Consider the following 72,089-nt stretch of genomic DNA (forward strand, 5'->3'; position numbering starts at 1 on the left):
AGGTTGGTCAGTGACCACTTGTATAGGATGTGCTTGAAAGTATCTTCTAAGCCTTCTGGCTGTTTGGACCAAGGCTAGGGCTAGTTTTTCAAGGGGAGGATATTTGGTTTCAGCTAGTTTTAAAGTTTTGCTGAAAAAATAGACGGGTACCTGAGCCTTGTCCCTTTCAATGGTGAGGACTGCACTGATGGCTTCGTCGGCAACTGAGAGGTACACCGATATGAGCTCCCCGGTTTCAGGTGCTGCAATATCTGGCAGTGAAGCAAGGTGCTGCTTCATTTGATTGAAAGCTTCCTCAGCCTCCTCGGTCCATCTGAAATCTTTCTTATCTGAACAATTCTTGAGCGTTTTGTAGAACGGTAGGGACCTTTCGGCCAGTCTTGAGGTAAAACGCTTCAAGGCTGCAAGCTTCCCATTCAAGCTTTCAACCTCCTTCTTGGTTCTTGGTGGTTTAGCTTCGAGAACAGCTTTTACTTTGTTGGGGTTGGCCTTGATGCTTTGTTTTCCAACAATATGACCCAGGAATTTTCCTTCATCAAATCCGAACGAACATTTTTCTGGGTTAAGCTTCATGTTGATCTTTCTAAGATTCTTGAAGGTTTCTTGGATGTCATCAAGCATCTGGTACTCCGTTTTGCTTTTGATTACCAGGTCATCGACATACGCTTCCATGTTTCTTCCAATTTGGCTTTCGAAGGCTTTATCGACGAGTCGTTGGTAAGTGGCTCCTGCGTTCTTGAGACCAAAAGGCATTTTTTGGTAACAGAAAATGCCCTTGTCTGTGTGGAAAGCCGTTTTTTCTTCATCCTCTTCTTTCATGAGGATCTGGTGATAGCCTTTGTATGCATCAAGGAAGCATTTGAACGGGTATCCCGTGAGGGAATCAACCTTAAGGTCAATTTCTGGGAGCGGGTAGCAATCTTTAGGACAAGCTTTGTTAAGATCCTTGAAATCTATACACATTCTCCAAGAGTTGTCAGGTTTCCGGACCATGACAGGATTAGCAATCCATGATTGATACTTAACCTCTCGGAGGATGCCAGCTGATACAAGCTTTTCAACCTCTTGGCAAGCTGCCAGGCTTCTTTCAGGTGCCAAACTTCTTTTCTTTTGAACCACTGGCTTAACGTTTGGTGGTATTCTTAGCTCGTGTTCAGCAATGCTTCGAGGGATCCCGGTCATGTCTTCGGGAGACCAGGCGAACACATCGCTGTGATGTTTTAGCAACTTTTCAAGGTATGAAAGAGTATCTTGAGAGAGGTTGGGATTGACCCTTATCCGCTGTTCGGGGTACTTAGGGTTGATGACTAACCCCTGCTTGTCTTTCTCGTCATTAGAACTTTCTCCTTCGATCAGGTAAGCTTCCTGAGAGGGTTGAAGGGTTGCAATCCCTCTCTCGGTTGGAAACTTGACAGTGCCATGGCCAACAGACACAGCCATGTAAAATGCACATTGTCCGGGCCTCCCTATGATTACGTCGTAGTTGGAAGGGATGTTGATAACCACGAATGTTAGTGATCGGGTTCTTTCCTTTGATCCCTCTTTAAGACAAACATCAAGGGTTATTTGCCCCAAAGGCTTCAGGGTTATGTCAGCGATACCCTTTATGGAGGTCCCGGAGGGTTGAAGCCTTGAACGCTCCTCATTGCTTAGTTGATTGAAAAACTTCTCGAACATGATTTCAGTGGCTGCTCCCGTGTCTATGTATGCTTTGCATGTTTGTAAGGTACCCACGATGGCTTCAACCACAAGGGGACCAGGGAACGGGTCCTTCCTTGTTGGGGGGAAGCAAACACACTTAAGTTCCCAATCCTCCAACCGTCGCTTCTTGTAAGGGACCTTTTCGTCAGAACATACCATGTTTACTTCCTTCCCTTTGTTTTCGGCCATCTTGTCTCGAACTCCCTTGACCAAATGGGCAAGTTCCCCTGACTTGACAGCTTCTTCAATTCTCTTTTTCAGCTGGAAGCAATCGTTGGTGTGATGTCCCTTTTCTTCATGGAATTCACAGAACTGAGTGGAGTTCTCGTTTTTCCGACTTTTGGGAAGAGGCCTGGGAGGTCTGAAGTTTTGCTTGACCTCTTCCGTTGCCAGGATTTCTTGAGGGGTTTTGGTGAGAGGAGTGAAACTCATACTCTTATCCCTGCTTGGAGGGTTTCGCCCTTCAACCCTTCGAGGGTCTGAACCCTTTGAGCGTCTGTCGTAAGAATTAAAGTTTCCTCTCTTTCTGGCTGGACTGCTGCTTCGCCAACCGGAACCCCTTTTCCTTTGTTCCTTGATGTCAACAGCTTCTTCTCCTCGGATGTGAGCCTCAGCTCTTTCAAGGGCTTCTTCCAAGGTTTTGGGTAGAGATTTGTTGAAATCTCGTGTGAGATACTTGGAGGTTATGGCGTTCATAAAACCGGCAACCCTCATTTTCTCATCAGCCCCCACGTAGGTTAGCCCTTCTTTCTTGTACCGTTCAATGAATGCTCGTAGGCTTTCATCATCTCGTTGTTTTATTTGGAAGATTACAGTTGCGTCTTTAACGTATCTCCTTTGTTGGGAGAAGTTTGCCAGGAAGCCTCTGCTGAGATCATCAAAGCTTCGAATGCTTTGAGCAGGTAGGTCGTTGAACCAAATTCTAGCGGACCCAATGAGGGTTTGCATGAACATTAGGCAACATTCAGCATTCGACCATTTTTCTATTCGAGCAGCACCAGTAAAGATTTGAAGATGATCTTCGGGGTCTTCGGTCCCATCATACGTTTTGATGTGGGCAGGCATTTTGATTTTTGACTGGAAGTCATAATCAGCTATCTGTCTTGAAAAGCATGAAAGGTTGCTTGGCTTGTAAGGTTTAGCCAAGTCCTCTTCAGGTCTCGTGCCTCCGTTGTTATTATTGCCTTGGTTCCCCTGGGTGGCCAGCACTTGATTGATGAAGTGCTGCCAAGGGAAGTGGGCCATCATCTGAGACATCACATTGGGCACGAAATTAAAACCTTGAAGGCTTCCAGGACCAACCGAGCAATTTACCCCAAGAGGGGTGCTGGCAACAGCACTTCGTGCTAAAGGGAGCACGGACAGGGCTTGCTCCCATGTGGTATTCAGAGAAGTGGGACAACTGGTCACCGGGGATTGTAGGAGTTGGTCGAGTGTTAACTCGTGTCCCAGAGGAGTACCACTAACAGTCGGTTGGGAAGAGAGAATGGGATGAACAGCGGGGTTTGTCACAGTGGACAGATAAGGGTGAAGGCTTGAAGGGTTGCTAGGACCAGCTTCACTTCTTGTAACGAAGGGTGGTAGAGGTGGTCCAGGAGATAACGTTGGCTCAGGCTCGTCGTAATCTAGACGAATCCTTACACCCTTTTCCCTTTCTCTGTTCACATGTTGGTTAAGAAGTGATCTCAGCTCAAGGAAGTTATGAGCGACCCCCTCGGGGGTAAGTTCAACGCGTGTCGGAGTGTCAGACACACCAACGTTGGGAGACGGAGCTCCAGATCTGGATGGGGTTGGTGTGTTAAAGGTGAGGAACTCGGGTGTACTCCCCGGAGTTGAAAAAGGCGTTGTTATTGTTGTGTGAGCTTGACCACTTCCCGGGGTAGAGGTGTTAGGGATCTGGTTTACCTCTCCCGGAGATCCACTTTCTGACATAGTGGTTTGAAATGGAAGGAGCTACACGTACCAGGTCTCTTTTGAGGAGAAACAGCGGCGTAGCCCCACGGTGGGCGCCAACTTGTTGATGCAACAAATACGGGACCAAGGATGGTAGCTGGACTGGTCAGGCAAAAAGGCTGAAAGGTTTGATTTTGCCTAACGCAGGTCGCGGGGTCCCTCCACGTTTGCAAAACGTGGAAGGAGGTTCACTAGTATATTTGAGTTATTTGCTTTGAAGTTCTTTCTCCAAGATTGACTCGGATCAAGAAAAGAAAGCAAATAGAATGAATGAGATGAATCTGATGAAGAGTTATTTGGAAGTGACAAGAGCTCTTCAAATGACAAGAGATTAAGGAATCTCTCTGCTTTTCGGAATGTCTTTGAAGTGTTATTGAGCTGTCTTCTTATAGTGGAAGACACTTCTCGAAATGGCATGGACCATACTAGTGAGACCTGTTTGCTTATGGAGGGTTTCCCCTTTTGGGGTTCAAGGCTTTGGACCCCTGGTTAATAAGGTGTGCCTGTACAGACCTGCTCTGACTTTGTGAGTTGGTGAGCGTGAGTTGGTGAGATGAGTTGGTGGACATGACTAGTTACTGTTCCTCGATTCACTCATTATGCAGCTTTTCATCCGATGAACCTTTCAACCTTTTGAGCTCTTTGCATATTAATGGTTTTATTTGTCTTTGGGCTACCCCCGTCGTCACACACCATTTTCTTTTTATAGAATGAAGACGATAACCTTGAGATGACATAGGATAAAGGAGTAGAGTCAATAAAGTTCAAATAAAATACCTTAAGTAAAGCTTAAAGTTCATTTCAAATACATGACAAAGATAGAAAGTAAGTGCGTGTGGGTACCACGAAGACATCACTCTTCACGAAAAGTCACATTAGTGTTTCTCAACATTAAACGCGTTTTTCAGAAAACAAAATTGAAAACAAGTGAAGCTTTGCAATGAGTTGAATATAAGGGTTTACCAAATATAGCATAACTTGGATAAATATATATTTGATGAAAAAAATCATTTTCTTCGGTTCTAGAATTTTATTACTACTCCTAGTATTATTGATAAATAAATAATTTTACTATATAAGTAGTTTTAATGTATCTATTTTTTAAATAGATATTTATCTAGGTTTTACCATGAAACATATACACTAATGACTAATTACTTAGTTACGTGTGCATGTTGAAAGAAGATTAGTCTGGAGGGTTGTTTATTTAAAAACTGGTAAAAATAAAGGACTATACTGAATCTGAAACACACTTAAAATAAACTAGTGGAATTTCTGTTGCATTGAGGTGTGGCCAATATCGGTTTGGTTCATTACAGTATTGGTAAGGTACAATGGATCGCAAATGTTTCTTCACACATACGTATAATTAATGAGAATTATACAAAGATACAATGGATCGCAAAATATAACACAATCCCGAAAATTCTAACACAATGTCGAGAAAAAAAAACAATGACAGAAATATAGAAAAACATAATGATAAATAAAAATACACAATGATCTAAACAAAAATTATAAGATCTACAAGCTAAACATACAAAAGGGAAAATCGGAGTTCGTTTGATAGATTCTCATGACTTTTTATTCTTATGAGACTTTGTATTTTATCGTAACGTACACTTATAAAAAACGATTAATTATATAACTAAATATTTGAACTTTTTTTCTTTACATGAAGAAATGGGTGTTTTATGTTTAGCACATATACACGAAGATATGTAGAAGTCTACATCAATCAAAAAAATGATTACCATTGTGGATCGTTTTTCAAACATTAGACTTTTTGTTAAGGGCTTAAGCAATTATCTTATATATCTTGATAATGTGGGAACCACAGATAACTTAAATCCATAACTCATATGGTTTTTACAAACATGCATTTTGGATTTTACGGACGATTTATTAATTAAATCTTTAAATAAGTATTATTTTAGGTATACAAAATAATGTCGAACACAATTAATTATGTCGTCGCTCTTCATATTGTGTGTCTAAATAGATATGTCGTAACTAGCAAATTCTGAATTTAGCACATTATTTCAAAAACAAAATCTATAAACATACAATATTTTATAAGTAATTTTTGAAACTAAAGCTAAATCTTCAAGTCCATAATATTTTATAAGCAAAAGATCAAATACAAATACCTTAAACGCACAAAACATACGAACTAAAGGTTTTTCTGAAAAAACGCGGTAACATTTTCGTAATTATTTAGTCTTAGAGTAATCATCAAAATTACCCTACAAATAATCTTGTAGGGTAATTTTGTAAAATGTTCTTGTAGGGTAATTTTGATCTTATAGAGTAATTTTGTAGAGTACAATAATTAATCTACAAATGATCTTGTATGATAATTTTGATCTTTTAAGATAATTTTGATCTTATAGGATAATTTTGTAGAGTATCATAATTACTCTACAAGTGTATCAAAATTACTATGCAAGTTTCAAAATTACCTTACAAGAACATTTTACAAAATTACCCTACAAAATCAAACTTACTCTACAAGAACATTATACAAAATTAACCTACAACATCAAAATTAATTTACAAGATCATTTGTAGAGTAATTTTGATAATTACACTACAAGTAAATAATTACGAAAATTTCACCACATTTTTTTCTTTTTTTTGCTTTTTCATGTCTTTCATACGTTTTGTACGATAAAACTGTTTGAACGTGAACTTTAACTCATATTTTATATTATCTGAGCTAATTGTTAACACAGTGTGGTACAAGCTCCATATACTCTTTGCATGTTTTCTATTTCACACTTTTTTTAATTTACCACATAACTAATAAGATTAAGGGGCTGTTTGTTTACCTCTTAATGAGGCTCTTAATAGTTCAGACTTCTTACTGGTTCAACACTTAATGATTCAGACTGTTTGTTTCACGAGCAGATGTCTGAATGGTTCAGACATTTGCCTCTGAATGGTTAAGCATTATATAGAGTCTGAATGTTTAAGACCTATAATCTGAATTGATCAGACATATGCCTCTGAACAGTTAAGCATTATACAGGCTCTTAATGGTTCAGAACTCTTACTGATTCAGCACTTAGTGTTTCAAACCTCTTACTAATTCAACACTTAACTATTCAGATGTTGCCAAACAGCCCCTAAACCTTTAAACAAATAATAACTTTCGTCAAACATTAATAAAAGGTTTATTAATGTACTTAAAGACCAATTCTACTTGTTCCCCACGTGATTCACCAATACATGATGATACAGGTTCAACTCTATTATCCCACCCCAAGTGGCAATCAAATTGCATACGGGTTGACTCCTGCTTGGATCCTCATATGAAGTTAGGCTAACAGTTGTCAAATACTTTTCTCCGCCGTTGAGTTTGAATTTGATATGTTATATTAAATAAATAATAGTCAAACTTTGTAGAACTGAAAGCAACACAATAGCATCAAAACATGCAAAAGCAATTAAAATTTGGACAAACACCGAGTGAAGTGTTCAAAAACTACAATAACCATTCACCAGACCAAAACATAATGCACATCTCGACACAGGCTAGGCTAATACACCATGAAGTCAAACACCCCCTCCTTAATTCCAACACAACCAATTGCCGTAGTCTTTAGTAAATAAATTAAGGGCGTGGTGTCTGGCTTAATTTTTTGAAACAACTTATTGTAAGTCAAAATAATATTTGAACAAGTGAAAAAAACTTTTTGAAATAATTTTTTGTATATGGTGGAAAAGTCATTTTGAAAAGTTAGAAAGCTTGACTTTTCCACCTCATACCAAAAGTTATTTTAAAAAGTTATTTTCAGCTGTCCAACCATTATTTTGACTTATTGGCTTGAAAAAGCCAATAAGTTAATAAGTTGTTTCAAAAAGCTAAGCCAAACATCCCCGGTGTAATCACATTTTCAACTTTGACACTGGAGCGAACGAAAAGAAGGGATGATCGGGATTCATTGAGTGTAGTAGATAAATATTTCATCCTTTCATTAGTAAAATTAGATTTACAAACAAAAAAATTGATTTAGTATTATAAAACAAGGGTCTAATAGCAATATGTAATATATAGATAATATTATAGAGAATTAGAGAATGAGAGAATGAAAACCTAGAATTTATTATTCCTTAATTAAACATGGAACACAACTATACAAGAAACATCTATTTATAGGACTATTACATTAATACACCGAGAATGAAAAGGCGAGAGTTGGAATGTGAATAGGAGTCTCCCGTGACCATCCATGTGATAAAATAATGTATGATTCTTTCTAATACGTTTGATGATGTTGTCTTGTTAAAAATCTTATTGGGAAAAACCATTTGGGATAAAATCATAACTAAGGGAAAAAAAAGTGCAACACCTATCTGCTCCTTGTGATATATTTGGATCAACTATGTTGTCTCGTTAAAAATCTTACTAAGAAAACCTTGTCTGTTCTGTAATCCTTAGAGTTCTTTAGTGTTTTCTTATTGTTCTTTAAGTGTATTGTTTGCAATCTCTAGTTTCTTAGTTCAATCAAATCATCAATTTTTATAGGGTTAGATATTGAAAGACGTTTGAGTATTAGGAGTCACTATGTCTTGAGGATCGATACTAGGTTCTTGCCAATACTATTGCGCATACAATCGGTACACTTGCCTACGTGTATGTAATTTGGCTTTTGGTAGTTTCCATTTCATAAATTTAAAACTTGTTTATTGATATCTATATTCTTTACATACCGACCATTCACACACATCAACCTAATATTAGTAGATTAAGTTTATTTTTAACCTTAGTTTAATATTTGGGTTAAGGAAATGGATAATGATGGGTCAGGGTTGTGTGTGAATGTGATTGCAAATTAAGTGCAGATCGCATTAGTGCTTTGGTAGGCATTGTAGTTACTATTTGATTGTTGTGTAGGAGTTTGTCTCCCAAGAGAACACGTTTTGTTTTCTACGGTACAACAGCCGAATCAGTGTGTATTGTCGGAGCTGGCTCGAGGATCTGAAGTCTACCTTGAAACAAGAAGCAAAAGAATCATAAGATCGCAGAGAGAATTTTTCATAAGCTGTTGGTTTAGCTGGTGTCTTCTGTAGTGAATGAGATACTATATTTATACAACATTTGAGTTGAAACAGCCAAAAAACGAATTAAATGAGAGAATTAAATTGCATTGAACGTCTTCAATACACTTTAATTCGTCATTTAATTCTTAGTCAAACCCGTTAACTCGTCCGTTTCAAAGGCTGAAATGAAACGGTTCTGTCATTAAAGTTTGGAAGCTTCTGTCGCGCGCGTGCGCGCATGACAGACACTCTGATGCGCGCGCATGAAAGACACTCTGGTGCGCGCGCGCCACTTTGGCTCACTTTCATGCACCCCAGGCCTGCACCACTCATGCGCGCGTGCGCCAGTTTGGCTCACTTTCACGTGCGAGTAGGTCTGCACCACCCTTGCGCACACGCGGTAGTTTAGCTCACTTTCATGCACGCGTGCGCTAGTCACCAGTGAAACTATACGAGCACGCCACACAGTCGCGCTGTATTGGCTTACTTTGGTGCGCCCGCGCGCGTAACTTTAGTGTCCATGCGCCAGTGCGCGCAGACCAACCTGGTTATGCCCCGTGTACTCGTGTGCCTGCCTGCCACATCATCCTCCAAGGTTTACCTGCCACCTGGTCCTTGCAGCCCATGTGCTTCACCACGCGCGTGCGCCATCAACGCGCCACATTGCTCCCATCGCCCACAACACGCACGCGCGTGTGTGCTAGTGCAAGTGCGAGTTAGGGTGCTCCGTACCTTTCGCGAGTACACTAGTGTGTGCCTCTAAGAAACATTAAGGACGAAGTGTTCCCACTTAAATACCCCTTTAAGATTCATCTCTCCTCCTATGTGGGACAAGGTGCCACTTTCACATTCTTTCAGCATTTAATGTTTCAAACACCAAACTTTAAGCATCGATATCTCATTCATCTTAGCTACATTTTGGACGCGATTTAGTTCGTTGCGAAGCTTTTCCAACATAGAACACAAACCCACAAATAAATATATGAAATCTCCTTCGTTTCTTATATTTATTTCTAGTCTAAAATTAGGAAAAATGCATTTCCTATATTCGTGAAAATTCATATTTTCACAATATTTCCAACATTCCCCCACATAATGGAAATCGATCTTTCCTTACATGTTTCAACGATACACTTCGACAGTTGAGTATTGCAAGATAGGTAGGTTGCTACCTTTGAACCTTCTTTTGTGAAGCATACTTAGCTTACTAGCGGTTTGTAGACGCAATGTCCTTGAACATACCCCCATTTGTGTAAACGACAATACGCTTCACACAATACTCTCCCTAGTATGGCCAACCCCTCATTGTCGTGTCCTATTAGGTCTTGTAACACTAGCCTGGTTCTGCGAGAGCTCTAGGATTGCGCACCCCACAATGCCATTCGAGGCGACCCTACTTCTCTCTCACATAGGCGATTCCCATGAATCATTAAAAGCATCATGGTTATTTGATTTGTTACACCCTTAAATTTATACTAGATTTAATAGCTATTTTATACCAAAAGATGATAGATTACATAGGTTTCAAAAATATTACACACCTTAGTCTACTAAAGACTAAGGTAGAACATGATAAGTCGTTTAAGAATTTGTTTACAAACAAGAAACAACTAATTAACAAGTTCAAAACATAGCGGAAGCTTCGGAGTGGAGTGTTCGGTTCATCATCAAATCACTTGATCGCCATCCATGAGACCCACCTAATTACCTATGATCAACCAATAAATCATTAATATTGACGTTTATAAATAATAGGATTTCAAGGTTTAACATCGCATTGAAAATGACAAAAATATAAAAGTTTTTCCAGGCTCCACCGTAACTTACGGTGCCACCGTAAGTTACGGTGAGTGCTGGAAATTCTTGGATCCACCGTAAGTCAGTAGAAAACCACCGTAAAACATTAATCTCTACCGTAAATTACGGTGACACCGTAATTTACGGTAGCACCTGGAAATTCATGTTTTTGTTTGGTTTAAGCATTTCAACCAATTTCCCAACTCTCGGATTTCAGTATTCTGCATTATCAATGTAATAAAAGTCTGACATTTCTAGCACGTCATAATATAACCAACCACATACAACAATCTATCATATTCCGAGTTGTAGATCATGTTTCACTTGATTATTCGACCCGTTTGGCTTGTCTATGGAATTCCTTCCTTTATGACAACTACCAACGAGTTTAATTCATTAATCAACCAAGTATTCAATGCAACAATGCCATCGCTTCAATTCATAATAACTAGAAAATTTGATAATCAACTACAATGATCTAATTTCACATAATGTAACGAGTCATGTTACATACCTTGGCGCACGCCCTTCAAACGAGAATCACCACCGGCTTGTCCGCTCGACGTCCCGGTATCTTGTCCTATAGAGTTCATTTACAAGACATGTTTAGAACCCTCTTAGACATCATTTCGCATAATATACCGAAACATCTTAATTAGGCGTTAAAGCTTCAAATTTCTATTTATCAGTCTTCTTTGAGGCATTTCTACAAACATCAAGAGGGCAGAATTTCTATATTATTCATATTCATGTTTATGGATTGCTTAGTAGTTAACTTAACTTCAATTAAGCCATCATATATCATGTAAACATCACATCTTTTCTGGAACTATCTTCTAAGGTCGAATTTTACTAGAATAACCACTAAGAACCCTAGAATTCATCATCATCTTGTAAAACCCACAACCCACCTTCAAGGTGTTCATGGAGTTTTCTGAATTTGGTCATGATTTCACATGTAATTGGTTGAGTCTAACCTCTAAACACCAAATCGATTCTAAACTAACCAAATAACACTCATGCAACATCAATTTTCCAGATTTCACAACATCATGAGAAATTCAAGTTAAGGGATTTCACTAATTTTACATACCTTACAATCCTCTTGTGATGAGGATTATGATTCTAGGCTCAATTCTCGATTTCTACTTGGATTAATCCTTCAATTTGCAAGATTATTGAGATTTTAGGGTTTGGAATTTCTCCTGGTCGCCCCTCTCTCTCTGTTCGATCGATGCCCACCCAAGATGGGTGAGTTTTGTGTTTTGTTCACTAATTAGTATTCAACTTTCAATTTTGACAAGTTCAGTCCCTTAACTACCATTTTCTCTAAGTTAAGTGTTTTAACCATATTATAAGTTTATTTCAAGACTAAATTTTTAACTAGGTTAAGTTCCTAGTTGGTAAATTCTTGTTTATTAATTTCTTTGAATTTTCTAATATGAGGGTTTATATTTTCGGGTGTTACAAGTCCACCCCCCTTAAAAGGGGTTTCGTCCCCGAAACCGAAATTACGTACCAAATAAAGCAGGGTGGAGACGTCGCATCTCCTCTTCGGACTCCCATGTAGTGTTTGACCCCTTTCTGTGGTCCCATTTGACCTTGACTTGATTTATCACTTTGTTCCTCAAGCTTTTCTCTTTACGATCTAAAATCGCAATCGGTTTTACTGCAAAGTTGAGGCTGTTATCCACCTCGATGTCATCGTAGTGGATATGAGCAGTTTCGTCGGCCAAACATTTTCGAAGATGTGATACGTGGAATGTGCTATGAATTCCACTCAACTCTTCGGGTAATTCAAGTCGATAAGCCACTTTACCAACCCGTTCAGTGATTCTAAATGGCCCAATAAATCTCGGGCTTAACTTTCCCCTTTTTCTGAATCTAATAATACCCTTCTATGGGGAAACCTTTAGCATGACCATATCGCCAACCTGAAACTCAATTGGCCTTTTTCTTTTATCTGCGTATGCCTTTTGCCGGTCTTGAGCCGCTTTCAAGTGTGCCCGAACTATGTCAATTTTCGCATTTGTAGCTCGGATTATATCGGTTGGTGCTAGCCCCCGCGGACCCACTTCTCCCCAACATACCGGAGTCCGACACTTTCTGCCATATAATAGCTCATACGGGGCCATTTTAATGCTCTCGTGATAGCTATTGTTATATGCGAATTCGACCAAGGGTAAATGGACATCCCAACTACCCCCAAAGTCAATAATGCAAGCCCGCAGCATATCACCCAATGTTTGTATTGTTCTTTCGCTCTGCCCATCCGTTTGTGGATGGTAAGCAGTGCTAAGGAACAATTTAGTCCCCATCTGTTCTTGGAATTCACGCCAGAATTTTGAAGTAAACCGGGTATCTCTATCTGACACAATGGATATCGGTACCCCATGCCTTGCTATGATTTCATTGGTGTAAACCTCCGACATTTTCTCAGACGTATAAGTCTCACGAATCGGAATAAAGTGAGCACTCTTAGTTAACCTATCCACGACTACCCAAATAGCATCAAAGCCACGACTTGTTTTAGGCAGTTTGGTCAATAGGTCCATCGTAATTTGCTCCCATTTCCAAACCGGGATTTCTAACGGTTGAAGTTTACCATATGGTTTTTGGTGTTCCGCCTTGACTTGTAGGCACGTCAAACACTTCTCCACGTATTTCACAGTGTCCCGCTTCATTCCGGGCCACCAATAGTTTTGCTTCAAGTCATGATACATCTTGGTCGCTCCCGGGTGAATGGAGTAGCGGGATTTATGAGCTTCATCAAGTAGAAGCTTCTTAACCTCACATGTGTTAGGGACCCAGATTCTATTAAAATGAGTCTTTAGGCCGTGACAGCCTACCTCTAGGTCTTTAACTTGGCCGATAATTCTTTCCTTTTTCCAGTTTTCTGCCTTTACAGCTTCATCTTGTGCTTCTCGAATTCGTTCTAGCAAGCTTGAAGTCACAACCAGTTGCATCGATCGGACCCGTATCGGGGTATAATCTGCCTTGCGGCTCAGCGCATCGGCCACTACATTAGCCTTTCCTGGGTGATAACGTATTTCGCAATCCTAATCCTTCACCGTTTCCAGCCATCGCCTTTGTCGCATATTTAACTCCTTCTGATCGAAGAAGTATTTCAAACTCTTAGGGTCGGTGAATATGGTGCACTTTACTCCATACAAGTAGTGCCTCCATATTTTTAATGCAAACACTACCGCCGCCAATTCGAGATCGTGCGTGGGATATTTCTGTTCGTGTATCTTTAATTGCCTCGAGGCATAGGCTATCACCTTGCCCCGTTGCATCAATACACAGCCGAGTCCCGATAATGAAGCATCCGAATAAACCTCCATGTCTTCAACTCCGTCCGGTAGTGTCAATATCGGGGCTTGAGTTAATCTTTCTTTTAACGTTTGAAACGCCTTCTCTTGATCAACTCCCCAGATGAATCTTTCTTTCTTTCGGGTCAGCTTTATTAGTGGTGACGCAATCTTGGAGAAATCTTGAATAAATCTCCTATAGTACCCCGCAAGTCCCAAAAAGCTTCTAATTTCAGAAGGGTTCTTTGGGGGATTCCATTTTGACACCGCCTCAATCTTTGACGGATCCACCAGTACTCCGTCGGCACTTATAACGTGGCCAAGAAATTGTACCTCTCGTAACCAAAAGGCACATTTAGAGAATTTTGCGTATAGCTTTTCTCGTCTAAGGGTTTCTAACACTTCTTGTAGGTGATGTACGTGTTCAGCTTCACTTTTCGAATATACCAATATATCATCGATAAACACGATGACCGACTTGTCCAGCATCGGTTTGCAAACCCGGTTCATGAGATCCATGAAAGCCGCGGGTGCGTTCGTTAGCCCGAATGACATCACGAGGAATTCGTAATGTCCGTATCTCGTGCGGAAAGCCGTCTTCGGCACATCTTCTTCTTTGACCTTTAATTGATGATACCCCGATCTAAGGTCAATTTTGGAAAACCAGCTCGCACCTTGTAGTTGGTCGAATAAATCGTCTATCCTCGGGAGCGGGTATCGGTTCTTTACCGTGAGTTTGTTTAACTCCCGGTAATCGATACACATGCGCATACTCCCATCTTTCTTCCTCACGAACAATACCGGTGCGCCCCAAGGAGACACACTCGGCCTTATGAATCCCTTGTCGAGCAGGTCTTGGATTTGGGACATCAATTCTTGTAATTCTGACGGCGCAAGTCGGTACGGGGCTTTTGCTACGGGTTTCGCGCCCGGAATCAATTCGATCCCGAATTCTACTTCCCGTTCGGGCGGTATCCCCGGTAAATCTTCCGGAAAAACATCCTCATAATCTCGTACTACCGGTACATCTCCAATCTTTCGTGATTCTTTTTCGGGTTCATTAGCGTATATCATAAATGCCTTGCATCCTTGCTTCATTAGCTTGTGAGCTTTCAACATTGAGCATACTATGGGATTGCCTCCTTTTTCGCGATAGATGGTGACGTGTTTCCCGCTCGGAGATGTCAGTTTTATCTCTTTACGGAAGCACACGACCTTTGCATGGTGTCGAGATAGCCAATCCATCCCAACGACGACTTGAAATTCTCCCATCGACATCGGGATTAGATTTATCAAATATTCTTCATCGTCAATGCTCAATTTGCAATTTTCACATACATCGCAAACAATAAAACTTTTATTATTACCTATCTCTACTTCTAAGGGCACAAGTAATTTAGTTAGAACAAATGAAGGATGTCGAATAAATCCATATGAAACAAAGGATTTATTCGCACCCGTATCAAATAACACACGTGCAGGAATCGAGTTTACAGTAAATATACCTGAGACCACGTCAGGTTCAATCTTTGCTTCTGCGGCTGTTAGTTGAAAAGACCTTGCCTTGGCTTTAGGGGCTTCGCCCTTCGGTTCCGGCCCATCCTTCTTTTCAACCAATTCCGGGCATTCAAACTTCTTATGACCCGTTCGATAACAATTATAACAAACCGTCACCTTCTTTGGGCACGATATGGCTATATGTCCCGTTTTCTTGCATATAGGACAAGGCTTATCCTTGTAACGACATTCGCCTTTATGACCCTTCCCGCAAATTCTGCAACTTGGTGACCCGCCTTTTGTATCAGATTTCCTTGCGCTCTCATTTGTTCGTGCCTTCTTAGTAGGGCTCGGATTTACATCATGTGCTCTCCGTTCACCCCTTTCGATACTCTTTTTCAGCTCTATTTCCCTCTCCCGAGCAGCATTTATAATCTCGGTAAGGGTCTCGTATTTGGAAGGGGTGATAAACTCCCTATACTCGGCACTCAACATGTTATGATAGTAGTATATCTTTTGTTCTTCGTTTGTCACAAGATCGTCACAAAACTTCATTTTGTCCATAAACGTTGCCGTGATCTTGTCTATGGTCTCGTTTTTGTGCCTGAGCTGCATGAACTCTTCCTTGATTTTATTCATAACCGCTTTGGGGCTATGATGCTTCAGAAATGGCGTCTTGAATTCATCCCAAGTCATGACCTTAACAGCTTCAATACCGATCTCACTCTTCTTGTTATCCCACCAATCTTTTGCTTGATTTCTTAGTTGACCCGTACCATAGGCTACATAGTCATTTACATCACAATGGGTTCTCTCGAATACCCCTTCGATATCACTTAGCCATCTTTAGCACACTATTAGGTCAACCTCCCCATTGTATATCGGTGGTTTACAAGCCATGAATTCCTTGTATGAACAAGGTTTCCATCCTCCATGTTTTTCCTTTTCAAGTTTTGAGTCATCTTCTAATTTCTTGATTCTATCTTCTACCATTGATAGAACTGTGTTTTGAATTCTATCAATGAAGCCTGTCAGACTGTTTTCGATTGCCTTTCCAACCTCTTCGGCAATCGCCTCCCTCACTTGTTCGGTGACTCTTGGCACCGCATCATCATTACCTTTATCAGCCATCTCTATTTCTGAAATGTTTACACAAGTTGTTAAAACATTCCATTTATAACACATGATGTTCTTGTTTGATTCAATCAAGTTCATAACTTGATTTAATTGCTCTTGCTTTATTTCAATCAAGTCCAAGACTTGATTTGATCGTTCTTGCTTTTGATTCAATCAAGTTCACAACTTGATTTGATCGTTCTTGCTTTTGATTCAATCAAGTTCACAACTTGATTTGATCGTTCTTGCTTTTGATTCAATCAAGTTCACAACTTGATTTTATCGTTCTTGCTTTTGATTTCTTGTATTTAAATGAGCTTACTTGCTCTTTTCATGCATATTTGTTCATTTCTCATTCTTTACGTAATATAAAATTAATTAACAGAAATTAGTTCTTACCGGATGGTCGATCAAGCTTGAACCGAACACTTATTGACAACCTGTGGCTCTGATTACCAACTTGTTACACCCTTAAATTTATACTAGATTTAATAGCTATTTTATACCAAAAGATGATAGATTACATAGGTTTCAAAAATATTACACACCTTAGTCTACTAAAGACTAAGGTAGAACATGATAAGTCGTTTAAGAATTTGTTTACAAACAAGAAACAACTAATTAACAAGTTCAAAACATAGCGGAAGCTTCGGAGTGGAGTGTTCGGTTCATCATCAAATCACTTGATCGCCATCCATGAGACCCACCTAATTACCTATGATCAACCAAAAAATCATTAATATTGACGTTTATAAATAATAGGATTTCAAGGTTTAACATCGCATTGAAAATGACAAAAATATAAAAGTTTTTCCAGGCTCCACCGTAACTTACGGTGCCACCGTAAGTTACGGTGAGTGCTGGAAATTCTTGGATCCACCGTAAGTCAGTAGAAAACCACCGTAAAACATTAATCTCTACCGTAAATTACGGTGACACCGTAATTTACGGTAGCACCTGGAAATTCATGTTTTTGTTTGGTTTAAGCATTTCAACCAATTTCCCAACTCTCGGATTTCAGTATTCTGCATTATCAATGTAATAAAAGTCTGACATTTCTAGCACGTCATAATATAACCAACCACATACAACAATCTATCATATTCCGAGTTGTAGATCATGTTTCACTTGATTATTCGACCCGTTTGGCTTGTCTATGGAATTCCTTCCTTTATGACAACTACCAACGAGTTTAATTCATTAATCAACCAAGTATTCAATGCAACAATGCCATCGCTTCAATTCATAATAACTAGAAAATTTGATAATCAACTACAATGATCTAATTTCACATAATGTAACGAGTCATGTTACATACCTTGGCGCACGCCCTTCAAACGAGAATCACCACCGGCTTGTCCGCTCGACGTCCCGGTATCTTGTCCTATAGAGTTCATTTACAAGACATGTTTAGAACCCTCTTAGACATCATTTCGCATAATATACCGAAACATCTTAATTAGGCGTTAAAGCTTCAAATTTCTATTTATCAGTCTTCTTTGAGGCATTTCTACAAACATCAAGAGGGCAGAATTTCTATATTATTCATATTCATGTTTATGGATTGCTTAGTAGTTAACTTAACTTCAATTAAGCCATCATATATCATGTAAACATCACATCTTTTCTGGAACTATCTTCTAAGGTCGAATTTTACTAGAATAACCACTAAGAACCCTAGAATTCATCATCATCTTGTAAAACCCACAACCCACCTTCAAGGTGTTCATGGAGTTTTCTGAATTTGGTCATGATTTCACATGTAATTGGTTGAGTCTAACCTCTAAACACCAAATCGATTCTAAACTAACCAAATAACACTCATGCAACATCAATTTTCCAGATTTCACAACATCATGAGAAATTCAAGTTAAGGGATTTCACTAATTTTACATACCTTACAATCCTCTTGTGATGAGGATTATGATTCTAGGCTCAATTCTCGATTTCTACTTGGATTAATCCTTCAATTTGCAAGATTATTGAGATTTTAGGGTTTGGAATTTCTCCTGGTCGCCCCTCTCTCTCTCTGTTCGATCGATGCCCACCCAAGATGGGTGAGTTTTGTGTTTTGTTCACTAATTAGTATTCAACTTTTAATTTTGACAAGTTCAGTCCCTTAACTACCATTTTCTCTAAGTTAAGTGTTTTAACCATATTATAAGTTTATTTCAAGACTAAATTTTTAACTAGGTTAAGTTCCTAGTTGGTAAATTCTTGTTTATTAATTTCTTTGAATTTTCTAATATGAGGGTTTATATTTTCAGGTGTTACATGATTTCCCGAAATCGCTAACCTTAATATGCTTAGCCTCACTTCAATGTCACTGATTGGAATGGACTAGGAAGTAGATAACTCCGTTTTATTTGGTTTGGGGTACTCGCCCACAGTGACTCCGCTTTGGTAATATGATTAAGTTATCCTATTGAACTTAGATCTTGGGATCTCCAGTCAACTAAGTTAGGTTTCCCTCATATTCCCATTTATTACCAAGGGCTTTAGTCCCATTCCTATTGAAGACATTTGAACTAACTCTTTGCTTAAGCCTTTCGTAAACAGATCCGCAATGTTATCTTTTGATCTCACATAGTCAATTGTGATAACACCCGTTGATAGTAGTTGTCGTACCGTGTTGTGTGTACGTTGAATGTGCCTTGATCTACCATTGTACATCGAGCTTTGAGCTCTGCCAATCGCTGATTAGCTATCACAATGTATACATATGGCTAGAAAAGGCTTTAGCCATCTTGGAATATGTTCCACGAATTGACGTAGCCATTCCGCCTCCTCTCCTGACTAAATCAAGGCGGTAAATTACGATTCCATTATGGATCTTGCTATGACAGTTTGCTTAGATGACTTCCAAGCGATAGCCGCTCCTCCAAGTGTAAACACGTAACCACTTGTTGATTTGGATTCTTTATTATCCGATATCCAGTTTGCATCAGTGTATCCTTCGATCACTGCTGGTTGTCGGGTATAATGCAGCCCATAATCTCTTGTGTATCTTATGTATCTAAGCACCCCTGTTATACTTTTCCAATGTTCATGACCTGGATTGCTTGTATATCTACTTAGCCTACTCACAGCATATGCTAAGTCAGGTCTAGTACATGTCATTAGATACATTAGACTGCCAATAATTCTTGAGTACTCTAACTGAGCAACTCCCTCTTCTCTATTTTTCGTTAGATGTTGGGAGGTATCAACTGGAGTTCGAGCCACAGTCGTATCTCCCGAATTGAATTTTTCAAGAATCTTATCCACATAATGAGATTGACTTAACATAAGACCATCTTGGGTTCTTATGATTTTTACTGCAAGAATCACATCTGCTAAACCCATGTCTTTCATGTCAAATCTCGCTTTCAACATCTTTTTAGTAGTTTTGATCATTTTATCTTACTCCGAATGATAAGCATATCGTCTACAAAAAGGCAAAAGATCACATAACCTTCATTTGTGTCTTTGAAATAAACACATTTGTCGCACTCCATTATTTTGAAACCATTGTCAATCATGACATAATCAAATTTTTGGTACCATTGTTTTAAAGTATCGTTATAGGGCTATTACATTAATACACCGGAAATGAAAAAATGGGAGTTAGAATGTGAATAGGAGTCTCTCGTGACCATGCATGTGATAAAATAATGTATGATTCTTTCTAATACGTTTGGTGATGTTGTCTCGTTAAAAATCTTATAGGGAAAAACCAATTGGGATAAAATCATAACTAAGGGAAAAAATGTGTAACACCCATCTGCTCCCTGTGATACCTTTGGATCAACTATGTTATCTCGTTAAAATTCTTACTAATAAAACCTTGTCTCACCTGAAATCCTTTTCTTTAGTGTTTTCTTATTGTTCTTAAGTGTATTGTTTGCAGTCTCTAGTTTCTTAGTTCAATCAAACCATCAACTTTCATAGGGTTAGATATTGACAGACGTTTGAGTATTAGGAGTCGCGATGTCTCGAGGACCATTACTAGGTTCTTGCCAATACTATTGCACATACGATCGATACATTTGCCTACGTGTATGTAATTTGGTTTTTGGTAGTTTCCATTTCATAAATTTAAAACTTGTTCAGTGATATATATTTTATATATACCGGCCATTCACACACATTAATCTAATATTAGTAGATTAAGTTAATTTTTATCCTTAGTTTAATATTTGGGTTAAGGAAATGGATAATGATGGGGTCAGAGTTGCGTGTGAATGTGATTGCATATTGAGTGCGAATCGCATTAGTGCTTTGGTAGGAATTGTAGTGTCTATTTGATTGTTGTGTAGGAGTTTGTCTGCACAAGCTGTTTATGCTTAGAACGGTGTCATAAATAGTTTTTGGAATGTTTGTACTTTTTTAATGACTATTTTCTTTAATCTCCGATGTAGGAATCGTTTGCGTATTAAATAGATAAAACAATTTTATTATGTAATTACAATGCAAAAATAAAGAAAGCTAGAAAAAACAGTACAATTACAACTGAAATAAACAAAATACAAGAATAGATGATGAGACATAATTGAAACTGGCTGATGGTTGTGTTTAACACATTGCTCTTAAAACAAATTCCGAGTCTCCCCAGGATATAACAGCCGAAGCAGTGTGTACTGCCGGAGCTAGCTCGAGGACCCGAAGTCTACCTTGAAACAAGAAGCAAAAGAATCAGAAGATCGCAGAGAGAATTTTCCATAAGCTGTTGGTTTAGCTGGTGTCTTCTTGAGTGGATGAGATGCTGTATTTATACAGTAGATGTTGTATTTATACACCATCTGAGTTGAAACAGCCAAAAAACGAATTAACTGAGAGAATTAAATTGTATTGAACGTCTTCAATACACTTCAATTCGTCATTTAATTCTTAGTGAACTTCCAAACTTCTTAAAGCCGCTATTGCAAGAACCAATCTTATGGAGGTTATGCGTGTCACAGGCGAGTAGATATCAAAGTAATCTAGACCTTCTTTTTCTCTAAATCCTTTAATCACCAACCTAGCCTTGTATTTATCAATACTTCCATCAGTTTTCATCTTACTTTTGAATATGCAACGATATCTATGTGGTTTGCAACCAGGTGGAAGATCTACTAACTCCCAAGTATGATTTTGCAGTATAGAATCAGTTTCATTCTTTATTGCGTCTTTCCATTGAGGTCCTTCTGAAGTGGAAACCGCTTCGCGATATGTATTGGGCTCGCCCTCAACCATATAGCTAACGAAGTCTAGACCAAAGGATTTTTCAACCCTTGGCATTTTGCTTCGCCTACAATCACCCTCATCAATCTCAGGTTGTTCATGTGTCTTATCATGTATTACCTCATCAACTGGTGTAGATGAGCTTTCACCTACTTCAAAATTGGGTGTTGATGATGTTACATATGTTTGTCCTCTCAAAGGAAAAACATTTTCAAAGTACGAGACAACGTTAGGATTCACCTCCATGATAGTGTGTTCGTGTACATCTGGATTCTTAGACTCATGTACAAGAAAGCGATGTGCACTAATTTGATGTGCATACCCAATGAATATACAATCAATAGTTTTTAGTCCTATCCTAAGAGACTTAGGAGGTGGTACAATCACCTTTGCTAGGCACCCCACACTTTCAAGTATTTGTATGAAGGATTTCTTCCTTTCCATAACTCATATGGAGTTTCGTCCCCGTTTTTTAGTGGTATCTTGTTTAAAAGATAATTGGCTGAGAGAATGGCTTCCCCCCACATGTCTTGGCTTACCCTATAACTTATCAACATGGCGTTTATCATTTCTTTCAATGTACGGTTTCTTCCGCCACGCCATTTGATTGTGGAGAATAAGGAGTTGTACACTCATGTATGATGGCACTTTTTGCGCATAAATCAGCAAAAGGTGCAACATATTTGCCTCCTTGATCGCTTCTCACAGATTTTATATTCTTTTGAAGTTGATTCTCAACTTCCGTTTTATACAAGATAAATTTATTTATTGCTTCGTCTTTACTTTTAAGTAAATATACATAGCAATATTTGGTGCAATCATCAATGAACGTGATGAAGTACTTATTTCCTCCTCTTGTGGGTACCGCTTTTAAATCACAAATAACAAGGGGTTCGGTTATTCGATCAACCGATTCTGATGATGAGCTTGTAAGTTTGGATTCTACACATGTTTCGCATTTTGAATATCAATATGGAATGTTGGTATACATTTTAAATTGATTAAATGAAGTATGGAATTAAAATTTACGTGACCTAGTCTACCATGCCATTTATTCGAATCGGAAAACTCAAGCATATAAGTAGAGGTGGTAGCAATTTTATTCATGTTCTTTTTGACAGCCATTACATTCAATTTAAACATTCCATTGAGGGCATAGCCCTTATCAACATACGTGCCTCGTTTAGTAAGAACAAACTTGTCACTTTGAAATACTAAACGAAATTCAAACTAATTAAGCAACCATCCCGAGACTAGGCTCTTGCGCAAGTCCGGAACGTACAACACATTGCTTAGAGTGAGCTCCTTCCCCGAAGTCCACTTCAAAATCATTGTACCTTCACCCTTGATGTCCGCGGTGGCTGCATTTCCCATGTACAGCTTCTCATATCCCGCAAGCTCCCTGAAGGTGGTAAAGAGGCTTCTGTCTTGGCATACATGACAGGTCGCGCCCGTATCAAGCGACCATCCTTTTGGAGTGTTGGTCACAGTATTGACCTCATCCATCATGGCAGTTTTGTCGGAAATCATTGCCACCAAAGGCATTCCGTCTTCATCTACCATGTGCGCGCGCTCACGCTTTGATTTCTTGCATTGGTTAGCCCGATGCCCCGGCTCGTCACAGTTGTAACAAGTCCTTTGGAACGCCCGAGGCTTCTTTTTCACAACCCCTTTCTTTGGTCCAAGCTTGCTAGCCTTTGCTTTCTCTTCGTCCTTCTTCCCCTTACCCTTGTTGCCTTTAGAGGATTGCCCATGTTCAACCATATTTGCGCTAGCAGTAGTTTGCGCAAGGCTGCCTTTTTGGGCAAATCTATTGTCCTCTTCAATCCAAAGACGAACAATAAGATCCTCTATAGTTATCTCCTTTTGTTTGTGTTTAAGATAATTCTTAAAATCCACTCAACTAGGAGGTAACTTTTCAATCACTACTGCCACTTGAAATGTCTCGCTAAGTGTCATGCCTTTCGCGTGGATGTCATGTAGTATAATTTGCAACTCTTGGACTTGATTCATAATGGTTTTAGTATCAACCATTTTGTATTCCAAGAAACGGGCTACCACAAATTTCTTTGTGCCAGCATCCTCCGTTTTGTACATTTTGTCCAAGGCATCCCATAAGTCTTTGGAAGTCTTTACATTGTAGTACACATTATACAATGCATCCGACAGGCCGTTTAACACATAGGCTCGACATATGAAATGTCACACCCCGATATTTCCACGTATTACCGGTGGGCCCGGTGGGGAGTATCGTGACGTAGTTGATATCATCATAGTCAAACAACACAATTTAGATGCACAACGGAAGCAAAAGATAAATATATCACAATCCGATACAAAGTAATATCAAGTATTACAAACGGAAAGTAAAGGATCCACAGGCGGATCATATAAAAGATAATTGTTCAACAGACTTTAACATCTAAGCTTGCGAGACTCTTTATTGATGCTAGGAGTAGCCAGCCTATTCCGATTAGTACCTGCACTTAGCCTTTTTGGGAAAATACGTCAGTTTACACTGATAAATACAATTTAACTGACTCATTTTGAAAACGTTTTAGAAAATTGATTTGAATGCACATGGCACAAAAGATTTTATAACTTGGGATAATTATTTGAATATAAACTTGTAAAAGATTTACATGTTTCTTATGCGTTCAGTAGCCCGGGTTAACACCGGGTTAAAGATCAATAGACACACCACATGGTATAGTCCCGCAGCGGTTAAACCCAAAACCGGCGGTTATACCTTAATATTTATTTATGCACTAACGGATGACGCCTACACCCGTATGCTTAGGTCGTGGCCATTTCGTAAAATGATGCCAAGGATATCCGGGACATAGTCATTAACCCCCCAAAGACTTTAAGCAACAAAACAATTTTAACGGGTCATTTCAATGATTTAACCTACATTTGATTAAAGATTCAATGCCTGACCAAGCGGTATTTTATATACCGTACCCCAAGCCCGTATAGGGAAAATAAGTTAAAAGTATTTACCTGAGCAAATTTATACAATTTATCCCAGCCGTATACCACCAAGCAAGTACAGATAGCTTTTACTGGGCTCCTAAATCTGGAACAAAGGTTTTTAATAACCTATTAGATTCCTAACGGGTCTTTAATTAAGCCTAAGCTTAGACCGGTTAGTTTTTAAAGGAGGATACGATTCAATACGCATGATTATGCGAAGACCGGATTAGAATGTGGTTTAGACCCGACAAGCTTGTATACTTGTATAATAAGGGTAAACTAAACACATTCTGAATTTTGAGATAAAAATGATAAGGTTTGACCCGTTTCGGCTAATTTATGCAAACTAGTTACATAAGCCGTTCCGAACGCGAAAAGTGCGTAACGGGTAACCAAAGGAATCATGAACAGGTTTCCTAAGTTAATATGCCTTAAATATGTTGTGATATCAGTAGGATACCTTCCATTATGCCCAAAACGAGTTTAAGACCAATTTATGCCCCGTAGGGGTAATTTGGTCATTTTAAAGGTTACAAAAGAGATTAAATATTATTCTGAGTTACAGGTCTGATTTAATCAGTAAATATACTTAATTTAATAAGTTATAACAGTAGGGTATCATATATATATGTGAAATTTATTAATTATAACCATACTATGCACCGTAGGGCATTTTGGTAATTTCACATAGGCTTAAAAGGTCAAAACTGAAAACCTGAGTTTAAAACTTCTCCTTACTGTTAAAATATAAAAATTTACTGAATATATCAGTAGGCATCAACCCTTATATGTTTAAAATAGTTTTGATACATACTAGGCATTAAAAATGCTTAAAAAGGCGATTTGGAGCCATTTTCGGGTTTTCAAAAGAAAGCTGACGTTTTTATTATTCCAGAAGGCTCAAAATATTTTATTTATTATATTAGATCAATAGAAAAAGGTTTGGCATCAAAAGGGTTTGAAAAACTCATTCTATAGCCTGAAAGGGCAAAACCGGCAATTACCGAATTAATGTTATAACCCTAAGTTATGCTCAGCCTAAAAATAAATAAAAATCTTCAAAAATCCCAAAATATTATTTTATATCAGTGGGTAAAAAGTTTGGTATTAAAAATTGGGTTTAGATAGGCTATATGCTAATTATGCCGTTTAATTAATAAAAGCTTTTCATTTTACGCTAATGAGCATAACTCCTAATCTAGACCTCAAACTGATGTCAAATTTTAGGACCAGTTTATAAATCATTAATAAAGATTATTGTTCTCTCACATTTTCAAAATTCTCGTTTTAGGGTCAAAAGGCATAACGGTCAACATTTAGGCATTTAACGGAAACATGCATGAACTAGGATTTCTATGGAACCAAGTTGTATAACCTCATAGGGTTATATTAATCTATAATATGGTCCTAATGGAATCCTAAGGCATATCTAAACTAAGCTAAATCGGGTCAGAACTGAAAGTCAAAGCAAAAGTCAACTTTTGCGACTTTCGGTTCCGAACCGAGCCTATACTTAGAATTGTCGGGTTGAATCATGCTTAGGCATGTTCAACTAATATTTACCAAGTTATTAAAGTGAGAAAACTGATTTTATGACTTTCATATAATAGCCATGTATTTTATTTAAAACTAACCTGTTTGACTTTTATTTGACCCGACAATTAAACTAAGTAAACGTGGTAATTAGGAGGTACCCTTTTAAGGGTTAAACACCTACCTAATTACGGTCACGTATCCATGTTCGATGCGAACAATGGCTCAACCGTTTAAAAGTCAAAGCGTTTATCGAGAACGCTTGACTTTCGGTTATAACCACTAAAATTTAAACTAAGCATGAAAGGACACTTACAAAAGGTCCAAGCAAGGAGGGAGTTGATCTTGGATGTTCAGGTATGAAGCACAAGGGCCCCAACCTAGAACAATGAGATCAAGGGGTGAATGAGAGCAAAAATTTGAGGGGTATTTATAGGTTTTTGAGAACCGTTAGGATCGTTTCTCGTAAATCGTGATTAAATCTGAGCCATACACCTCCTACCCATGGTTTACTAAGCTTAGGGCAGCCCCTAGATTCAAGTATGAGAGACAAAGAGCAAAACCAAAGCTGGTTTTCAACATTCTGCTGCTGGGTATTAGTATATGGACCGTATGGTCCTGTATACGGTCCGTAAGGGACCGGATCAGCACAACAAAACTTCAATTGTTGACACATTAGGCCCCCGCACTTGTTAATTGCCATTTCCGACACATATAAGGCCCGTTAAACCATTTTTAAGGCTTTACAATGATGCCTAAGCATAGGGAACATGAAACATGCTCAAAAATATGATGGATGTCGGTTCGTTTGGTCGTACGGTCACGTTGTTCGGCTAATTACGACGAAACATGGACGGACGCTAAAAACGATCCAAATTATGCGACGAATGGAATTTTATTAAGCCAAACACTAAAATAAAATATTTTAATGCTTACATAAATTTTTTGGTGTCCGGGGATATTCAGAATGCAAGATATGCGCGAAAATGCAAACTTGTGCACTTTTTGACACTTTTAGTCCCTGCATGACGTAAAAGTTTATTTTTGCGCACCAAACACCTCTAAGCCTATATATAAGCTATAAAAAGAATAAATAGGGTATGTTTAACTCATGGACATATTCCGGAAGGTCCGTTACCATACGAATCGACCTACTTTTGCAGTTTGACGCAATTAGTCCTTTAATTGCGCAAAGTAGCGTGGAATGTCGTTTAATAACATCCAAGCCTTCCTTGGCCCAAAATGGGCATTCCCAAGAATATGTTTAAATATTACTACGCTCCCGTTTACTTAAATGGTCATCGAAAGGCGTAGATTCAAAAGTTGACGCTTTAGGTCCCTCTACTGCGCAAACTTGCGCATCTCATCATCTAATAGCATTGAAGCCTTATCTAATCCATATTTGGCATTCTTAGAAATATTATTAAACATCACGATGCTTCGGGTTCGCTAAAAGGTCATTCAGAGGTCTAATTAAACATATTGACACTTTTAGTCCCTCTAACTTGCCAAGTTGCGCGTAACTTTAATTATAGGCAAAAAACCTTAGACGGCCATTATTTTGCATTCCCAAGAGTATAATCAATATCATGAAGCTCCCGTTTTATTAAAAGGTCACTCAGAGGTAAGAATTAACATGTTGACGCTTTTAATCCTTTATTGCGCAACTTTCAGTTAATTACGCAAACGGCTACACTCGATCACCAAGTGGCTCATTTGTGAACATAAATATCGTGAGAGGTTATTTAGAAACTTATTTTAGGTATGTTAACACTTCCAGTCCTTTCATAATCAAAGTTTTCGATTTTTAGAAAAATTAGTCCCTAAACTTCAATATTGGACTTTATTAGGGTTTATTACACGTGTCAATACATCATTGGACGTGATTTTACGAGGTGTTACATGAAAGCCGAATGCTTCAAAGCATCTACCGCACACAGAGTTTGGGTGTCGGTCTCCCCTTTCGCAGGTTGGGGAGCGGTTTCAGTCAAGAACCTCGCAAGGTTCATGGTGGTCAACTAGAAGAACACCTTCTATTGCCACCTTTTGAAGTGTAAACCTAAGAACTTCTCGGGTCTTTCCGCGTGATTGGCCACTGTGGACACTCCCACAGTGTTGGCGTTTAAGGGGTTCTCGTCACAATATTCATATTGTTGTTGACATTGATGTTTTCAGTCGACATTCTGAAAAATTAAAATTCCAAGTTTAGTTCAGAAATAAACTATTTAATTTTAAGTTTTAATGTCAAGTGGGGTACACCTCTGAGGTTTTGCACGCTGATTTAACAATCAGAGACAACCCACGGGTTAGGTCTAGTGCAAACAACCAAGGCGTTTCAAAGTCAGATTTCCCATAAATTTACTGTCCAGCTTCTAAGTCCAACTTTGAAGACCAAAACAGAAAATTTTTATAAGTATTAAAACAAACTTACTGTTCGGCTTCTAAGTCCAGCTTTGAAGACCAAGATAGAAAGTTTTATGAGTTTTAGGACGGAATCTGAAAGTAATTAGCACTGTTTTCAACCAAAGTCGCTCCTTTGAAGATGAAAACAGAAATAAAATCTGTTTTTTAAAACACAAACTGTGTGAAACAAAACTGGTTTGAATCACAAACAGAGTGGTTTTGAATACATGAACGCTGTTTTAAAATTTTGTTTTAAGATCGTAGGAACCGTTCGCGTATTAAATAAAATAAAACAATTTTATTATGGAATTACAATACAGAAATAAAGAAAGCTGGAAAAAACAGTACAATTACAACTAAAATAAAGAAAATACAAGAATAGAAGATGAGACATAATTGAAACTGCTGAGAGTTGTGTTTAATACAGGGCCCTTAAAACAAATTCCTAGTCTCCCATGAGAACTCGTTTTGTTTCCTAGGGTACAACAACCGAAGCAGTGTGTACTGCCGGAGCTGGCTCGAGGACCTGAAATCTACCTTGAAACATGAAGCAAAAGAATCAGAAGATCGTAGAGAGAATTTTTCATAAGCTGTTGGTTTAGCTGGTGTCTTCTACAGTGGATGAGATGTTGTATTTATACAGCAACATCTGAGTTGAAACATCCAAAAAATGAATTAAATGAGAGAATTAAATTGCATTGGACGTCTTCAATGCACTTTAATTCGTCATTTAATTCTCAGTCAAAACCGTTGACTTGTCCGTTTCAAATGCTGAAATGAAATTGCTCTATCATTAAAGTCTGGAAGCTTCTGTCGCGCGTGCGCGCATGGCAGACACTCTGGTGCGCACGTGCCACTTTGGCTCACTTTCATGTGCCCCAGGCCTGCACCACCCTTGCACGTGCGCTAGTTTGGCTCACTTTCATGTGCTCGTGCGCTAGTCACCAGTGAACATACGAGCACGTCACACAGTCAGTCGCGCCGTATTGGCTCACTTTGGTGCGCCTGTGCGCGTCACTTCAGTGTCCATGCACCAGTGCGTGCAGACCAACCTGGTCATGCCCCATGTACTCCCGCGCCTGTTTGCCACGTCATCCTCCAAGGTTTATCTGCCACCTGGTCCTTGCAGCCCATGTGCTTCACCACGTGCGCGCGGTTAAAAATAAAAGGCGGCTCGCGATGTTGCGATTGTGCGAAGTGCAAAGTGAAAAGTGTAAAGTGCGCCATCAAAGCGCCCATCGCCTGTGCAAGCACGTGTCCTGCTTAGGGTGCTCCGCACCCTTCGCGAGTACACTAGTGTGTGCTTCGATGAAACATTAAGGATGGAGTGTTCCCACTTAAATACTACTTTAAGTTTCATCCCTCCTACTATGTGGGACAAGGTGACACTTTCCCATTATTTCAGCATTCAATGTTTCAAACACCAAACTTTGAGCATCGATATATCATTCATCTTAGCTCTGTTTTGGACGCGATTTAGTTCGTTGCGAAGCTCTTCCAACATAGAACACAAACCCACAAATAAATATATGAAATCTCCTCCGTTTCTTATATTTATTTCTAATCCAAAATTAGGAAAAATGCATTTCCTATATCTGTGAAAATTCATATTTTCACAATATTTCCAACACCTGTCGCTGTGGGACTTGAATCCAAGACCGTCCCTACCCATCCTAAGTGTTTTAAAGGCTTTTTTTTGCCAATAAACCACCACCCCGTTGGAATGTTTGAACTTGTTGCCTAAAACATAGAACTTTCAATCGTAAGGTGACTTAATTTAGCATGCATATTAGGGAAGAGTATTGCTTTTCGTAGCAAGGGTAAGGGGTGGCCTACAGGGCATCCTAGAGGGCTATTCACTGCTGAAGAAAACCATCATAGATAGATTTTGAAAGTCTTAGTAAAACTTATTGTCTGTAATAAGCCGAGCTCGAGCTATGGGTTTTACTCACGAGTCGAGCATGAATTCGAACTTCACAAAAACAAAACCAGCCGAGCTCGAGCCTAGTCGAGCTCGGGTTCGGCCCGGCTTGTTTACACCGCTAGAAATCTCATTGGTTGTAACAATCATTACTTACCGCTATTCAAAGTTTGTACGAATGAGGCGATGTAATTTACTAAAATAGCATTTTTGCTATAATATATAAGGTAACACTTCCACTAAAAATGTAATATTTCTATTATTCCATTATGTTATAAAAACGTTTGAAAATTTCTTTGCATCTTCATAGCCGAATTTCTTTACTTTTGTCAACTCGCAATATGTTTTGACATATTATACTACCCCCCCCCCCCCCTCCTAGTGAGACTATAAATACGTTCTTCATGTATACGCTACCTCACATTAGAAACCATATAATCTCTTAAAACCAGAAACAACTTATTCTAATGATGCAGACTTTTCCCAACAACAAAGGGCTAATCATTATTTTCATCTTGTTAGCCACCTTCATCACATTGGCAATAGGCCAAGGCACCCGAGTCGGGTTCTACCAGACCTCATGCCCACGGGCAGAAACCATCGTACGCTCTGTGGTCCAGTCTGCAGTCAACTCCAACGCCGCAGTTGCACCTGGTTTACTAAGAATGTTCTTTCACGACTGCTTTGTTAACGGCTGTGATGCCTCTATCCTAATTGACGGTTCTTCTTCCGAGAAAACCGCTGCCCCAAATTCGTTACTTAGAGGCTTTGAAGTCATTGATGCTGCAAAGACACAGCTGGAAACCGCGTGTCCAGGTGTGGTCTCTTGTGCGGACATTCTTGCCCTTGCTGCCCGTGATTCTGTCGTGCAGGTATATACATTTTTACAAGGTATCTGTTTGGCTTAAAAAATGTACTGATTCAACTTTTTGGATGTTGTAGACTGGAGGAACAGGATGGTCAGTGCCATTAGGTCGCCGAGATGGATTAGTTTCACGGGCAGCTGATACCGCGAACCTTCCCGCTTTTAATGACCCTGTTAGTGTCCAAATCAGGAAGTTTACGGACAAAGGTCTTAACACCCAAGATCTTGTTGCACTTAGTGGTAAGTTAAACAAAGAATAGTGTCATAATGAATTCCCATATCATACACTACAAGAATTATATACCAATAGCGGAGACAGGCAATAGCGGCGACACAAGGCGTCGCTAAAGGTACCCGTTTCTTGTAGTGATAACCACTAATACCCATGGTGTAAGCACTATAAAAAAGTAAACTCTTTCTTATCGATGGTTACTTTTTATATATAAATGCTTAATTACGTTATGCATGGGAAAAACAATAAACTAATTTTGTTAATATATTTCCAAAACAAAAATTTAATATATAAATAATATATATGTTGTTATATATGTATATAAATATTAATTTGAATATTAGGAGATGAACAAATATAACATATTTATCATTGTCTTCGTTCGTTTAATAAATAAACGAACACGAAAAAAAATTCTGTTTGTTTAGTTAAATTAAGGAAAATAAATAGAGGTCGCGTTCGTTTATTTATGTTGGTGAACGTTCGATAATGAGTTTCTTTGTGTTCGATAGTTTATTAGTATTTTTAATTTTTATATTTTATTAATTGCTTCAAAACTCCAAAAAATTAAAATATTCATATTTTGTTCATTATCGATTATATGTCTTCGTTTGTTTCCATTTGTGTAAATGAACATTAGTTTCTTTTCATTTGTGTTCATCAAATTTGTTTGCAATATTCTTTTCCTAAAATTAACAAACAAATACAAACGAACATGAGCTAGTTCATTTCCTTATAACAAGCGAACATGAATATAAAATCTCGTTCGATAATTGTTCATTAACAGTTCGTAAACACATATATTTCTTAACAAACGAACACGAACAATTACAACCCTAATAGCGTTTCATGGTTTGATTTATTCGTAGGAGCACACACACTCGGGACAGCAGCTTGCACATTATTTAGCTACCGGCTATACAACTTTAACAGCACGAATGGACCTGACCCGAGTATCGATCCAGCATTCCTTCCAACCCTCCAAAACCTGTGCCCCAACGGTGGTGATGGCACAGTACGTGTGGATTTAGACAACGGAAGCGGAGGCAGATTCGACAATTCATACTACGCAAACTTGAGGAACAGGCGAGGAGTACTTGAATCCGATGCGGCCTTATGGAACGACCCGACGACACAAAGGTTTGTGCAACGGTTTCTTGGAGTTAGGGGACTGCTTGGATTAACATTTAACGTTGAGTTTGGGAGATCAATGGTGAGGATGGGTAATATTGAGGTAAAAAGTGGGACTCAAGGTGAAATTCGTAGGGTTTGTACGGCGATTAATTAATCAGTGACGGTTGGTAATGGTGCTTTGTATTTATTGAGAGTTGTAACTTGTTAATACTATCATTACCGGTTTAGGAACAAGTTTTTATATAATAAATGAATAATATAGTGTGTTTGTTTCTATTGATTGTTTTCGTTACATGCAATGGTTTTACACGATAGTATTTGCCATACTACAATGATGCCCTTATAATATCTGGTATATTCTAACGTTCATATGTGTAGGTGTTAATCCTAGTTGCCATCTGTTAACGCCCATAGGTTAAGTACAACGGCGGCCCTGAGGGTGGGCAGGGAGGACCACCGGCCAGTGTCCGATATTTAGAAGGGCACGTTTAAAAAAAAACCCGATATGTATATGTAAAAGAAATTTTTTTAATAGGGTATACCAATACAAACACCAACATTGACCCACTTACAAAACTATTCTAATGGTTTAGATTAGTTATAAGCCCATTGCATTAGTTTTAGACCTTTAGTGAGCCTAATACGGTAATACCCAATTTCGTTAAGGCCTAAGGGCACGTTTTAAAAGCTCGAACAAGATACACAAATTCTCAGGGCCGACCCTGATAAAGTAGATGACGTGATGCCTACATGTAGTTAAGGGGCGTTAAAGCATGGTATTTAGATATAGTTTTAGATATTGGCTATTCGCTCCGGTGGAGACGAATTCATCGAATTTGCTTTAATACTTTATTTTGGGGGTAACTTCGTAGAAATGTAACCAACTTTGACAAGTGTTCCAATTAAGTCATTGAAACTTTTTTTGTCTTTATAAAATAACTCAAGTTTCATTTGATGTTCTAATACTATGTAATTATCATGTTACCAAGTTAGTAATGATGATGTGTCAGGTTTTATTATCTTTTTCAATCTTTACAAGGTTTTTGTAGCATTTTCATAAGCATGACTGTTCGTTTATAAGGGAATGCAAATACAATAATTGAGAAAGCTAATAATTAATTGAGAATACAAATACAATAATGGACTGTTCGTTTATAAGGGAATGCAAATACATTTTCATAAGCCTAACTAATTGAGAATGCAAATACTATTAGTCAAATAACTAAAATTCCACCAAATAGATGAAACCTGAGGACGCTGCAACTTTCATCAAAACAATATACATCATTGCTATTAAACAAAAACGAAAGAAGTTATGAAACAAAAACGAATCGATACCGGGTCGTCGTCGAAACAGTTATATCATTGCTATGAAACAAAAACGAAAGAAGCAATCGTACCCGACAAATCGCGAATCTGATCATCAAAGGTTGAAGGACGATCGTCGTTGGTTGAAGGTCGATCGTCGTTGCACCCGTTCATGTCGTCTAGGGTTTTGGAGGAATGAAACGTCGTAGGTTATTACGTAGGTTATAATATGTTTTTATTTTATAAATTGCACCTAATATAAATAATATCCACATAAGCATTAAAAAGAAAATAAAAAATAAAAGAAAAACATGGTAACCTGATGACCTGGTAATTACACAGTACTAGAACACAAAATTAAAGTTTAGTAACTTTAGAGAGACAAAAAAAGTTTGGATGACTTAATTGAGACACTTGACAAACTTAGTTACATTTTAGTGGCATTTTCCCCTTTATTTTGCATAAGAATTTAACTTTTTTCTAATAAATTGTAGTATTTACTTTTAAAAAAATAATTCCCGTTGTTTTGTTTATATATCTTTTTCTGTTAAAGTTCCAATATAAATTTTATTGAGGAATTTGTTATACTTTTTCTGTTAAAATTCCAATATTCAAAATAACGTATAGTGGGAACCAAGAATTTGTGCAACCCAAATAACGTGTAGATGAAGTGATAGATTTGAGTTCTCACGGGAGTTAATAACACACTCCTCCCCTCTATGAAAGATTATGAAATGATAGTTATTTAGTATCTAATACTAATAAAAAAGTATACATAATTTCACATACTAAACAACTGAAAATAAAAGGACGATTAACATATCTGATTGGTCGACCACATCCGACTTGTTTTGGGATGAAGAAACTAATTAACCATTTAGTGACTAAAAAAATATTATGGCTTTTGTAGACAAGATTCGTGGATAACTCCAAAAGAAGTAAAATGGTATGAATACGTGACATATTAAGATGAAACAAAGATTTGCAAACTTTTATCCATAATTTTATGCATTGACCTAGTCAATGAGTTAAATATTTATATGACAAATCTTGGTCGTGCTTGCTTTTATAATTGTTCACACTCCAAAAACGCGTATTACTACTTCTCATCTGGATGAGTGGATCACATTTTTAAATAAGACACTAACTACTAACTACTAATCGTTGTATTTAATTTTCACGAAAATAGAAAAATAACTTTAAAAATAGTGTGTGAAACAGAAAGAAAAATTACATTTTCACTTTTCCAAATGTATTTTCTTAAGTTTTCACTTCTCTTTTAAATCATTATAATTCATTTTATTATATATGTCTATAAAACAGTAACACTAAAAAATTAAAATAATGGTGATAAAACTGTAAGTGTTTTTAAAAATAAATTGTAAGTTATAAAGTTATGGCAAATGAATTGTAACGAAATTCTACTATGTATATCTATATATATTAATAAATGAGATGATTTGGGTCATGTGTCATTGGATGGTGGAGCAATTTTGCTTATTTGGCATCCTATGGTTGAGTAGAGTGTGATTTTGGGAGGGAATCAATCTCATTCTCTATACAGAAAACAAATTTCGCAAAACACAAACCACAAACGATGTTGGACGCGGGATCCGCCACATTTCGGGTCGGATGTATAGGTCACCAATCTCTCAAATTCAAATCGTATATATTCTCTTTCTCATACCACACCACGTATTAGATACTCACTTTCTTGAAACCCTAAATCCCAAAATATCGATTCTCCTTTGATTGTTCTTCGCCGATTCATCATTCTCAATGATCATTCTAGAAAATACACTTCTCTTGACACGCGAACAATGACACGCGCATATTTTATGACATTCAAAAGCGTATGTCAAGAAAAAAATGTCATAGTTTACAAAATTTAATAAATCTATGACATTCTTTTTTGTGTGTCATGTTTTTAGCGTCATAAAAAAACAAGATTTATCTTGACACGCAATCATTTTATGACATTCGAAAGTGCATGTCAAGAAAAAAAATGTCATGGTTTTACAAAATTCAATATATTTATGACACACTTTTTTTGTGTGTCATCCTTTTAGTGTCATAAAAAAACAAGATCTATCTTGACACGCGAATAATGACACACGTTTATTTTATGACATTTAAATGCGTGTCAAGAAAAAAGTGTCATGGTTGTACAAAATTTAATAAATATATGACAATATTTTTGTGTGTCATCTTTTTAGCGTCATAAAAAACATTATATAAACATAAGTGTTAATTTCCTATAGCAGTAATTTTTTATATAATATGGATATCATGGTTAATTTACAATAGCAAATCATAGGAAAAACTTGAAAACTGTTAAAGAGAAAAAATTGTACGGACTTAGGAAAAGTGATATATATCTAATATATTAATTAAAAATTATTATAACAATGTCTCATTTAAGCTCATGAGCTGGGTTTAGCTCGAGCTAGTTTACTTAACAAGCTTGTTTTTATGTTCAATTAGCTCATTACAGTTAGGCTCGTCATAGTGGTTTTGGGATGGCCATGCCGTTTGGTGTTGGTTTTGGAAGGTATACAAAAAAAAGTCTATTGAATGGCATACGTTTTTAATGGCATTTTGTTTTTTTGCCACTAAATTATGTTTTAGTGACACTTTATGTATGTCATATTTAATTAGAAGACACTTTTAATGGTTTTATCTTTTATGCCATTAATTTAGGTTTTTCATGGCACTTTACAGTAGGCTTTTAATGACATTTTAAATCTTCAAGCACTTTATTTTAAAATTTTCCCTCTTCTTTTCATTGAAATTAGATATGTGAATTTCCGATATGACTAATAAACATGACACAAATCTAGCTCGAAATTCATGGGTTCGATTTAGTTTAAATGAGTTCGGGTCAGTTTTAGGTTTAACCCGCCAACCTGTTTAGCTAAACGAGTTGGGTTCAAGTCAACATGTCTAACTCGAAATTCATGGGTTCGGTTTAGTTTAATCTTGAGCCCACCCTGGTTTTCATCCCACTGTATGTTACGCCAAAGAGTGTCCAGCTTTTGTGGTGCCACAACGGTTGTCAGGTGTTCAGCTTTTATGGTTTCCCAGGGGAATGCCCAAGCCAAACTCTGAAGCTAGCGTGGGCTAAGTTATGACAACATTAATCTAACCGGAGTAAGTTAAAAAGAAGGATGATTGATTGCTTGGGAAGTTTATGGTAGGAGTAAGTTCCATGCCGCTCTCGAGTGATTCACTAAAAATACACCTTCGGCTGAGTGTTGAGTTATCCCCCGTGAGGTATGTGAACTTGTATATAAATGGAATTTTAAAAAGGCATGTTATGCCCTAATAAGTAATTTATCTTAGGAAACGTTTTTAATAAATCATGACGAATAGGATTGTAAATAAATAAAAATAAAACTTAAACAAAGAATCTAGGAAATCCCGACACTCTATGACAAGCCCAAAAACCTTCTCTTCTACCCATTCCATTTGGGAGTGAAAAAGCCACATTATAAATAGTTTTGCTTGAGGACAAGCAAAGATTCAAGTGTGGGGGTATTTGATGTGCACAAAATGCAACATATAAATTACATCAATTGTGGCATAAAACTAACCCTTTTTTAATACTAATGTTGGAAAAAGTGTGCTTTTGTCTTCCTTTTGTGTTTTCAGGATTAAATGAGCTCAAATGAACAAAAGAAGCAAAAAGGCAGCTAAATCTGACATAAATACAAGAAAAGGAACAAACGTGGCATGCTCGACCTCCCGAAAGCATCTTCCTAAGCAAAACAAGAAGACAGAAGATTGAACACGCCCCGTGCTCAGTGAGCACGAGGGCGTGCCCAAGTGTCAGCAGAAAAGACAAAGTGGTAGAAGCTTCTATTGCCCACCACGGGGCCGTGCTCAGCGGACACGGGGCCGTGGTCAACTATAAGATTCGCAAAATCCAGGCAAATCTTGATAGTACATTTATGCTTCTGCACACGAGGTCGTGCTCAGCGGACACGGGGGCGTGGTCACCTATTGCAGATGCATTTAATGAAATTGAAATTAATGAAGAGAGAGAGTCGGATGGACACGGGGCCGTGCCCGAGCTTCTGTTCAGCCTATAAATAGGAGTGCTTGGAGCTCTTGCAACTCAACCCTTGGCACACCACCTCTCTCACACTTCACCCACCACCCACCACCATCACAACACCATCATCCACCACCATCATCCATTGTCCATCATAGAGTGTGTGAGTCGTCTCGAGATCCAAGATTGATCGTAAGAGTTCTTGACAATCAAAGGCCATGTTTGCCTAAGTCTCCTACATCACTTGGTGAAGACAAGTGTTTAGTGTAATACTTTTTATTTTTAATCTTTTGCACTTTTTAATTGGTTTTGTATTAATGACTTTAATTACTAGTTTCTTATGTTGAAGGTGATTCTTCCTTATCATTTGTCCGTGGTGTCTTGACATTATTTTACTGTGTATATAAAATAAAATATTTTCACCATTCATATCTCCACGGTCTATATGGAGGTACGTTGGCTACCTGGTCGGGGGTTAAGTGAATGGTTTGGTAAGAGTCTTACCATTGTTTAGTGTATAGATCCTGCAAAGGACCTGGGTCAAATTTAGTAGGACCTCCTTCAATACCCAACTGTATTGGATGGCGGGGGTCCAAACTCTTTGATCCCCTCATAAGTTAAACTACTATTAAAACTTTAACCCGGCTACTTAGGACTGTATCCCTGCTGACTCAGACTACTTAGCCGAGGGTAACGTCGCCTTCAAAAGAGGGGCCTACCACATTATGCATTAATAACTTAATTAATTATCTTTCAATAATCCGACCCTTTAGGATTGTATCCTTGCTGACTCAAACTACTGGGTTGAGGGTAACGTCACCTTCAAAAGAGGGGCCTACTACAATAACTAAGATAATCTCTTAAACAAGTGCAAAAGTGCGAAAATAATCAAAGGTTACACTACACACGAGTTGGATCTAAGTGATTCATCTTGTCTATCTGTTTTTACTTTTATTTTACTTTTCAGCATTTTAGTTAGTTTTATTTTCCTAGTTTCAAAATCTTTTTTCTAACATTTTGATTTGATTAGACGTTGAGGATAAACCGGTACTAAAAGCTCTTGTGTCCTTAGACGACCTCGGTATCTTACCAACACTATACTACGTCCACGATGGGTGCACTTGCCCATATGTGTGTTTAGTGCTATTGAATATCGTGTTTATAAATTTAAAACTTGGCTAAAAAGTGTAAAAAGGGTTTAAAATATACACCTAAATTATATCGCACTTCACACACATCAAGTTTTTGGCGCCGCTGCCGGGGACACAAGGATTTTAAGAAAGTTAGGAATCAGTGGCCTAATCATTTTTTCTATTTTATTTTTATTTTTTTTAGGATTTTCTTATTTTTTCAGCTTCTGCAGAACTCAGCACGGGCCGTGCCCGCTGAACACGCCCCGTGCCCAATCATTGGAACTGGCAATCCTGTTTTAAGTCAGACAGTAAGTTGAACACGGGGCCGTGCCCACTCAACACGCCCCCGTGCCCAAGATTCAGTTACTGAAAACAGAACCGTAAGATCCTGACGGTTGGTAATTTCTGACACAAAAATGAGTGATAATGATATTTTTTACTTTCGGCACTCTTATGGTATGTGGTGTCAATTATGTGGAGGCGATCATAAAGAATTAGAATGCTATTTTCTAAACTATAAGCCCCACTATATAGACCCATCGTTTTCCTGTAGCCTTAAGAGGGGCGAAAGTAAAAATAATCCTTATCTCTCCCTCGAATGCGCCCAACCGGACATTTTAGCAGAAATGCTTCTTGATAATCTATTTCAACTAGAAGATCTGGTTCTTAATTGGTTAAAAGAACTTAAGATGGATTTCCTTAATTCATCTCAAGACGATGACCAAGAAGAATTGTTGGGGTCGCATTCAAATAAAATCAATTTCGTTGTTCCCAACGTTACCTTCAACTCTAGCGAAGATTTGGACGATAGTCATCCCTGTGCCAATTGTGCCGTGAAGGATCTCCATCGACTTCGTTCGGTGCATACATAGACCTGAGCGATTCGGCATACACCTTCTTTAACGAGAGCCCGGAAAAGGGTTGGACTTGTCCACCTACATTCAGCATAGGAATCACCCTCACCGACAACCTCTTGCGTTCTCGTCTTAATCTAGAGCAATTAAGGTACCTTAGGCACTTTGGGTTTGTTCCGTCCATTAGGAACCGCCCGATCCGCATAAGTTCCTTGAAAATAGGCAAACTCCATAAGACAGCTTCCAGACACGGGGTCGTGCCCAGGTCAACACGCCCCCGTGTCCACCAAAAGATTCTCTTCTGATTTCGTCAGAATACGGACAAAAATGTGTCAGGATTCTGTCTGCACACGGGGCCGGGTCCAGCTGACACGGGGCCGTGTCCAGTGTGCTGTCGTTTTCTATAAATGCAGCAAGATTCCTGCTCATTTGGACCACTTCAAAAGACAGAGATTCCTGGGATTTTCACTCATACTATCCTTGGTATGTTCTAAAAGAAGGTTCTCAAAAACCATCTTGTCTTTTCCACTTTTGTTTATTGCCTTCTCCTTCAATTTCCAATCACTACCTCCATTAAAGCTTGGAAGTTTCATGATTCCAACCTTTATTGTGATGTTTGTAAGGTCATTATTCAAGGAATCTTGTTTAAAATGAGTTATACCACTCTGTTTTGAATTATTTATGCTTAAAATTTACCTATAAACAAAGAAAATAATTTAAAACTCCAAGATTCCTTGCTTTAAAAAACCTGCAGACAACTGGACACGGGGCCGTGTTCATTGAACACGGGGCCGTGTCCGAGGTACTGTTTCATGAAAATTGAGTTCTTTTTCGGTCTGTTTTCCCAGAAAGGCGAGCAGAACAAGTGGAACGTCTTCATCGCACTCAAGGAGCAACCGACAGGGGAGCAGGTCATCAACAGCGGAAGACTCGCTTGTAAACTATGTTTACGCCTTAAGAGAGTTTATTGATGAAATGACGGGAGTGGAAGAAGCATTGGTCGACCGTATCAATCATCTAACGGTGGGACTGGAAAGGTGTCTCCGGGAGGTCAACCTCTTGCACCAGAGGTTGAACATTCTCGCATCTCCTCCTTTGGTGCCTATAATAACCCAAAGGGCATGGAACGTGGTGCCTGAAGTCATCATACCAGCCGAGTGGTATGCCATGCACCCAGGGCCTCCTCAAGACATATTACAAGGGGTCCCGGTTGGTGTTTCCCCTCCTCCGCAAGATGTTGAGGAAAACGAAGCCGCCTTCTTCCTCCCAAGAGAGATAGAAGAATGGCTTTAATAACATCTAGGGAGATAACCCTCGGCCAAGAGTCCTACTACACTCCTCAATACCGGAAAACTATTTCCGGGATTTTGGTTCTTAATGAGAAAGTAGGACTCCTTATGATAATTTTATGTATCACTTGACCTATCTAGTCTAGGACTTTTAACTTTTATTTCTCTTCTTTGTTTTTAATTTTCTAGGAACGTTATGTATCTCTCTATGATTTTAATGAAATGATGGTTTTAATGTTTGAATGGTGTTGTAATGAATAAACACACTCGGGATGGTAAAGGATAACAAGGGAAACGAGAAACATCACCCCATGCACGAAAACAGGGCCATCCGACAAAAATTTCTTCATTACAGCAAGTTCAGCACGGTCCGTGTCCACCCAACACGGCCCCGTGCTGCACAATCTGCAGAAAACGCCCAGTTCAGGTAACTGGACACGGGTCGTGTTCACTGAACACGCCCCCGTGTCCAGGCTTCTGTTTCTCTTTACTAAATTTTGTCACTGGCACCTGAACATGGGGCCGTGCCCGGTCACCACGGGGCCATGTCTAGAGTACCAGTAACATAAATTTTTGCTTTTAACACCGTTTTACACATTCAATCAACCTAAAAACTTATTTTTGGGACACATTGAGGACAATGTGTAATTTAAGTGTGGTGGGGGGGGGGGGGAATCTTGCAAGTCCTAATTAACAAGCCTTACACAAAACTCTATTGGAACCGCTAATCACCCCAAATTTTTTTCAAAATTTTTTTTTACTTGTCTAAGTTTAAGTTGGGAATTTCAAGTTAAAAAAAAGGTTATATTTTTACAAGTTTACAACCGATAGCGTCGTGATAAAAAGAACCAACATAAGAAAATTATGAAACGGCATGACAAGCTTAGTTAAAATTTGATTATATATACTTGATCACATAAAAACCCATTCCCACAAAAGTGAGTTTTGAGCCTTTATTGAGCATACAAATACATATCTTTACACTAAATGCTCATTTTTCTTTTCTTGTGTGAATAGCCGCTTGGTTCATACGACTCTAGAACTTGCCACAACAATGCATTCCCGGTCCTTACCAACTTAAACCCGAGTAAGTAAATAATCGAGGCATTAGGACTAACTTTTTTTTTTCTTTCTACACCATTATTTTTCATTTTTTTTAACACCTACCCAAAATCCCCCTAGTTAACCCCTTTGAGCCTAAATCTGTTCGTTTCTTAACCCAAAACAATCACCCTTTTTACCCACCTAAACCTTTTTATTTTAACCCTTTCTTTTAGTAACAAAGCTCAGTTTTTCTTATGACTAAAAAAATAAATAAATAAATAAATATATATTTTGATGAAACCAAATAAACAAACAAGTTCATCAAAAAAGTTACTTTTTTTGAAAGAAATGGTTCATCAACATAAAATAAAACTGTGAAAAATAAAAAGTCTTTCAAAAATCGACGCTTTTTACGCTTTTCACCCTTTCACTAACCACTAACCCAACCACCCACCTTTAGCCCAAGCCTAACCCTTCAACCAAAAAGTCCTTTTGATATTTACAAAGGTATATAGTTAAAAAGGAGGAGGATTGATTGCTTGGCAAGCTTATGGTAGGAGTAAGTTCCATGCCGCTCTCGAGTGATTCACTAAAAATACACCTTCGGTCGAGTGTTGAATGATCCCCCGTGAGGTATGTGAACTTGTATATAAATGGAATTTTAAAAAGGCATGTTATGCCCTAATAAGTAATTTATCTTATGAAACGTTTTTAATAAATCATGACGAATAGGATTGTAAATAAATAAAAATAAAACTTAAATAAAGAATCTTGGAAATCCCGACACTCTAAGACAAGCCCAAAAACCTTCTCTTCTACCCATTTCATTTGGGAGTGAAAAAGCCACATTATAAAGAGTTTTGCTTGAGGACAAGCAAAGATTCAAGTGTGGGGGTATTTGATGTGTACAAAATGCAACATATAAATTACATCAATTGTGACATAAAACCAACCCTTTTTTAGTACTAATGTTGGAAAAAGTGTGCTTTTGTCTTCCTTTTGTATTTTCAGGATTAAATGAGCTCAAATGAACAAAAGAAGCAAAAAGGCAGCTAAATCTGACATAAATACAAGAACAGGAACAAACGTGGCATGCCCGACCTCCCGACAGCATCTTCCCAAGCAAAACAAGAAGACAGAAGGGCGTGCCCAAGTGTCAGCAGAAAAGACAAAGTGGTAGAAGCTTCTATTGCCCACCACGGGGCCGTGCTCAGCAGACACGGGGCCATGGTCAACTATAAGATTCGCAAAATCCAGGCAAATCTTGATAGTAGAGATATGATTCTGCACACGTTGTCGTGCTCAGTGGACACCGGGGCGTGGTCAACTATTGCAGACGCATTTAACGAAATTGCAATTAATGAAGAGAGAGAGTCGGATGGACACGGGGCCGTGCCCGAGCTTCTGTTCAGCCTATAAATAGGAGTGCTTGGAGCTCTTGCAACTCATCCCTTGGCACACCACCTCTCTCACACTTCACCCACCACCCACCACCATCACAAAACCATCATCCACCACCATCATCCATTGTCCTTTATAGAGTGTGTGAGTCGTCTCGGGATCCAAGATTGATCGTAAGAGTTCTTGACAATCAAAGGCCATGTTTGCCTAAGTCTCTTACATCACTTTGTGAAGACAAGTGTTTAGTATAATACTTTTTATTTTTAATCTTTTGCACTTTTTAATTGGTTTGTATTAATGACTTTAATTACTAGTTTCTTATGTTGAAGGTGATTCTTCCTTATCGTTTGTCCGTGGTGTCTTGGCATTATTTTACTGTCTATATAAAATAAAAGATTTTCACCATTCATATCTCCACGGTCTATATGGAGGTACGTTGGCTACCTGGTCGGGGGTTAAGGGAACGGTTTGGTAAGAGTCTTGCCATTGTTCAGTGTATAGATCCTGCAAAGGACCTGTGTCAAATTTAGTAGGACCTCCTTCAATACCTAACGGTATTGGATGGCGGGGGTCCAAACTCTTTGATCCCCTCATAAGTTAAACTACTATTAAAACTTTAACTCGGCTACTTAGGACTGTATCCCTGCTGACTCAGACTACTTAGCCGAGGGTAACGTCGCCTTCAAAAGAGGGGCCTACCACATTATGCATTAATAACTTAATTAATTATCTTTCAATAATTCGACCCTTTAGGATTGTATCCTTGCTGACTCAAACTACTGGGTTGAGGGTAACGTCACCTTCAAAAGAGGGGCCTACTACAATAACTAAGATAATCTCTTAAACAAGTGCAAAAGTGCGAAAATAATCAAAGGTTGCACTACGCACGAGTCGGATCCAACTGATTCATCTTGTCTATCTGTTTTTACTTTTATTTTACTTTTCAGCATTTTAGTTAGTTTTATTTTCCTAGTTTAAAAATCTTTTTTCTAACATTTTGATTTGATTAGACGTTGAGGATAAACCGGTACTAAAAGCTCTTGTTTCCTTGGACGACCTCGGTATCTTACAAACACTATACTACGTCCACGATGGGTGCACTTGCCCATATGTGTGTTTAGTGTTAGTGAATATCGTGTTTATAAATTTAAAACTTGGCTAAAAAGTGTAAAAATGGCTTAAAATATACACCTAAATTATATCGCACTTCACACACATCAGCTTCATCACCGAATGATAACATCAAGTTGTTATCAGAACAAACTTAATCTGAATTTTTTAGTAGATCACATCATGTATAAACGACTTTATATTCACCAATATTTTTGTGATCTTTACAGCAAGAAACTTGATCAAACATACAGAGTGTTTCCTAATCAGAATGAGAGAAGTGACGTGGTGGTCCAGCCATACAAACTCTTTTGACTCTCAAATGACTTACACTTAACGTTGATTGTGTTGTTGTTCTAGATAACACTGCACTAAATACCAGTTCTTTCCGTGGTCGTTTCATCACTACGATCCTGTACCCATATCTATGAGAGTTGAGGTAACAAATATATATTTTTTGTGCTTTGCTTGAATTACTTATGATATACCAAAAAGGTTCATTTTTGTCATGATCTCTATGTTTTCTTGATAAATAGGCCGGGCACCATCCGATTAAAAGATCCACACAAACAGAGTGATTGCCGGTTGTAGCGCTATTCTCTGCAGTTTGCACCATTTATCCAGGAGATCTTCATTTTAAGGCGATGGATTTGAGATCTATATAAAGGTACGTGATTCTTATAATTTTTTTTATTCACCTCTTATGTATGAAGATTGCAAATAGACCACTATTATGACCATATGTATGTAACGTGGTTTTGATATGTGGACATGTGGATTCACTTACGGTTGATGGGTTTGATAGTGGGTTTAATGGGTTGGGTTGGGTTGACAACGTACCCTTTTTATGGATATAATGTCGTTTATTTCTTTTAACTATTTATTTATTTTCAGGCCTCCCATTAAAATTTACATTCCAACGTTAAGTGCTAATCTAAAAACAAACTCTTGAACTTTAAAAATCGAAATCCGAAGTTTGAAATGAAAACCAACACCAAATTAAAGTGGAGTTGTTGAATGTTGATGTTCATTTTGGTTTATGTACTATAATTTGATTCTCTTTTATATTGTTGACTTTGCAGATTTTGAACGGTCGTCAAGAAAATGTTGAGTTTGCTCTTGCCATGTGTCGAAGTGAACCCCTTATACTTTCTGGAGGTTATACATTAGAAAGTACCTTCTTAGACTACTTTGTGAAACATAACTATTTTAGCGGTGCTTAATGCTGACATACTAGAATGAGTAATATCTAACATTCTAACGAGCCAATTGAAAACAATTGGCTCTTGTGGTTGATCACAAGGAAAAAGTGTAAAGTTTGTTTCCGTTTCAAGCATATTGCTCTTTAATAAGTCTTTTCTCTTCTCTTGCATTGTTTTTATTAAGTTAATATTCATGTTTTGAAATATTTAAATTATTTATGTATCTAATTTTGAGTTGTTTGTTGTATTGGCAGGCAAGGACAAATCAATTGTCTTGTGGAATATTCATGATCATATATCTACATTAGCAGCACAACCAAAGACTGATGGGCCTGGTGATAAGCCTTCTGAGAGCCCTATTTGTATTAATAAGGTGTTTAGAAGGTGATTATGTGAGCCACATGTGATCCATCTTGATATTTATTTGCATTAATAGGGTGTTTAAAAGGTGATTATGTGAAAATAACCCTGTTGGGATTGAACCCTACCAAAGGAACAATTGATAAAGCCAAAACTGGATCAGAGCAGTGGATTCAAAATAAGCAGTTGCTTGCATCAGTTTTCCTCTTTGAATGTGACCTAACATCTGATGACTTCTAAGTACTGCCTTCCACAAACAATTGCTGATCACTAAAGACTGTTGAAGACAAAGCACTGATGCTCAATCTACTGTCATGGTTCAAGTACGGCTGAAGACACAAAGTACTACTAGGAGTATAACAGTGGAATGAGAAGCAGTAGTTTAGTTTGTCTTTTGTATTCATTGTAATCAGTAGTTTGATAAAGCAGTAGTTGTATAGGTCAGTGGTTGTGAGTTGTTAGGAGGTTAGATGTCACTTTCATGGTGACGTCAACAAAGATGCTTCAGTGGTTTGTTCGGTACTATAAATAGAACAGTACCCTGTACTGTTCTATTAGCTCTCTTCATCACAAAGTCATTTTGTACGAACATTCACTGTGAGCTCAGGTTGGGGGGGAGATTGTATGCATGCATGAAGTGTAATTGAAGATTGTAATAAATATAATCTTTCGATTCCTTGTTAAACATGTTTGTTGAAAGCAATTCTCTCATTTGATTGTGTGTTGAAAGTTTGTTTCATTTAATTCCGCTGCAATTGTTTCTTATTCATCTTCATTATAATCAAACTAGCACAATCATAAAAAACTCAGATCCTAACAAACCCAAACCCGTTTAGAATAAAGTCAAACCTACGAGTTTTGTGTTAAAATTCTCACTCCCAACTTTGTAATGGATTTTAAGTTGATCGTGTTGTTATTGCTTATTTCAGCTCTCTGATTTCGGTCTTGCTAAATGGGCTACACCAACCGGACTGCAAATAACCTCTACTAATGTTGCTGGCACATTCGGGTTTGCATCTTCAATTTCAACTTCCAATTTTTGTGTTAAAAACTTTCTATAAAGTTCCTCCATTCTTATCTCTAGATTATATGAATATGAAAGTGGATTAATTGGATATGAACTTATACAATGCATTTATTTGGCTCCTGAGTATTTTACGTACGGAAAAGTTACGGAGAAAATTGATGTGTACGCATTTGGTGTTGTGCTTCTTGAGCTTCTTTTCGAAAGGAAGCCGATAAGCATTGGACATCCGACTAAACTCAGTTATGGTTTTGGCACACTTCAAATTTGTCATCGGATAATGGTCACCGTCTCTCTTTCTCTCTGGTAATTTTTTTTGCATGGTTCTGTATAAACTTTGTTAAAAAATAGTTTTATTCATGATAATAGTGTGATGAACCAAGTTAAATCGATACTGACATCATTATCGGTATTGTTTTAATCGGAACCTATATCAGTATTCGTTTTTTGATTAGTACTGTTATTGTTATTTCATTTATGCATTTATGATTAGTTTAAATTAAATTTTCCTGCCCGGGAAGTTCCCGGGTTATATCCTTTATATATACAAAAAAACATTACACATACTCATCTTGCTTTTATATATTTTTATGGTTCTTTACAACTAGAAAAACTTTAAGTAACCGAATAAAAAATTTGTGGTGGAGATAAGGGAAAGAGGATACTTTAGAGGTTAAAAATGTTAGTTATATACTTTTATTTATTGTAAATTAAATTTTCCTACCCGGAAAGTTTCCGGGTTATAACCTAGTTAATTATATACTAAATACTTTGATATATAGTATTTTAGGAAATGGGGAGTAAGATGAGATACGGATATCATCTGAGTATAGAAAATATTACGTATTAAAAAATATAATATAAATAAAATATGCGTCTAAAAAATAGGACTATCGTTTTTAAACTTATAATTTTGAGTGTCACACATCCTCTTTAAGTAGTAATCAATATTTAGATATTCAATTTAAAATTTATAATATTATTATATATCATCTTTGTCATTAACTTTTTTTTTCGAACGGCAAAATTTCATATAAAAATATAGCCGGGCCAGCCAGAGACTAAAAAAACCCGGAAGTATTACATTACAATGTCTCTTAGATTAAAATTACACCATCGATCCCAAATGAGATCATCAGAAAGAATGCTCCATGATAGTGTTCACTGTTCGTTAAGTCGATATAACACGTTTATTAAACTCCAATCATTCCTTGCTTTCCATAGCTCCCATGTAGTCGTTTGAAAGACGGCGTTAATAACTTTCTTCTAGTCCTTTGAACCCACGATATCATTTATGCTCGTGGTTTAATATTTAACAATTAATAAATTGGAGAAAAGATTAATATGTAATAATAAATTTAGAGAAGAGATTTGGTATAAACAATTAGTATCATTTAGAATCATTTATTATAATAAGATTAAGGATAACAATAAGTGATATCCATATATTAATATTTTAAAAAATTAAATAAAATATAAGGAAGAATTTTGAGGTTTCATGAGAGAATTCCATATGACATTAAATTTATTAGAAGCTGGATATGCCGTTATTCATACCCTTTCACCCCCTTTTCGGTTATTGGTAGTTCTCTATTTATTTATCTCTATAGATAAGGGAAAGTTTTTTCTATATCTCACTTTTTCCAGACCCTACACATAATTTTGATATGAGTGGATTTACTGGTATGATTGTTGTATTGTTTATAAAATTTTGATTTCACCCCTTATACAATATATAATATATGCCTCTTTAACTTTAAAAAACATACACAAATGTGTTTACTTCTTTAATTTCACCTCTTATAGGAGAGTATTATTTTTTGGTATTGTAAACTATCACAAAAGCGATCAATGAGAACATCAAGCATGATAACTTCTACGGAACACACTCAAAGCCACCAACTCTGGAAAGCATTGAGGATTATACATGGTGGAAAGAACGTTTTCTCAACTGGGCGAAAGCGTATGCTCATGAAAGCTGGATCTGTTTAGAGTTTGGATACGAACGGCCAAAAGATGATAAAGGCGAAGAACTTTAATTCAAAAAGTTATCCAGAGAAGATAAATCTGAGTTTGCTGCCGAACAGAAAATGATTGCTTTGATGCAGTCAGCAATCAGAAATGATATATTTGCGTTGCTTAATCATGATGGGTCATCCAAATCAGTTTGGGAAGCTTTACGTGTTAAAGCTGAGGGTGGTAAACAGATAAAAAAGAACAAAATTGCATTGCTTAAAAAAGAATTTGATCTTTTTGACAGTTTAAAAGGAGAGTCGGTAAGACAAATGATTGAGAGGTTTTGTCATCTTAAAATTGAACTTGAGAGATTCGAGATAGTGAAAACAAGAGAGGAACTTATAGACAAAGTGATTGAAGCATTACCACGAGCTGATCAGTGGCAAACGTTTGTTTTTATTTTGAAAAATGATGCTTTATATGACACGATTTCTCTTGATGCATTGTTTGAAAAGATTGAGAGTCATGATCTGGAACTACAAAAGCAAAGCAAGATGACTGGTTCTTCACATCAACAGAATGTTGGCTTGTGCTACAAAGGGAGTGTATTTTCGGAGAAAGGTGTTAGTTCACCAAAGACAACATTCAGTGGTGAGAAGATGAAAGAACCACAAACAACTTCAACAAGTCATCATTCTAGATATCATTCATCTTCAAAGTCAAGTTCTGATGAAACTAAGGAGATTCTGTGCAACATCGCTCTCAAACTGAAGAATTCTCCGTCGATGAGCATCAATGCAGCTAAGCAGCAAATGAGTTTCCTTGCATCTGTTCTGGAATCATATGAAGGTCTTGTAGCTGGCAAAGTTGGAAACTCAGAGTTAACCAAAGAAGACTACGACCAGATCGATCCGGAAGAGATGGAACTCATTGACATTCATTGGTGTTTAGCGAGTTGCATCCGCAGAGCTCAAAGATATATGGAGATTACAGGGAAACAATCTCTTGGTGGTCCGTCAACGAAGCTTGGATTCGATAAATCCAAAGTGACTTGCTTCAGATGTAAGCAAAAGGGTCATTTCAAGAGAGAATGTAGAAATTCTGAAGTTGCTGAATCTGAGAGACCATTCAATGATGATTACTACCAAAAGGCGATCTACCACCGAAGCAAAGAAGAGCCAAAATTGATTGAAGATAAATCAAAATCAAAAGCTTATTTTGTAATTCAAGATGATGAAGGTTTTGATTGGAGCTCAATTTGTCCAGAAGAAGATCGTCTGGAGAATGTTCGAAAAACAACTCATGGGAGAGCTATGACAAAGGAAAGAAAGTTTGTTTTTGTTGCTGAGATTCAAGATGAAACAAAGACAAAGACACTGCTGAAATTAAAGAAGATGTTAAAGAAGAAAAAGATAAAGTTGAGGTCAACGAGAGAAGAGATTTTGAGTGAGAAGACATACAGAGAAAGAAACGTAGTTTACAACAGAATGGATGACATGTAGGAAGAATATGAGAGTGCAGTCTGCAGCAGAAGATGGGATAAGAAAAGAGAATGTTACTACAATAGAGAAGGAGAACCAGTTGTTCCAAAGAAGACATAATCTTTGATGATGTTCTTCTCATAATTCCTTTGAGAGCCGAATATTACAGAAATGTGATGAAAGATGACACGTATGCAAAAAGGCATGAAAAGGAGATAAGATATGCCATGACATCATGTCTGAGAAAAAAGGGATGAAGAGAGAATGAAGAAGAATGTTGAAGAAATGGTGAATAAATTGAAGAAAGTTGCTGAAGAGGTTAACACAGAAGCAATTGAAGTTGACGTTGTGAAGGAAATCAAAAGTGAAGAGGTTGTTGTGAATGAAGAAGTTGAGAAAGCTGTTACCGAAGAACAACAGATTGGAGAAGATGTGAAGAAAGAAGAAGAAGAAGTAAAGAATGAGAATTTGGTAGCTGGTGATGATGGTGATGAAGTCAGTGTTGAAGAAAAGCAAGATGATGCTGATCAGAAGCAAACAGAGACAACTGCATCAAACACCAAAGTGCCAATCACTGAGGTAAATTCTGATTCTGAAAACTTAAAACTGATTTATCAGTGCAAGAAATGCATGGAACCGTGCAGAGCTTGTACTGAAAAAGATGAGCAATTCAGAACAAGAGATCTTGAATTCACTAAAATTGAAAACATTTTCAAAGAAAAATGCAAAGAAATGCTAGAAAAAGAAAAGGTTTTTAAAGAAAATGATGAAAAACTTTCCGAAAAATGTAAAAAGATAGAAAAAGAAAATGAATTTTTGAAAGAAAATGTTTCTAAAATGACAGAAGAGTGTTCTCAAAAAGAAATTGCTTGTCAAGAAATGAAAAAAGAATATGACTCAATGAAACTAGCATATCACATTACAAAATAGTCATATGAGAAAGTGAAAGATGAAATGAAATATGCTCAATCAAGAATGAATTATCTTTCTGAAACAACTAAAGAACTTAAACGAATGTATTCAATAAAACAAGATGTTGTTAATTCCTATATTGAGGATGTTGCTAAGCTAAAGCGACAGATTGCTGATTTAGAACAGGATAACAACAAGTTAAAAAGTTATCACGTGTCGTCATATGTGCTTGAACGAATTTTCAATATAAAACCGGGAGATGGTGAGTCTGAGCAAAACAAGAAAGGCATTGGCTCAGAGTTTCATCAAGTTCCACCACCGGAAAAGTTTGCATTTTATGATGAGGAAAAGGTCGAAAAAGCTTTCAACATGGTAGACCAATTGCCAGACAACATTGACATAACCTATTCCAAATATGATGATTCTCATGATTCAGAAGTGGTAGGTAAAGTCATTGAAAGTGTGTTGAAAGAAGAGTCGGTTGATACAGGTAACTCTGAATCACAGGATGAAGATGAAGGAAATCTTCATGATGGATATCTGAAGAACACAAAATCCGAGAAAAATTTGAATGATGATTCAAAGGGATTGGCTTATACCATGATTGGATCAGACAAATTATTCTTAGATGTTGTATTCCCGATTCAGAATGTGATTTCAGAAAAGGTTGATAAAGTTTCAAAATGGTTGAGATTGAGAAGTCTGAGAAGTTTGTTGGTAAGAGTCATAAAGGTTCGTATAACAAACCTGGTTTCAAGAAGAAAAACATGAAGGCTGGGTTGGGTTATAGGAAGAAAGAGAATCGAAACAAAAATGAAATGCCAAATTATCAGGCAAAAATGAGTTTTGTTCAAGGAAACAGTTTAGCCGAAGAAAAAGAACTCAAAATGAGACAGTCCAATGATGAGTTCTTTGCTAAAAAGAAAAAGCAACAACCACAGGTCAAAGATGTGTCCATGAGAACATGTTTCAAATGTGATCAAAAAGGACATCTTGCACGCAAGTGTCCAAATCTAAAACCTGTGGATGTTAACAAAAAGAAAATTGATGTTGAGAAACAAAAACCTGAGATTGTGAGACAAAGGTCAATCAGATTTGATTCAAAACAAACTTGGAGGTACAACACAAACAAGTTTGCTTCGAATTAAAATTGGAAGCCAAACCCGTATAGATTCGATTCTAGATGGACATGGAATTCTCACACACACCCAGATTTAGAACAACACAAAGCTGGAAAACATCGGTTGATATGACCAAACCACAACAATTCTGGAAACCAAATGTTGCTAAAAAACAAAGTGTTCAAAAAAATTCACATTTTTACAAAAGAGGTACACCGAAAGGTCAGACATGGTTTGTTAAGAAACATGTTGATTTGGTAAAAGATGAGAAAGTTGAAGTTAAAATTGAGAAAGATTTTGTGAAAAATGACAAAGAATTTCCAGCATTAAATGAAAATTATTATGTTGAAATGCCTAAGGTCCAACAGACCTGGGCTAAATTGTTCAAGTATTGAGTTAGTTGAATGTGCAGGTGCTCAATAAAAACAAAGATTGTGAGATTGGAGGTTGGAGCAGCCTGGCACAATAAGAGGAGGAGGTTGCTGCTGGACCCTGGTTTGGTTAAACAGGGAGTTTATTTGTTTTTTTACATAAATAAACAATATTTTCAAAAACCCTAAAAATTTGAAAAATTAAAAACCAAAAATATGTTTGTTTTTAATTTTTGTCAAAAATAGAAAATTAAAAAATATGTGTTCATTGAATACGCCGAAACCCTCACGGCTGAACAAACATGATTACTTTCACAAGATTGAAAAACGGTTTTCAAACTGTCGAAAATCAATCGGTTGTAAATCATGGGGGTACTTTATATTAGATTTTCTGCAAAACAGAGCATATTAAGCAGAAAATGGATGGCGAGACAAAGCTATCAGTATCAGTTTGTAAAATTTTCTTTTAATGATTTTGCATTTTAGGGGGAGAAAAATTGTCAGAAAATACAAAAACATTAGAAAATTTGAAAAAGCCAAAAACATGATAAAATTCAAAAATTGAGTTTTTGTGTAAAAAGAGGAAATGATAGTACATCAGTAGACAGTTACAGTATGCTAAAGAAATGTAATGATTAAATAGCGTTAAACAGTATCACTGATGATATGCCGATAGGTTTTTATACATTTAGTAAACTTTTTCGGGATATAAACCTAAATTCAAACTTGCTTATTTCGTGGGGAACACTACTTGGATATATAGGTAACCCCTGAAATCTCGTTTGAAAGGTCCCTCTTTCTGAAATACTAGGTCTTTATACTCAGTGATATCTGGGGTATTATTCCGGGACTTCTGCTGAATGGAAGTTCTGACCTATTCCCCGAATAATACTTTCTGCATTGCTTGAAACATAGCATCGCCCTCAGCAAATTGATGAAACAATAAAATTGATAATCATTGCTGTTGTAAAAAAGATCCTCTAAAGGGGACACACCTAAAGTCGAACCGTCATCTCTCTGCCGAACGGAAGTTCTGACCTGAGCTCTCACGGTTTCGCATCTAACCCCTTAAAGATATCATCTAGGTATATTCACCTGTAAGACTGAATATTGGGATCGGGATACGGGAGTATATTCAAGAGGTGGGACACATGAATGGGTTTAAGTTCTTAAAACACCTAATTCGTATCCTGAATCAGTTGAAATTTGTGTGAAAATTTAAGTGGATCAGTATATCGACAATCTAAGTGAATTGTTTAATTCTTAATGTGTAACTAAGCTCAACGGTACTTGTGACTTGTCAAAAATATTGTCTGTAAATATGTTTGTACATATTTCTTTACTGCTTTATATTATTCAGAAAATACAAAAAGATTTTGATTTCTGCATTATTTTCGATAACCGATATCTGAATGCTAAGTTTCAAAATTTAAGTAAGCTGATTGTGTTTCTGAAAATAAAACAAGTTCATTAATTTGATACTTGAATTAAAATCAAAAATTTCAAGAAACAGTTTGTGATAACTCCAAGGTCATTAATTTAGACTTGGATGATTAACTGTGAGGGATTTGGGTGCGTATATTGTTAATAGAGCTAGTTTCCGATTTGATTCGCTGAAACTGCCAAATTCAATGAAGTTGGTTGATAGGGGTAGTAGTTAAAGAGTTTCAAAAGAGCCAGATTATGATTTCTAGGTGATTGAATTTGAAAACATTGTATTTATAAATGTTTGAGTGTTTTGCAGATAGTCCAGACTACGATCCCGAGAGCAGAGTCTAAGGGGGAGTCTGAAGACAAGCTTGAAGCTAGGGGGAGCTTGTAGATGGAAAGCTAGGTGTCGATCCCAAAGCACGGAAGCTTGACGAAAGGGGGAGCCTGAAGCTGATAGAAGAAGAGAAAGATTCATGGATGTTTATAATGTTACAACTTGAATGAGAAGGCAGAATGATCAAGACTGAAGATGTGTCATGCTGAAGATTAGACACTGAAGACTTCGTCAATATCCGAGGGGGAGTTTGTTAGTGCATTACGTCTATTGACTTCGTCTTGTATCATGTAATAGGATAGGATAGGATAGGATAATCAGTGCACGAGGTTCAAGAAACAGTTTTTCAGGACTTAAGAGGTGATTCCGCTTGAAAGTGCAAGAGGTCATTTCAAGCAAAATCAGAAAGTTCTGATTCCGCTTGAAACCCTCCTGGACCATTTCGAGTGGAATCTCATCATTATATATAGTGCACTTGTCATTTCATTTGGCACATGGCTTCTGGATTTGTAACGAAGTGCTGCCAAAATCTGTTTAGGTTGTAAACAGTGTTATAATCAATATATGTGACAGATTTAATAGTATCAAGCTGTTTCCACGTCCGTTTCACTGATTCCGCCTTTGAACTGGATGTAAAGCTCTTCTGATCGACTCAGTAGGGTCCAACAACGATCTTACAGGAAGGGTGATGCTCCAACGAACGATGGTGGCCACAACACTAATTTGATCAGCAACGGTTCTATGATCAGCCATAACTACATAAAAGAGAAGATCAGAAAAAGGTACATGTGGCTGGCATAGACGACGATGGACTCGCATTCAGGCTCAGAAAATGGTGAAGTGTTAGGTAGGCCCGAGGAAGGCGTGTGCATGCACTGAAAAGCAAGCAGAAACGGTATAGATCACCAATAGACAATCTAAACAATTAAGCACACATAACTAGCTAGTATCCTAAGCAAGCAAAAAACTATATTTTTTTATTGATTTTTAATTTTTATTTTTTAACTAAGAAAACAAACTAATCTAAGAAAGCAGTAAAATGACTAAATCCCCAACTCGGGCCGTCCTCAAAAGCGCACTGTACCCCCGGAAACGGCGCCAAAAACTTGATGCGTGAAATATGTATTAATTAACTTCAAACAAGTTTTAAAATTTGGAAGAACCACTGAACAACACACCACCGGCAAGTGTACGAGACGTAAGTAGTAAAACAAGTAAGTCCGAATATCGAACCGTGGACACACAATAGCGGCTTTTGATACTTAACCTCTATCGACCCTTAGCCTTAAGAGAATGATTTTTTTTCAAAATAAAAAGCAGATTAAACAAATAAACAATCAAACAGATAGCAAGCAGAGACAACTGGAGAATGGGCTGTGTTGGTGCATTCATTTGTCGTCTTCGTCTTGTATCGAGTCTTGTACTAGATATGTTAGATCAGGGCACGTTGTACGAGAAAATAGGAGATTTAAGTGTAAATTAGTGTGATTCCGCTTGAAATAGCTGATTCCGCTTGAAATGACATGTGTCACTTTCAAGCGAAAGCAACAAGTTGTGATTCCGCTTGAAATACACATTGTCATGTTCAAGCGGAACCCCTTGGCCTATATATAGTCATTTCAAGCGAGATCTCAGGAGTAGATGTAACGGTTCTGAATTTCATACCGAGGTGCTGCCGGTGTGTTTTCTGCATGTAATCAGTGTTATATTAATCTGAAAGGTGTTTAAAGTGAATTGCAAGCTGTTTCAAAGTCTGTTTCTTATTTTCCGCATCTGAAACAGATCAAAACTCCTCTGAACGACTCATTCGGGTCATCACACGATCCTACATCTGGTATCAGAGCTCAGGAGGAGGAGTTCTTTCTGATTCAGCTCGAAATTTCTGTTTTCTACCCTTTCTTTTCAAAATCTACAAGTTTTCACGGTTAAAATCGACTCATTTTCTCACAGATTGTGTAAAACTGCATGTTAACAAACCCTTGAGAGTTTCAGCAAAAAATTCGGCCAAAAAATGACTAAAATGGACCAAAGTTGCTATTCCGGTTGAACGAACATCTGTGATTCCGCTCGAGACAACTTATTCCGCTTGAGATTTTCAAGCGAAATCTGTGATTTCGCTTCAACATTGTCTGATTCCGCTCGAAAGTTGATATTCCGCTTGAAAATTCAAGCGAAATCAGTGATTTCGCTCCAAATTATCCTGATTCCGCTTCAAGAGGATATTTCGCTTGAACTGGGTTGAGTTTGATAGTTGATTTCGCTTGAGATAGTATTTCGCTTGAAATTGTTGCTGGTGATTTCGCTTGAGAAGGTATTCCGCTTGAAATTGATTCCGCTTGAAAGTAACAGCTTTTGAAAATTATTTCCGAATCATGAGTGAAGAATTTTACAACGCATTTGCCACATCCCCGACTACTCCGGCTTTCATTGCTCAAAACATGAATCTGGAAAATGAAACTGGAACATTACAAAACCCCCCGAAACTACTGAGCATTGAGGAGTATTACGGATGGAAAGATAGGTTTGAAAACTGGGTTCAAGCTAACCATCAAAGATCTTGGGAGTGTATTCTGAAAAAGTATGTTTTACCACGTACTGATCTGCAAGTTGAAAAAACGATTTCTGAATTCAGTGACCAAGAACGAGACATGTACAAAGCTGAAAAAATGATGATCAGTCTACTTCAGCAAGCCATTAAAGAAGACATCTTTGTGTTGCTTCAACATGATAAAACTTCAAAATCAATTTGGGATGCTCTTAGAATCAAGTTTGAAGGAAGTGAAAAGATGATTAAGAGTAAAAAGGCACTACTTAAGAAAGAATTTGATCTCTTCAGCAGTCTGCCCGGGGAAGATAAAAAGAAATTGATCGAAAGATATTGCCATTTAGTGCGATCTATGTCTATGTTAAGCATAAACAAAGATCGAGAGTAATGGGTTGACAAGCTAGCTGACGCTTTACCCCAGAAAGAGTGGGGTACATATTTGATGATATTGAAAAACACCGGAGAATATGATGGTTTGACGATTTCTCAGTTCATTGAGAAGATTGAGGGTCAAGATCTTGAACAGCAAAAGATCGCAAGGATGAATAATCCGAGTGGTCAACAAGATGTGAAAATGTATTACAAAGGAAGTGTTCAAGAGGTTGAAAGAAGCCCGAAGATTCAAATTGCGTTTAGTGCTGGAAACTCATCTGAAAATGTTGAACAAAGTCCTAAAAGCAGCAGTGGTTTCTCTTCATACCCAAGTGTCAATCCAAAGAGTTCAACATCAAGTTTTCATTCTCAAAGCACAAAAACTGGAAATGGTTATGTGATTCAGTGCAACATTGCATTAAATCTTCCAGATGGTCAAAGCTTTTCTGAAGAAATTGAGAAAGATCACATGGTGTTACTTGCAACGGTGCTACAATCCTATGAAGGTTTGGTTGCAGGGAGAATCGAGAATCCTATGCTAATAAAAGAGGATTATGATCAGATAGACGCTAAAGAAATGGAGCTCATGGACATCAAATGGTGTCTAGCTAGTGTTTTAAGAAGAGCAGAGAAGTTCAAGATGATTACTGGAAGAAATGATTTTCTTGATGCACATGTTTCTACTTTAGGTTTTGATAAATCTAAATTTACTTGTTTTCGATGCAGGGAGAAAGGTCATTTCAAGAGGGAATGCAAGAATAGGGAAGCAAGTGAAGCAAAGAATCCATTCGGAAAAGATGACTATTACCGGAAAGCCATATATCAACAAGTTGGTCAACAACAACAACAAGAACCACAAGTGGCTAATGGTAGAAAAGTGATAGAGGATTCTTCAAAGAGAGCATGTTTGGGGAATCAAGAAAATTTTAGCTGGAACAAATACATTTCATCCGACAACAAAGCATGCTTAATCAATCAAGTAGATGAAAAGTTACCTGAAGGTTTTAGCTGGGATATGTTTGTGGATGAAAAAGGAGATTTTAAAGCTTTCATTGCTAAAATTATGAAAGAACCAGATATGTTTACCGAGTGGATGAAAACTATTGGTGTTAATGTGAAGAATGACGAAGAAAAGTCTATTTCATCAGATGAAAGTTCACAAAGTTCAGATGAAAGCTCAGAAAGAGCAACTGTTTTTGATCAAACACCATCTGATTCTGATTCTTCAGAGGATAGTTCTGTCACACCCCAGCCGCGTGCAACGTGCAACCGCGGCGGAAACGCCGGGGAGTGTTGTGGACAGAATTAATTGTTATACAACCATGGAAATTAAAGTTACATTTTATTTATCAAACACGGGTGTTACATTGTCTTAAAAGGAAGTACAGAATTCAAAACATAGTTATACTAGTTCTATCTTCATTTTTAGTCTCTAAGGCACAGGTCCGCCCTAGTATCGTGATCAACATCTTATGGAACAGCTCCTGAAAACACATGTAAAAGTAGGTACGTCAGCATAAAAATGTCTGTGAGATACATAGGTTTTGTGAAAGTGGGATTCATGACTTGAGTTTTAGAGAAATGTTTAATAACAGTCAGTCATGAACCTTGTAATTTGTCTCGCTTTGTAAACCATTTGAAAAACGATAATATCAGATGATATGTATAGATAAACGTAAGGTTAAATGAATAACTTAGTAAAATGAGTTGAATAAGATAAGTTGCTTTGTAAGACAATGTTTTATGAAAAGTATGTTATTTGTATAAATGTTATATGTCTAAACTGAAATGATTTAGATAACGCTAAGATATGTAATATTATACAAACATTTATATATAGGAAGTACCAGCGGCGTATCCACCATGTTTGCATCATATTACATACTCCACGTTACTCAAACCATTTACCCAAACCATCCACCATGTAAGATTGTTCTTGTATAACTCAATTGTTTATTGTGTAAACCATGTCAAATGTCTACGTTCAATGTAAACCACCAAATGTGTATGTCAATGTCAACGTGTTTATGTTCAATGTAAATCATGTAATGTGTATCCCAAAATGTATCATGTACGGTAAGAGAAATGTATCAACTTAAACCATATGTAAAATGCACAAAACAAGTCGTTGAAGTAAAACGTGGTTTAAATCAACGTTATGTTCTGTGGAAAAATGCATGCTCTATTGATATTAACATTTATGCGGTATTGTGAAATATGCATACATCCAAGCCTTGAGACTGTGGCAATAAACCCTTAAACAAATTAAAGGTTTATCTAAGTTATGTATATCGAATTCGGTCATTCCTTACAGTCCTATCAAACCCAGGATTTCAGGAACGGGAGTTGTCAATTCCTATGGTACCACTACCTACTAACGAACGGCGTGATCAATGTTAATGAATGCATTGTCCCATGTTAAACAAACCAAATGTCATAACAAAATGAAGGCATGTGATGTAAACAATTTTACTAAGTATGCTAAGTAAACATACGAAGCAGAAATGTTCATGTAAATCAATGGGCCCATATGCTGAGTAAACATATGCAGCAGAAATGTTCATGTAAATCAATGTGTCCATATGCTGAGTAAACATATGCAACAGAAATGTTCATGTAAATCAATGTGTCCATATGCTGAGTAAACATATGCAACAGGGATGTAATGTAAATCAATGTACTAAGTACGCACACAATGGGCATACATAGCATGGAATGTAATGAAATCGTGTACTATAATATACTAACAACATAGCAGGTATATGATGTGAAAACATGGAAAGCATGAATGTAAGAGATAGGCACATGTGTTTCACCCCAAAACAGTTTGGAAAACAGTAAAAGAGGGGTTCAATGTACTCACATTGACTCCTCGAAAACATGTAAAAGATGGGGTTCTATGTACTCACCTGAGATTGCTTTGAATTCCTTGTATAATAACCAGATAATGCTAGAGATCACGGGATATTAAACGGCACCTAATAGGTAGCTATATTAATATACCGGACCAAAATCGGAAGGATCGGATAGTATGTGGGTTCGTAAACCAACGAGTATGGAGACTCGTGAAATATGGTTTAACAAAGCCTACATACTAAAATGAAACTCAACCTAAGTGCTTACGGCCCATTACGACCCGTTTAGGTAGCTTATGCTACTTTAACGCGTCGTTCGCGTAGAACGCGCTTGGAACGCCTAACATCGTGACCACAAAGTATAACCTCGGAAGGTTATAGCTATGGTCAACTATTATGTTTGGTCGGATCCTAATGATCGACCAAATGGGTCGGGTTCGAAAGTATAAGCGATGGTTTAGATCGCTTACCTTACGACCCTATATAAGCACTAAACTAAAAGTGACGAGCTAAGCATGTTAGAACATGCTTAACTAAGATTAGAAAACAGGTTTGGCATCAAAACAAACGGCTTTGACGCTCATGAGTAGTTTGGTTACAAAATATGCAAGAATGCACATTTTGGCCGAAACTACGACTCGTCACTGAGCCAAGATAACGTGGTAATCAGTAGGTATAGTCACTACGGACTATAACCATCGTGATCACACTCACGTTATGAATTTCCATGAACTTCGGGTTGACCATAGGCTGGTCAATGCAGAAAGTCAACAAAACGTTGACTTTCGGACTTGAAAAGCGAATAAAAGAACGAAAGAAGACTTACGGAGGATCCCCGAATGCAAATCTAGATCAAAGAGCTCAGGTATGAAGCAATGGCATCAACTTAGAGCATTTTGATCAGACTGTGTGAGTTTTTAGCAACAAGGGGGGGGTATTTATAGGAAAAGTAGAGCCGTTAGGATCGTTTCTTGAATATTGTGCCACGATCTTGAGCGTCCACTTGTCAAAATGTTGTGGTTACTAAAAATGGCCCTTGGCTCTTGATTGGGTGAAAGGGCATTGCCCCTTGGTGTGTTTGAAAGGCCAAATTGCAAGAAAAAACAAAAATTTGGTTACTGGAAGTGCCATGCGGCCCGCATCAGGATATGCAGAAACTCAGGCGGGCCACCTGGGCCTGTCTGATCTGCATATACTTTCAAAAATGGCAGTTTTGGTCCCTATTGCGTATTTAAGCCATTTCCGACACTTCTAAGGCCCGTAAAGCCAACTTTAAGGCCCTAAAATGATGCCTAAACATTGTGGACGTGAAACATGCTCAAAAATGTTCCGGATGTTGGTTCGTTTGGCCGTACGATCGCGATGTTCGGCTAATTACGACGGAATGCGCATAAGCGCGAAAAATGATCCAAAAGTTTGTTTTAGCATACCAAACCCCTCAAAGCCTATTTCTAAGCTATGTAAAGGATATTTAGGGTATGTTTAACTTATGGAAATGTTCCAGAATGTTCGTTACAGTTCAAATTGGCATACTTTCGCAGTTTGTCAAGTTTAGTCCCTGTAAGCGAATTAACTTGTTTTTGCCATACCAAAGCCTTCAAAACTTATTTCTAAGTTATGTAAAGGTTATTTAAGGTATGTTGAGTATATGTTGATGTTCCGGAGTATTTGTCGCATTAAACTTAGCGCGTTTAAGCACTAGTTAGCGTATAACTCTCCAGAAAGCGATGTAGAGTTTGAAATTGAACAAAAGTCAAAACATGAAAAATGTAAAACACAACCAAACAAACATTGGGATAAAATAACATTGTTTTATTGATAACTGAACTGTTCACAATGATTACAAGCACAAATGTTACAGTCTCCCCTACTTGTGGAAATTTCGTCCCAAAATTTATTTAGAGGAAACTCGTGGAAAAAGATGTGGATATTTCGCCTTCATTTGATCTTCACGTTCCCAAGTAAACTCGGGTCCACGTTTAGATTCCCAGCAAACCTTGACCAAAGGAATGCACTTGCGTTTAAGCCACTTGACTTCACGTTCCATGATTTCTACCGGTTTCTCAACAAATTTCAGTGTTTTATCAACACGAATTTCGTCAAGCGGTTGGATGAACATTTCCAAGTTCAGGAGGTAACTCAAGTCTGTAGGCTACCTTACCGATTCTTTCGACGATCTTGAATGGTCCAACGTATCTAGGTGCAAGTTTTCCTTTCTTTCCGAATCTGGTCACACCTTTCCAAGGTGAGACCTTAAGTAATACACGATCACCGACTTGAAAATCCAAGGGCTTGCGTTTTAGGTCCGCGTAACTCTTTTGACGACTTCTAGCTGTCTGAAGGTTATCACGAACTTTCTTAACCTTATCTGTTATCTCTAAAATGAGGGCAGGTCCAGTAAGTTAAGCCTCGCCAATCTCATTCCAGCAGACTGGTGAACGACATTTTCGACCATAGAGAGCCTCGAAAGGAGCCATGTTGATGCTGGAGTGATAACTGTTGTTATAGGAGAATTCAATCAATGGAAGATGTGAATCCCAACTACTACTAAAATCGATCACACAAGCTCTAAGCATATCCTCCAGTGTCTGGATTGTTCTTTCAGATTGACCATCCGTTTGCGGATGATAAGCTGTGCTCAGATTAAGTTGGGACCCCATAGCAGATTGCATGGTTCTCCAAAAATGAGAAGTGAAACGAGCATCTCTGTCAGAAATGATATTCAAAGGAACACCATGTCGAGCTACAATTTCATCCACGTAGATTTGAGCAAGTTTGTCAGCCGAAAAATACTCACGGATTGGCAAGAAATGCGCTGACTTGGTAAGACGATCAACGACTACCCAGATGGCATCGTGACCTTTCTTTGTGCGCGGGAGTTTAGTAATGAGATCCATAGTAATGTTTTCCCATTTCCAAACTGGGATCTCTGGTTGCTCCAATAAACCGGAAGGACGCTGATGTTCAGCCTTAACCTTAAGACAAGTAAGGCATTTTGATACGTATAAGGCAATGTCTTTCTTCATACCAGGCCACCAATACTGAATACGAAGATCCTTATACATCTTATCTGAGCCAGGATGAATAGAATAACGAGACTTATGGGCTTCATCCATAAGCAGGGTACGAAGGTTATCTTGGCTTGGGACCCACAAACGGTCCATGAAGTAATACGATCCATTGTCCTTCAGTTCAAGAGCAGGTGTTATGTGATAAGGTAATTCCTTATCCATCAAACCTTGTGAAACACAAGATTGTTGAGCCTGAGAAATACGTGCTTGGATATCAGTTTGAATAACAGATTGGACACGAACACAATGAAGCTTAGTACGTTCCTTGCGACTCAAAGCATCGGCTACGACATTCGCCTTACCAGGATGGTAGCGAATTTCGCAGTCATAGTCGTTTAGAAGCTCCACCCAGCGTCGTTGCCTCATGTTGAGTTCTTTCTGATTGAAGATATGTTGAAGACTTTTGTGGTCTGTGAAAACCACACATTTTGTCCCGTACAAATAGTGTCTCCAGATTTTGAGAGCGAAGACAACTGCACCCAACTCAAGATCATGAGTGGTGTAGTTCTTCTCATGTATCTTCAACTGTCTCGATACGTATGCTATGACTTTGTTTCTTTGCATCAGGACGCAGCCAAGACCTAATTTAGATGCGTCGCAATAAACGACGAAATCATCATTGCCCTCAGGCAATGTTAGGACAGGCGCGTCGCAAAGCTTTTGTTTCAAAGTCAGGAATGCTTCCTCTTGTTTAACTCCCCAATCAAATGGCTTGTTCTTCTGAGTTAGAGCAGTTAGAGGAACTGCAATCTTTGAGAAATTCTCTATGAAGCGGCAGTAATAACCCGCCAGACCAAGAAAAGAACGAACTTCAGTAGGAGTAGTAGGCGTATCCCAATCCTTGATCGCACTGATCTTGGAGGGATCTACATGAATACCTTGTTCGTTGACAATATGTCCCAAGAATTGAACCTCCTTAAGCCAGAATTCACACTTGGAGAATTTGGCGAAAAGTTGCTCTTTCTTTAGGAGTTCCAACGTAAGACGGAGATGTTGCTCATGGTCGGCTCGCGTCTTAGAATATATCAAGATGTCATCAATAAAAACGATGATGAACTTATCCAAGTAAGGTTTGCAGACCCTATTCATTAAGTCCATGAAAACAGCAGGAGCATTAGTCAAACCGAATGGCATGACTGTGAACTCATAATGTCCATAACGAGTACGGAATGCTGTTTTTGGAATATTCTCTTCATGCACCCGGAGTTGATGATATCCAGATCGCAGATCAATCTTTGAAAAGTAAGAAGCGCCTTGCAATTGATCAAAGAGATCATCAATGCGAGGTAGGGGATATCGATTCTTGATGGTGAGCTTGTTAAGCTCACGATAATCGATACACATCCTAAAAGATCCATCCTTCTTCTTTACAAAAAGAACGGGAGCACCCCAAGGTGAAAAGCTAGGACGGATAAAACCTTTGTCGGAGAGCTCCTGAAGCTGTTTAGATAATTCTTGCATCTCAGACAGCGCAAGACGGTATGGAGCTCTGGCAATGGGATTTGCACCAGGTACGAGATCAATACAGAACTCGACTTGGCGTGCTGGAGGTAGACCAGGTAACTCTTCAGGGAAAACTTCAGAATAATCCCGAACGACAGGAATATCTGAAATAGTCTTACCCTTTCCTTTATCTTCTGTAACATGTGCTAAGAAAGCCACATAGTTCTTCCGAAGATACTTCCGTGCTTTAAAACAAGACATAAGTCTGAGACCACCTGCAGGCTTCTCACCACGAACCTGTAGGATCTCGCCTGTCGACAGCGGCACACGAACAATCTTCTCAGAACAAACTATCTCTGCGCAATGCTTAGATAACCAATCCATACCTACTAGAACGTCGAAGCTTCCAAGTTGCATTGGCGTGAGGTCAATAGGAAAAATATGGTCGTTAAGGTTCAACTGGCTGTTGCGTAGAACAGAATTAAGAACAATGGGTTCACCACTGGCAACCTCTACTGTCAAAGGTTTACCTAGTTTCGTTCTAGACACGCGAAGCATTGTCTCAAAAGACAATGACACAAAACTCTTGTCGGCACCCGAATCAAAAAGAACAGATGCTGGCTGATTATTAATAAAGAACGTACCATTCACCACTTCGTTGTCTGCTTGTGCTTCTTGTGCATTCATGTTGAAGACTCGACCTCGAGCCTGTGCCTGATTCTGGTTTGCATTATGGTTCTGGTTGGCTAGCCTTGGGCACCGGTTTCTGTAGTGGGTCAAATCCCCATAGTTATAACAAGCACCTGGTGGGTATTGTGGTCGTGCAGCTTGACCCTGTTGGTGCGCAAGAGGCTGAGCAAATTGTTGGGCAGGGTTCTGAACTGCGCGATTTTGAGCAAACCGACAGGCATCGGCAAGATGACCTGACTTCCCACAGTTAGTACAGAAACGGCACTGATGTTGCGGCTGATGGTGACTATTGCATTGATTGCACAAAGGTGCACTTCCTGAATATGGCTTCTTTGCTGGAGGCTGGTTGGGAGCTGCCTGGTTAGCTTGGGCAGTGACAGCATAGTTTTGGGAAGCCTTACGCTTCTTTGCCCTTTTTGATGAACTAGAATCCTTTCCATTCTTGTTTTGACTTTTCTTGCTATCTTCCTTGTCAGCCGACTGTTTCTTGCCCTTGTCACCCTTCCTGTGTAGTTTATTCTTTCGAATCTGCGACTCAGTCAACGTCGCTGATAACTCGATCGCCTGACGGAGTGTGGTAGGGTTGCTACCAGTAAGGATGTCTTGTACCGAGTCAGGCAGGCCGTCGATGTACCTTTCGATAGCCTTATCGAGTGGGGTAACCATAGTTGGGCAAAGCAGACTCAACTCCTCAAACCTATCAGTATAAGCCCTGTGCTCGCCACTATCTTGCTTCAAAACATCAAATTCTTTCTCCAACGCTTGTTGTTCATGACGAGGACAAAACTCCCTCATCATAAGAGCTCTCAGTTCAGCCCATGTCTGAGCTAGAGCAACTTCTGCACCTTGGTCTCTCATAACCCCGTTCCACCACGTAAGAGCCCTCTTCTGAAACACACTCGAAGAAAACTCGACCTTGCGATTATCCGGACACTGCACGTGGCGAAAAGTATTCTCGATGCTCTCGAACCATTGAAGAAGCCCAGTTGCTCCCTCAGAACCACTAAACTTGAGTGGCTTAGCCGCGTTAAAATCCTTGTATTTGCATGTACCATTGTTGTTGTTGTTGGCCTGGTTCCATTGAGCAAAGAGATTTGGGAATTGAGCAGTCATCTGCTGCGCAATAATTTCTGCCAGCTCGGCAGTAGCTATCTGGTTGTCACGTCGAGGAGGCATTCTAGAAGAGAAAAACATGAAATGAAACGAGTGAGATGATTGGATGAAGAGAATGAGATGAAGCAAAATCAACAAAAGCAAAGATGGCGGTTATGCATCGCAAAGCAAACAAGCGACATGAAATGTCTAGTCAAAGTAAATGGGTCAGAATTAGTGTATCGCGAAGACATGCTCGCCTATAAGTGAACACTCACCCCAAGAGTTCCCAGGTAAGAGTGACTGGTCCGATTATGTGGATTTGTACGAACACTCTAGCCTTAGACAGAAAACCCAGGGTACAGGCATCCACTCTTCCAGTTCGCACGTGTTCACACTATTAACCCAAAACTTTGACGGCATTTTTGAAATCCAAAGAGGTTCAAAACCATATAACAGAGGGTTCAAAACCTAGTAATCAATCATCCTCGAACAGATGATTAATTTTCAAAGCGGATTCGGAACCGAAGTTCTCGTTGTGGTTATCACCTAAGGATAGGTGAAGTGCATGTTTTAAACTCTAAACACAAGATAACTTGTGTTAGAGTCCTAGAAAGTTATAGTCTAGGTCAAAGCATTACTAATAACCTAATTCCCTATAACCATTGGCTCTGATACCAACTCTTCTGTCACACCCCGGCCGCATGCAACGTGCAACCGCGGCGGAAACGCCGGGGAGAGTTGTGGACAGAATTAATTGTTATACAACCATGGAAATTAAAGTTACATTTTATTTATCAAACACGGGTGTTACATTGTCTTAAAAGGAAGTACAAAATTCAAAACATAGTTATACCAGTTCTATCTTCATTTTTAGTCTCTAAGGCACAGGTCCGCCCTAGTATCGTGATCAACATCTTATGGAACAGCTCCTGAAAACACATGCGAAAGTAGGTACGTCAGCATAAAAATGCCTGTGAGATACATAGGTTTTGTGAAAGTGGGATTCATGACTTGAGTTTTAGAGAAATGTTTAACAACAGTCAGTCATGAACCTTGTAATTTGTCTCGCTTTGTAAACCATTTGAAAAACGATAATATCAGATGATATGTATAGATAAACGTAAGGTTAAATGAATAACTTAGTAAAATGAGTTGAATATGATAAGTTGTTTTGTAAGACAATGTTTTATGAAAAGTATGTTATTTGTATAAATGTTATATGTCTAAACTGAAATGATTTAGATAACGCTAAGATATGTAATATTATACAAACATTTATATATAGGAAGTACCAGCGGCGTATCCACCATGTTTGCATCATATTACATACTCCACGTTACTCAAACCATTTACCCAAACCATCCACCATGTAAGATTGTTCTTGTATAACTCAATTGTTTATTGTGTAAACCATGTCAAATGTCTATGTTCAATGTAAACCACCAAATGTGTATGTCAATGTCAACGTGTTTATGTTCAATGTAAATCATGTAATGTGTATCCCAAAATGTATCATGTACGGTAAGCGAAATGTATCAACTTAAACCATATGTAAAATGCACAAAACAAGTCGTTGAAGTAAAACGTGGTTTAAATCAACGTTATGTTCTGTGGAAAAATGCATGCTCTATTGATATTAACATTTATGCGGTATTGTGAAATATGCATACATCCAAGCCTTGAGACTGTGGCGATAAACCCTTAAACAAATTAAAGGTTTATCTAAGTTATGTATATCGAATTCGGTCATTCCTTACAGTCCTATCAAACCCAGGATTTCAGGAACGGGAGTTGTCAATTCCTATGGTACCACTACCTACTAACGAACGGCGTGATCAATGTTAATGAATGCATTGTCCCATGTTAAACAAAACAAATGTCATAACAAAATGAAGGCATGTGATGTAAACAATTGTACTAAGTATGCTAAGTAAACATACGAAGCAGAAATGTTCATGTAAATCAATGTGCCCATATGCTGAGTAAACATATGCAGCAGAAATGTTCATGTAAATCAATGTGTCCATATGCTGAGTAAACATATGCAACAGAAATGTTCATGTAAATCAATGTGTCCATATGCTGAGTAAACATATGCAACAGGGATGTAATGTAAATCAATGTACTAAGTACGCACACAATGGGCATACATAGCATGAAATGTAATGAAATCGTGTACTATAATGTACTAACAACATAGCCGACATATGATGTGAAAACATGGAAAGCATGAATGTAACAGATAGGCACATGTGTTTCACCCCAAAACAGTTTGGAAAACAGTAAAAGAGGGGTTCAATGTACTCACATTGACTCCTCGAAAACATGTAAAAGATGGGGTTCTATGTACTCACCTGAGATTGCTTTGAATTCCTTGTATAATAACCAGATAATGCTAGAGATCACGGGATATCAAACGGCACCTAATAGGTAGCTATATTAATATACCGGACCAAAATCGGAAGGATCGGATAGTATGTGGGTTCGTAAACCAACGAGTATGGAGACTCGTGAAATATGGTTTAACAAAGCCTACATACTAAAATGAAACTCAACCTAAGTGCTTACGGCCCATTACGACCCGTTTAGGTAGCTTATGCTACTTTAACGCGTCGTTCGCGTAGAACGCGCTTGGAACGCCTAACATCGTGACCACAAGGTATAACCTCGGAAGGTTATAGCTATGGTCAACTATTGTGTTTGGTCGGATCCTAATGATCGACCAAATGGGTCGGGTTCGAAAGTATAAGCGATGGTTTAGATCGCTTACCTTACGACCCTATATAAGCACTAAACTAAAAGTGACGAGCTAAGCGTGTTAGAACATGCTTAACTAAGATTAGAAAACAGGTTTGGCATCAAAACAAACGGCTTTGATGCTCATGAGTAGTTTGGTTACAAAATATGCAAGAATGCACATTTTGGCCGAAACTACGACTCGTCACTGAGCCTAGATAACGTGGTAATCAGTAGGTATAGTCACTACGGACTATAACCATCGTGATCACACTCACGTTATGAATTTCCATGAACTTCGGGTTGACCATAGGCTGGTCAATGCAGAAAGTCAACAAAACGTTGACTTTCGGACTCGAAAAGCGAATAAAAGAACGAAAGAAGACTTACGGAGGATCCCCGAATGCTAATCTAGATCAAAGAGCTCAGGTATGAAGCAATGGCATCAACTTAGAGCATTTTGATCAGATTGTGTGAGTTTTTAGCAACAGGGGGGGGGTATTTATAGGAAAAGTAGAGCCGTTAGGATCGTTTCTTGAATATTGTGCCACGATCTTGAGCGTCCACTTGTCAAAATGTTGTGGTTACTGAAAATGGCCCTTGGCTCTTGATTGGGTGAAAGGGCATTGCCCCTTGGTGTGTTTGAAAGGCCAAATTGCAAGAAAAAACAAAAATTTGGTTACTGGAAGTGCCATGCGGCCCGCATCAGGATATGCAGAAACTCAGGCGGGCCACCTGGGCCTGTCTGATCTGCATATACTTTCAAAAATGGCAGTTTTGGTCCCTGTTGCGTATTTAAGCCATTTCCGACACTTCTAAGGCCCGTAAAGCCAACTTTAAGGCCCTAAAATGATGCCTAAACATTGTGGACATGAAACATGCTCAAAAATGTTCCGGATGTTGGTTCGTTTGGTCGTACGATCGCGATGTTCGGCTCATTACGACGGAATGCGCACAAGCGCAAAAAATGATCCAAAAGTTTGTTTTAGCATACCAAACCCCTCAAAGCCTATTTCTAAGATATGTAAAGGATATTTAGGGTATGTTTAAATTATGGACATGTTCCGGAATGTTCGTTACAGTTCAAATTGGCATACTTTCGCAGTTTGTCAAGTTTAGTCCCTGTAAGCGAATTAACTTGTTTTTGCCATACCAAAGCCTTCAAAACTTATTTCTAAGTTATGTAAAGGTTATTTAAGGTATGTTGAGTATATGTTGATGTTCCGGAGTATTTGTCGCATTAAACTTAGAACGTTTAAGCACCAGTTAGCGTATAACTCTCCAGAAAGCGATGTAGAGTTTGAAATTGAACAAAAGTCAAAACATGAAAAATGTAAAACACAACCAAACAAACTTTGGGATAAAATAACATTGTTTTATTGATAACTGAACTGTTCACAACGATTACAAGCACGAATGTTACAAGTTCTAACAAGTCAATTGAGTTTGATCAATCTCCAACAGATGACAGTGATGATGATGATGAAGAAAGACATATTAATGTTGCAAAAACTCATCTATCTCCTGAAAGGTTTCATTTTTATTTTGCAGATCGCTTGGAGAAGCTGAAAGAGAGACGAGCAGCAAAAGAACAAAAGCAAATGAAATCTAAAAGTGTTGCTCAAAAAGATGAGGCTGTTCAAAATGAAGAAGTTAAAAGTGTTGCTGAGGAGATTGTTGAAGCAGAAAAGGTGGTTGAGGTGGTGAAAACAATTGAAGTAGAAAAGATTGTAGAAGTCATCAAGCCTTGCTCTAAGTGTCTAGAATCTTGCAAGGAATATGCAGCAAAAGACGAGAAGCTGGTTGAGTTCGAGAAGATGAAAGAACAATTACTGTTAAATCTCAACTATGTGAAGGAATCGTATGATGTTCTGAACAGAACAGTAACTGGTCTTCAAAAGACGAATTCTGAAAGAGAAAAGGAATTAACTATGATGAATGCTGTGATGATGACAAAACAAAACGCTATAAATCATTACATTGAGGAATGTGCCAAACTGAAACAAGAGTTGGAGATTGAGAAAATTGAGAATGAGAGAATCAGACGCTTATTACAGAGTTATTCTAGTTCTGATTATCTTATTGATCGAATTTATCCAACTGTTGCAGGTTTTGAAGCGTTTCAGGATGAGAAGCCAAAGAAGAAGGATACTGGTAAGAAACCGAGTGTTAGCTATAACAAGTGTCTGCCTCCAATCTGGGAAGGATAT

At 38.0% G+C, this 72,089-nt stretch overlaps 1 protein-coding gene across 1 annotated transcript; it reads left to right on the forward strand.

Moving 5' to 3' along the window:
* The first annotated feature begins 30,868 nt into the window (after positions 1 to 30,868).
* LOC110890099 (peroxidase N1) lies at positions 30,869 to 32,967 on the forward strand. The gene is made up of 3 exons (XM_022137665.2): positions 30,869 to 31,328; positions 31,399 to 31,561; positions 32,423 to 32,967. Exons 1-3 carry the CDS (start codon positions 30,924 to 30,926, stop codon positions 32,839 to 32,841), a joined length of 987 nt encoding a protein of 328 aa, XP_021993357.1. The 5' UTR covers positions 30,869 to 30,923; the 3' UTR covers positions 32,842 to 32,967.
* The last annotated feature ends 39,122 nt before the right edge of the window (positions 32,968 to 72,089 follow it).

The sequence above is a fragment of the Helianthus annuus genome, chromosome 11 (assembly GCF_002127325.2).
Source record: "Helianthus annuus cultivar XRQ/B chromosome 11, HanXRQr2.0-SUNRISE, whole genome shotgun sequence".
Taxonomy (NCBI): domain Eukaryota; kingdom Viridiplantae; phylum Streptophyta; class Magnoliopsida; order Asterales; family Asteraceae; genus Helianthus; species Helianthus annuus.

What these genes read in the sequence shown, in the direction of transcription:
- LOC110890099 (XM_022137665.2), top strand. Translation starts at nt 30,924, where the DNA reads ATGATGCAGACTTTTCCCAACAACAAAGGGCTAATCATTATTTTCATC. An exon ending in CCCGTGATTCTGTCGTGCAG is followed by an intron (nt 31,329 to 31,398) that starts GTATATACATTT and finishes TGGATGTTGTAG; the next exon opens with ACTGGAGGAACAGGATGGTC. An exon ending in AGATCTTGTTGCACTTAGTG is followed by an intron (nt 31,562 to 32,422) that starts GTAAGTTAAACA and finishes ATTTATTCGTAG; the next exon opens with GAGCACACACACTCGGGACA.